The sequence below is a fragment of the Xenopus tropicalis genome, chromosome 7 (genome assembly GCF_000004195.4).
Source record: "Xenopus tropicalis strain Nigerian chromosome 7, UCB_Xtro_10.0, whole genome shotgun sequence".
Taxonomy (NCBI): Eukaryota; Metazoa; Chordata; class Amphibia; order Anura; family Pipidae; genus Xenopus; species Xenopus tropicalis.
In genome coordinates, this window is record NC_030683.2 from 126,351,915 (window position 1) to 126,423,632 (window position 71,718).

At 44.0% G+C, this 71,718-nt stretch overlaps 4 protein-coding genes across 4 annotated transcripts; 1 reads left to right on the forward strand and 3 right to left on the reverse strand.

The window, feature by feature from the left end:
• Nucleotides 1-15,189: 15,189 nt before the first annotated feature.
• On the reverse strand, nt 15,190-27,220 carry LOC116412221 (phospholipase A2 inhibitor subunit gamma B-like). Its single transcript, XM_031905958.1, has 5 exons — nt 27,083-27,220; nt 24,509-24,622; nt 23,033-23,173; nt 17,053-17,193; nt 15,190-15,579 (listed from the first exon to the last, which is right to left on the reverse strand). Exons 1-5 carry the CDS (start codon nt 27,159-27,161, stop codon nt 15,419-15,421), a joined length of 636 nt encoding a protein of 211 aa, XP_031761818.1. The 5' UTR covers nt 27,162-27,220; the 3' UTR covers nt 15,190-15,418.
• Nucleotides 27,221-32,759: 5,539 nt separating this feature from the next.
• On the reverse strand, nt 32,760-37,774 carry LOC101732745 (phospholipase A2 inhibitor subunit gamma B-like). Its single transcript, XM_004919996.3, has 5 exons — nt 37,656-37,774; nt 37,098-37,211; nt 34,445-34,585; nt 33,606-33,746; nt 32,760-33,063 (listed from the first exon to the last, which is right to left on the reverse strand). The coding sequence occupies exons 1-5, from the start codon at nt 37,732-37,734 to the stop codon at nt 32,765-32,767; spliced, it is 774 nt and encodes a 257-aa protein (XP_004920053.3). The 5' UTR covers nt 37,735-37,774; the 3' UTR covers nt 32,760-32,764.
• Nucleotides 37,775-45,142: 7,368 nt separating this feature from the next.
• On the reverse strand, nt 45,143-52,098 carry LOC116412290 (phospholipase A2 inhibitor and Ly6/PLAUR domain-containing protein-like). Its single transcript, XM_031906240.1, has 5 exons — nt 51,774-52,098; nt 49,745-49,864; nt 48,421-48,567; nt 45,974-46,111; nt 45,143-45,377 (listed from the first exon to the last, which is right to left on the reverse strand). The coding sequence occupies exons 1-5, from the start codon at nt 51,823-51,825 to the stop codon at nt 45,169-45,171; spliced, it is 666 nt and encodes a 221-aa protein (XP_031762100.1). The 5' UTR covers nt 51,826-52,098; the 3' UTR covers nt 45,143-45,168.
• A 10,491-nt stretch (nt 52,099-62,589) lies between these two features.
• On the forward strand, nt 62,590-66,475 carry LOC116412325 (phospholipase A2 inhibitor subunit gamma B-like). The gene is made up of 4 exons (XM_031906435.1): nt 62,590-62,706; nt 62,828-62,974; nt 65,524-65,667; nt 66,254-66,475. The coding sequence occupies exons 1-4, from the start codon at nt 62,613-62,615 to the stop codon at nt 66,466-66,468; spliced, it is 600 nt and encodes a 199-aa protein (XP_031762295.1). The 5' UTR covers nt 62,590-62,612; the 3' UTR covers nt 66,469-66,475.
• Nucleotides 66,476-71,718: the final 5,243 nt, after the last annotated feature.

A 71,718-nucleotide genomic window follows, 5' to 3' on the forward strand; every position in this document is an offset into this window, starting at 1 on the left:
CAGGAAAACACCATTTATTGCTTTTAATTATAGGAACTATGGGGGTAATGTAATAAAAGGCACTGAGTTTGCCCAGGTGCAGTAACCTATAGCAACCAATCAGCAGGTAGCATTTTAGAAGCAAACGTCTTATTGGTTGCTATGGGGGTTACTGGACCTGGGCAAATTAGTGCCTTTTATAACATATGGGGGAAGCATAACAGCTGTGATTCTCATTGGAGGATTCTTCTGCATTTTAATGAGTTTTAAATACAACCACAATGTTGCTGGACTAGAACACCCTGCACTGGGTTGGACTGGGCTACCGGGACCCAATCCCCGCAGGTTGCTCCCCCGAGACATCCGTCTCCCTCCCTCAGGTACTCTGAATGTATACTTAAATATACTGGACAAAACCAAAGTTTTTGTTTTTTTAACTAATTCATTAAATCAAATACTAACTAACCTTCATTTTGTTTATCTTGTCTTGTTTTGATTTCTCTTATGGCAAGTATTGTCAGTCTTGTTAGTCCTTTATTATACACTTGTGAGCGGAGATAAAATGCAGAAACAAGGGCGACACCTACTGGCCAGAACTGATTATAGCATGGAAATCGGGGGAAGAAAAATGATATATTTTTCATTATTTTTTCTCAGTAAGAACATTTAGTACATTCAATATACTTTGTATATAAAGGTATGGGATCCACTATCCAGAAACTCATTATCTGTAAGGTTCAAAATTACGGAAAGGCCATCTCCCATTAACTCCATAATAAGCAAATAATTCTAATTTTTGAAAATGATTCCCTTTTCTCTGTAATAATAAAACAGTACCTGTACTTGATCCCAACTAAGATATAATTACCCCTTATTGGGGCAGAACAGCCCTATTGGGTTTATTTCATGGTTAAATGATTCCCTTTTCTCTGTAATAATAAAACAGTACCTGTACTTGATCCCAACTAAGATATAATTACCCCTTATTGGGGCAGAACAGCCCTATTGGGTTTATTTCATGGTTAAATGATTCCCTTTTCTCTGTAATAATAAAACAGTACCTGTACTTGATCCCAACTAAGATATAATTACCCCTTATTGGGGCAGAACAGCCCTATTGGGTTTATTTCATGGTTAAATGATTCCCTTTTCTCTGTAATAATAAAACAGTACCAGTACTTGATCCCAACTAAGATATAATTACCCCTTATTGGGGCAGAACAGCCCTATTGGGTTTATTTAATGGTTAAATGATTCCCTTTTCTCTGTAATAATAAAACAGTACCTGTACTTGATCCCAACTAAGATATAATTACCCCTTATTGGGGCAGAACAGCCCTATTGGGTTTATTTCATGGTTAAATGATTCCCTTTTCTCTGTAATAATAAAACAGTACCTGTACTTGATCCCAACTAAGATATAATTGCCCCTTATTGGGGGCAGAACAGTCCTATTGGGTTTATTTAATGGTTAAATGATTCCCTTTTCTCTGTAATAATAAAACAGTACCTGTACTTGATCCCAACTAAGATATAATTACCCCTTATTGGGGCAGAACAGCCCTACTGGGTTTATTTAATGGTTAAATGATTCCCTTTTCTCTGTAATAATAAAACAGTACCTGTACTTGATCCCGACTAAGATATAATTACCCCTTATTGGGGCAGAACAGCCCTATTGGGTTTATTTCATGGTTAAATGATTCCCTTTTCTCTGTAATAATAAAACAGTACCTGTACTTGATCCCAACTAAGATATAATTACCCCTTATTGGGGCAGAACAGCCCTATTGGGTTTATTTAATGTTAAAGTGATTTTTTAGTAGAGTGTAGTAACAACGGAATGGTTTAAATACATATCCTATTAACTAGCAAAATGGATTATGTGGCAGTTAGGATTATGTATACACATGCTTTAGCCCTTGATAATGGGTTGTATGTAAGTATGGCGGCATTTGTAGTCATGTGACAGTAAAGTGTGGTTGAGCCGCGCAGTGCAGTCTTTAGATGGTTAATAAATATATATATAAATATACACATATCCATACAAAAATACTTTAGAAATGTTTTTATTTCCAGAATGAATGAGTTTGCAATAAAACACAAGAGAAAAGGACTCCCATCTAAATTGCTGGTTAACTGTATATAACTGTATATATATATATAGGAGGCTAAAGAGTAAGTATCTTGGATACTGTTAATCTAATTCTAAAGAGATTAAACAAATATTGATTATACAGGAATTCAGAAATTAAATTCTACAGGTATAAACCCAACCATAACGCTGCCCCACTGCGCCCCCTAGTGTTGCTATAGTCGTAATTATAGATGCAAGGAAATTCCCCAATGAGAATTCTACTGAGCAACAATGTGACTGTAAGTGCAAGAGAAGTGACCAATGAGAATGCTGATTCCCAGCACTGTGTCAGGCCCCTTGCTGGTACCTTACATATAGAGATAATGATGGCATTTTTCCCCTCATTATATGGCACAGGAATCAGACATGGGGATAAAGGGACAGACTTGTTCAGTGCTGGGAAACTGTGCTTATTGCTCCCAACTCCAATTGCAGGAACAGAGAACAGGGAGCCGGATTTACTCACATCAGCTGGGATTCTCATTGGGGGATTTCTTGCATTTTAATGCAGTTTTATTGGGCAATATTGCTTTAAGAATACAACCCTGATGTTGCTGGACTACAGCTCCCAGCATGCCTCACCCTTCATTATATGTTACATTATTCTGGGATTTGTAGTCCGGCAACAGCTGAGTAATGTTTGGTTGAGCCGCGCTGTGCAGCAGGGTTTAGTTTAGCAACCCCATGAGATCCATGAGATCGGGTCCCATCTATATTTGTAAATATAAGTATGCAAAGAAGAAATATAAGCTGTGCCCTTACCTAAATAAAGTTAAAAGCAGGTAATACATAAAAATGGGAATATTATCCATTTAAGCTCAGAGGTTTGTCAGCATAAAAATAACTGCCCCCAATAACATTACAAATTGGAGACCAGAGCCTTCACTCCGGGTTCCAGTGTTCCCAACGGTAGTTCCAGCATCTGGAAAGCCTACTCTATAGATGAATTTAGAGTTGATTATCGAGGCTCTGGTAGTCAGACTGGTGGTTCTAGAGCTTCTGCCATTCCCAGGTCCTGCACTGGGAGTTCCAGCATTGCGTCCAACATCTTGGTATTTTACTCCATTTTTGACATTTGGGGCTCTGGTAGTCAGACTGGTGGTTCTAGAGCTACTGCCTTTCCCAGATCCTACACTGGGAGTTCCAGCATTACGTTTTTCTACTCCATTTCTGACTGTAGTGTTGACAGTTGGGGCTCTGGTAGTTGCACTTGTGGTTCTAGAATTACCGACTGTCCCCTTGGTGCAGCTGATTGCACTGTTTATTTTCCAACCCGAGTTCACAGAGAGATTTCCAACTTGGCAGAGACTTTCAGAGGCACAACCTTGCATTGCCATTGCATATGAAGTGCGTCCTGTAGGGAACAAACCAAATTAACTTCATCTCCAAACACTTATTAGTATTTTTAGAATTCAAAAGTTTTATTTATGAAGTTATGTACCATTTTAACCCAACACTGGGCATCCTGCTGCCAGAGGGCTGATGGAAATCCCAAATCCCACTCAGATCAGAACTCTATGTGCCCACATTGAGCCATAACCCTACCCAATATTGAGGGATGTAACATGGCTGCCCCACCCATAGGTATAAATTCAAACATACAAGTCAATACAAATAACTTTTTACCTGATATGGCGGCAGTGGACTGTGAGAAACAGAAGTTTTCATTGCCGGTGCATTGCAGTTGTTTGGAAGAGGAGCACTTTTCCGAGTCCTTGGATACACAGGTTGGGCAGACAAATCCATTGACTGTCTTGTTATCTGGTGGCAAATTTGTTGGGGTGGAGAAGAACATACAGTTCACATTTTGTTTGCTTCTTCCCATAACAGCATTATAAAAATAATGTCTATTTTAAAAATGTACACAGGTTGGACACTACTTATTACTCCCCGTGATCGATCCCCAAGTAGGTTATTAGCTCTCCAACCACTACCTGGAGCTTCAAGGGGCAATATGACTCAGCTGTCCCATTGGCTATCCAGTTGGCTACAAGGTAGGTGGCTAAAAGAGGGATACAGGTATGGGACCCGTTATCCAGAATGCTCGGGACGTGGGTTTTTCTTAGTTGGGATCAAGTACAGGTACTGTTTTATTATTACAGAGAAAAGGGAATCATTTAACCATTAAATAAACCCAATAGGGCTGTTCTGCCCCCAATAAGGGGTAATTATATCTTAGTTGGGATCAAGTACAGGTACTGTTTTATTATTACAGAGAAAAGGGAATCATTTAACCATGAAATAAACCCAATAGGACTGTTCTGCCCCAATAAGGGGTAATTATATCTTAGTTGGGATCAAGTACAGGTACTGTTTTATTATTACAGAGAAAAGGGAATCATTTAACCATGAAATAAACCCAATAGGGCTGTTCTGCCCCCAATAAGGGGTAATTATATCTTAGTTGGGATCAAGTACAGGTACTGTTTTATTATTACAGAGAAAAGGGAATCATTTAACCATTAAATAAACCCAATAGGGCTGTTCTGCCCCCAATAAGGGGTAATTATATCTTAGTTGGGATCAAGTACAGGTACTGTTTTATTATTAGAGAGAAAAGGGAATCATTTAACCATGAAATAAACCCAATAGGGCTGTTCTGCCCCCAATAAGGGGTAATTATATCTTAGTTGGGATCAAGTACAGGTACTGTTTTATTATTACAGAGAAAAGGGAATCATTTAACCATGAAATAAACCCAATAGGGCTGTTCTGCCCCAATAAGGGGTAATTATATCTTAGTTGGGATCAAGTACAGGTACTGTTTTATTATTACAGAGAAAAGGGAATCATTTAACCATTAAATAAACCCAATAGGGCTGTTCTGCCCCAATAAGGGGTAATTATATCTTAGTTGGGATCAAGTACAAGTACTGTTTTATTATTACAGAGAAAAGGGAATCATTTAACCATGAAATAAACCCAATAGGGCTGTTCTGCCCCCAATAAGGGGTAATTATATCTTAGTTGGGTATGTTGAGCTAACTACATACCTTCGTACGCTTTACTTATTGAACTGTATCTCACTGAATAAACACTGCATATGATATTTCCCTATGGGGGCCATAATCACACTGTGGTCCTCAGATTGACTAACATAGCAAGAATATGGTAAAACCATCATGTATCTTTATATATAATTCACATATGTAATAAAATGCACTAAGTTTGCCCATGGCAACCATCAACTTGTTTGCTTTGAAACAGGTCGCCAGGAAATGCTTTATGCTGATTGGCTGCTATAGTTGACTGCACCTGGGCAAACATTATGTCTTCTGTTACATAGTCCCATGAATATTTCTTTACTAGTATCTAGTAGAATTAAGTCTAAAATAACTGGATTTTTCCGCGTTTTTCTTGAAGTGTGAACTGTTGTGAAACCGCCGGGGTAAGGATGTTAAAGCGGCATTGTATGTTCATGACAAGCGGTGTCGCAGGCCCCCTCCTCTGTTCAGGGATGGTTTTTCCATCCCTAAGGGGAATTCCCTACCAGTCATTTGAACTGAAGAATGAGTGGTGAAACTCAGAAAAGTCCAGTTTTAGACTTAATTCTACTAGATACTGTATATCATGGCCTGGACGAGTGAGAATCTACATAGACATTTCTTTAGTAGCCTTAAGGTAGGGTGCTCTAGATAACAGAAAACCCCCAGGTCCCAAACAATCCAGATAACAGATCCCCATCTAGTTCATGTTGATTCAGATGACCTTTCATGCAGGTAAGATCCCAAAGTCATTTATCAACATGGAGGAACAACATGCACAATTTATTCCCAGCTGCAGGTTGCCATTGGTTACTGCACAAGGGCAGACAGTGTTAGTAATAGAGCCCCGAAGTGAGCAATAGGGTAGCACTTACATGTGGGTATGGGTGGAGTACAATTGTCGGTGGAACAGCAGGAGATGATCTGCGAGGCTTTCACTCCATCAGCTGTAAGTGTCGCTTGTTTGTCGCAGTCACTTTTTGGGAAACAGGATTTTATAATCCCAATGGGCAATGAACCTGCAAGAGACAAACAGGAAGGAGAGGCACCTTTATAATTACAAAAAAAAAGGTTATACTTTCTGTGTCTTGGGGTTCTTTAGCAATAATCCACTCTAGAACCCTAGAAGCTGAGACACGCTTGGTTTTGGAACTTCATACACATACTCTTGTTGCACCGAGTGTTTAGAACAGATTGAGTGTCCCTATACTTAAGGGCTTATTTATCAATTTCCAAATTTGTGAATTCGAGTTTGATTTTCCAAATCGGAAAAACTCACATATCGAATGGCCACTTATTTATTAATAGGGAAAAATTGTTTGAATGAAAAAACTCGAATATCTCAAATTTTTCAAGTTTAAACCCGAGTTTGAGAATACGGCTTGACTTTCCCTAGGGCAACTCCCACTGACTTCTATAGAAACTCCCAAGTTTTTACATGACCAATTCAAGTTTTCAAGGTTTTTTGCACTTAATAAGTAGAAAGTAGAAAATTTGAGTTTTTGAACCATAGCTCCAATTTGAGTTTTTCAAACGCAAAAAAACTTGAATCTAGAAAAATAAATCAAACTGGACCCTTGATAAATCACCCTTCATCATTTAAAAAAGGGACTCTTTTGTCTTGAAGCACCAATGAGGTATACCCAAAACTATTCCTGCTCCAGTGTAGTCCAGTCTGAAGCCATATGGACCAACCTTTGGTCCACAATAAAAATGAGCAAAGCACATTTAAGAATGATCTTCAGAAGTGTTGTACTGGGCCCCACAAAAACTTCTTGAAGGTTCTCTTCCCTCTATCCATTAAGATCCCTACTTCAGGCAGAGTCTTCTGTGATTGTAAAGCCTGAGGCTAAACAGCTTTTTGGGGTTCCATTAGCCTGTGCTGCCTATAGCATACAGCTCTCATTGGGGGCTGGGCGTTGTACTTGAAGAACAGCTGAAGGGCCACAACTTGGGTGATTGTTACTGGTACCATCTTGCACTTCTGTTGCCATTTTGCCATAATATCACCTCCTTGCTCTTCTGTAATCATCTCATCCCACTGTCCCTATTTCCCCCAACCCCATTTTCTCCTATATCTCCTACTTTTGCCAATTTCTCCTACTTTTACCCTGTTATTACCATCTTGCCCTATTGTCCACTTCTTGCCCTTCTCTTGCAGTCTTGATCTTCTTTTCATATAGTCACATTTTACCTAGAAATGTTACTGTGTTGCATATCAACGTACCGTTGGACGTCAGGAATGAAGACCCGCAGATCTTTCCTTCAGGACACTGCATAGTTGGTCCTTTGCAATCATTGTAATTTGTACCAACACAAATTACACAGGAAATAGAATAGGCTGTAAAATAAAAGGCAGGACTATGTTACTGGCAGGAAATTTAGGTCAACAACCAAAACAGACAAGAAGGACTATGCCTGAAGCCAATGGGAAGCTTGCACCTTAATAAATGTTAATTGACTGGGGAGTATCTACAACCTGAGCACATCTCAGCTAGGACTCCCTTGTATGTATGGTTCCATGGTTTACTGTGTGGACTAGTCCCTGTGTAAATGAAGCAGCATAGATCTGGCAATCCCTAATTAATACCCCAAAGAAGACCATGGAATATGAACTCAGCAAGTTCTTCTTCCTATAACAGCCACCTTTGACTTTTCAACTAGTCCTGCCAATATAGGGGTCTGCTAGGGTTTATTGCTTGAAATTCCCAACACTCCCAATAGGGTAAGTGGGGTTGTCAGATGCATAAAGACGGAAGGTAGAGGAGAAACATGGTGAGGCAGTTGTAGCAACAGATAAGAAAGCAAAATCAATGACCAAATTAGACTGAGAGATACACCTACATACTCTAGCGAGAGAGACCACACTGATAGGAACAAAGCACAAAACAGCCACAAGGGCCAAGACTTGATGACCTTATACGTAGTCCCACCAAGAGCTAGAGACCTGCAGCAAGTCTCTGTAGAGTTAATGAAAGGAATAAAGCCTTTACCCAGCATGGCCCAGGCTTAGATCCCACCACAAACATGCTAGTATCACCCATGTGATTGACGCCAAACATCTTCTTATCCCATGGCTGGATCTATACTGCCCTAAATATCTAATATCTATTAGCAGCTTTGTGTTCTTACCTGTTGGTACAAGAGCTGAGAGCACACACAGGAATCCCACAAAGGATGTCATTATGAACCAGTCCACAAAATACACCTATGGAGAGTGAGATGATTCCAGCTCAGGGACTCCCTTTTAAATTAAACATGGCTTGTGGGAGGGGACTATAGGTGTCTGAGTCAGAGCAAGTCATAACAATATTTTCCTGGAAATGTATCTTTCAATGGAACCACCAATAACAACATTCAAGAACCCTAAAAGGATCTCAAGAAGAAGGATCTCAAGACAAGAAAATAAAATGAAGTGTAGTTTGATGTATGATAAGTGTAACAGTCCATGAAGAACAGTCAAAAATGTTTGCGTGCAACATACAGGTCTCTCTAAAGGGTAAATACAATTTTTCTACTTAGGAATGTTCTTTCCTATATGACCTCTGAAGTCTCTGAAATATGGGATCAAGGAGTTGCACAATCAAGAAAACCCTGTCTGGTCATGAGAAACCTGAGTACAGTCAGGAGTTCTCTGAGGGGCACGTTTATGAGAACCCGGAATTGTGTGCTCATCAATACAGTGATGTGGAGGGTAATAAGAATTTACTATAGCCATACATATTTGTGAACAAGTTTTGTGGTGGTTCCCATCGACTATTAAAATCAAATTGAAGGTTCAGTACTGCAAAGCATTTTGAGGCCCAAGGTGTGAGCAGTCAGAAATGTTCTTGATGTTCATTAAGACCCTGAATTGATGCTCATGATATTTCTGGGGTCTGGTTAGGAGTTCTCAAAAGTGTGTTCATAGCACCCTGACTGTTTATGAGAAGGAATGGGTGGAAGGACAGAAAGACCCTGAATGTATGTTCTTGAGGTACAGTATGTATGGTATGGTTAGGAGTTCTCTGATGTATGGTTCTTAGAAACCTGATTGAATTAGGACCCAAGGTGTGTGTGGTGAGAAATGTTCTTGATGCTCATTAAGACCCTGAATTTATGCTCTTGATATTTCTGGGGTCTGGTTAGGAGTTCTCCAAAGTGTGTTCATAGAACTCTGAGGTGACTGTTTATGAGAAACCTAGGGTGTGGATGGACAGAAAGACCCTGAATGTATGTTCTTGAGGTACTGGATGTATGGTATGGTTAGGAGTTCTTTGATGTATGGTTCGTAGAACCCTGAGATGATAGTTTATGAGAAACCTGAGTGAATTAGGACCCAAGGTGTGTGCAGTCTGGGGTCTGGCTAGGAGTTCTCCGAAGTGTGTTCATAGAGGTACAGTATGTATGGTATGGTTAGGAGTTCTCTAAAGTATGGTTTGTAGAACCCTGAGGTGACTGTTTATGAGAAATCTAAGGTGTGGATGGACAGAAAGACCCTGAATGTATGTTCTTGAGGTACAGTATGTATGGTATGGTTAGAAGTTCTTCAATGTATGGTTTGTAGAACCCTGAGGTGACTGTTAATGAGAAACCTGAGTGAATTAGGACCCTGAGGTGCATAGTCATGAGATATCTGAAGTTTATGTGAGGTGTGTGTCCATAAGAACCCTGAAGAATGTGGTTATGAGAAGGCAGTGGGCTACACCACATATCGATTGGTGAAGAAACCACCAATACTTTGCTGAACCACTCAATATCTGTAAATGTGACACAGACCAAAGGTCTACAGTCATTAATTTTATGAGATGTGTTTATAAGGAATTCGAAGTATCCAGAATCTTGGAAGGTAATATGTTCAAGGGAACCCTAATGTACATGTGTATGAACACCCCGAATTGTGTCGTTAGGAGGTCCGTTTTCAGGAGAAACCTGAGGTGATTATTCATCAGAACTATGACGTGTGTGGTCACCACTTCCTTGAGGTGTCTGTTCAGGAGAACATGTGAATCATGGGGTTTGTGGGCAGATGTTCCATGAAGTTGGTATTAACGAGAAGCCTGAGGTCCCTGCTAATAACGTAGGTACCTATAATATTTGTGTTACCTTCAGCTGATAAACACGGGCCTGTTCCACCTTTGGGTGATACAATTCTATTTGCTGCTTTGTTCTTTTACATATTTTTTTGTAATCTATCACTGGACCCCAGATTTTTGTCAATGGGATTTTTTTTCCCATTGACTTCTATATTACATTTGACTTTTTCATGTTTTTTCACTTGATAAATATTGAAAATTCAAGTTTTTTTTAAACCATAATTTGAATTCATGATTTTCAACACAAAAACACTCAAAATGTGGCAAAAAAATACCAATGTAGATAATCTCATAAATGCACCTAGTGGTCTGTTCCTCAATGTCCTTCTAACCTCGGGGGGGTTTCAAATACACCAGACTTGAACATAAACAACCCCTAGTTAATAGTGATGGGTGAAATAATGCTCCAGGCGTGGATTCACGGTGAATTTCCACGTTTTGCCACGGTGAATTGTTTTGTGAAAGTTTAGCGAAACCGTGGAAAAATTTGTTGCATGTCAAAAAAATTAGCAGTTGTGTCAAAATAGGCGCGGTCATGTCAAATTGGGCACGGACGCTTAATTGGCGACAAAACAGGAATCGGGCTTCAAAAAAAAAGACGTGCGTCAAACGTGTTGTGTGGATTTTATGCCATTTTGTGAATTTTACTGTCATTTCTAGTGATGAGCAAATCTGTCCCGTTTTGTTTCGCCATAAAATTCTCAAAACGGCAAGAAAATTCGCAAACCGCATTTGTTGAGCAATTTTTTTGTCGCCCGTGTCTATTTTTCTGTCTCCGCGGCAATTTTTTTGTCACCTGCGCTTTTTTTTGATGCGAACGTGTCCTTTTTTACGCGACCGTGCCCTCTTTTACGCGACCGTGCCCTCTTTTACGCGACCGTGCCCAATTTTGACGCGTCTGTGCCCAATTTTTATGCGACCGTGCCCTCTTTTACGCGGCCGTGCCCAATTTTGACGTGACTGTGCCCAATTTTGACGTGACTGTGCCCAATTTTGACGCGACCGTGCCCTCTTTTACGCGACTGTGCCCAATTTTTATGCGACCGTGCCCTCTTTTGACGCGACCGTGCCCAATTTTGATGCGACCGTGCCCTCTTTTACATGACCGTGCCCAATTTTGATGCGACCGTGCCCTCTTTTACATGACCGTGCCCAATTTTTATGCGACCGTGCCCTCTTTTATGCAACTGTGCCCAATTTTGACGCGACCGTGCCCAATTTTGATGCGACCGTGCCCTCTTTTACGCGACTGTACCCAATTTTGATGCGACTGTGCCCTCTTTTACATGACCGTGCCCAATTTTTATGCGACCGTGCCCTCTTTTACGCAACCGTGCCTAATTTTGACGCGACCGTGCCCAATTTTGATGCGACCGTGCCCTCTTTTACATGACCGTGCCCAATTTTGATGCGACCGTGCCCTCTTTTACATGACCGTGCCCAATTTTTATGTGACCGTGCCCTCTTTTATGCAACCGTGCCCAATTTTGACATGACCGTGCCCAATTTTGACGCGACCGTTCCCTCTTTTACGTGACTGTACCCAATTTTGATGCGACTGTGCCCTAATTTACGCAACCATGCCCAATGTTGATGAGACTGTGCCCTTTTTTACGCGACCGTGCCGAATTTTGACGCGACCGTGCCCTCTATTACGCATCCGTGCCTAATTTTGACGCGACCGTGCCCAATTTTGATGCGACCGTGCCCTCTTTTACATGACCGTGCCCAATTTTTATGTGACCGTGCCCTCTTTTATGCAACCGTGCCCAATTTTGACATGACCGTGCCCAATTTTGACGCGACCGTTCCCTCTTTTACGTGACTGTACCCAATTTTGATGCGACTGTGCCCTAATTTACGCAACCATGCCCAATGTTGATGCGACTGTGCCCTTTTTTACGCGACCGTGCCGAATTTTGACGCGACGTGCCCTCTTTTATGAGACTGTGCCCAATTTTGATGCGACTGTGCCCTAATTTACGCAATCATGCCCAATGCTGATGCGACCGTGCCCTTTTTTACGCGAAGGCGCCCAATTTTGACGCGACCGTGCACTCTTTTACGTGACTGTGCCCAATTTTGACACGACCGTGCCCAATTTTTATGCGGCCGTGCCCTCTTTTATGCAACCGTGCTCAATTTTGATGCAACAGCGCCTTTTTTTACGCGACCGTGCCCAAATTGATGTGCGACAGAAACATTCTGCGCAACTAATTTTTCACGGAAGTTTCGCAAAACAATTCACCAATGGCGAAATGCGGAAATTCGCTACGAATCAATGCCTGGCGAAAAAATTCACTCATCACTAGCCATTTCGTGAATTTTTCTGCAAAGCGAAATGGGACAGATTGGCTCATCACTAATGGTGCGGGCTATAATACCCCAACAAATGAAAAGCTTATCCAGACAAGGTGATAATAATGTTACTAATGACAATGTGAATTAAATCTGCCCCCGTGTTGCATTGCCCAATTATAATGCTCATTTTTTAAAAAAATCCGTTATTAATTATTTTATTTTTTTTTATTTGTTTCTTGAATTTTCTTCCATTTATAAACAACTGGAAATCTATTGTTGCACATTGCAAGGCTCCCCTATATTTTCATGGTAAAGCACCGAAGCCTTTGGCCGAATACAGAACAGAATCTGAACCCTAATTTGCATATGCAAATTTGCATAGATCCCTAATTTGCATAGGCAAATTAGGTTGTGGAAGGGTTAAACACTGAACATTTTTCAACTTCCATGTTTACAAAAAGTAATGTGATTTTAAAAAAACCCAAAAACTGGAGAAACCGTGAAAAAAATAGCTAATTATCAAGGGCTATATAATATAATAAATTGGCCCTTGCAATATGGTTACCGGGTAAATTGTAAAATCAACGACACCTATAATAAACGCAGGTTGCAGGGCTGCAATTGAATGAAATTGCCATCTGTGGAATTTTCTAGACCCCTCTGGTTGCCTAACAAAGGTATCATTTGGGGAATACACAGAAAATAGAACTTGTAGAGGAACGCGGAACAACAATCGCCTTCCCGTAAAACTGGCGCCAAACCGCTGTATCATAATAAGTAGAGCGAGTAACCTCAGCGGATCGTATTTAACCTCAGCCAGTATTTATATACAGTGAATGGACAAACATATTGTGTAATTACATAAACAAGTATATTATGAAATTCATAACCCACAACAAACACATCTCTTCCCTGAGAGTATATTGCACAATTCATAACTCGGGTCAGCAGTTCAACAAACAAATATATTGCATAATATTGTGTAGGGACGCATAGGGTACCATTTCCTACTTTGCTGTTACTATGCGGAATCATATGTTACCAATTCTCCTATTTGCATCTGTGCACTTATTGGCCCTTAGATAGGATGACCACTTCCTGCTCACTGTAATATAGTGTCAGGCAGGGGGTGGGCACTTCCTTTTTGGCCTTCCTCCCACCAGCAGAAGGTTGTGTTCCAGGGAGCCTGGACCAACTAGGCCCAGAAGCATCGAGCCCTAGAGGAAGCCATATCTCTAGAGGTATAAGTTGGGGAACAGGGACCCCGTGAATGAGGTCGGTGTGCAGGTTATACATCTGTAACAGCACGGTCTAGGAGCGTTAGTTAGTTCAGGGTTATTTAGACCAGGTATGGCTCCAACAAAGGAGAAATTAGTGGTACTAGTATCAAAGGAAAGGCTTGGTGTAAACTCCCTGGTTCAAGTCGGCTGTAGGGATCATGGCCAGTTAACATGGACACCCTAGGGACTTTAGTCTACTTTTCCACATCAGTCTCCATAGTGGTGCTACAACTCTCTGCCTTTATACCGACTGCACCTGATATTCTGCTCATTGCTGTGGGTATTCAAACTCCCCCTCCCTACAAATTTGGAGTTGAGTAGGAGGCCTTCTTGACCTTCCTGGCAGTAGATGCTCTAACCCAGTGATCCCCAACCAGTGACTTGTGAGCAACATGTTGGTCCCCAACCCCTTGGGTGTTGCTCCAGTGCCCCCAAACCAGGGAGTTATTTTTGAATTCCTGACTTGGGGGCAAGTTTTGGTTGAATAAAAACAAGATTTCCTACCAAATAAAGCCCCCTGTAAGCTGATAGGGTGCATAGAGGCCCCTAATAGCCAATCACAGCCCTTATTTGGCTCCTCCATGAACTTTTATGGTGCTTGTGTTAAGTCTTTTTACATTTAACTGTGGCTCGCGAGTAAGAAAGATTGGGGACCCCTGGTCTAACCCTTCTAATACCCCCACTTGTTTATATTCAGCCTGTCTGCTAGAAGATCCAGAACCTGAATATTGAAATATCCAATGTTTCTTTCAGAATCAGGAGTCTTTTTTAAACTCATTTTTGGCTTTGTGGACCCTGTAGACCTGTGTTACTCAAATGGCGAGACCCCAATCACTTGCACATCTGGGGTTGAGTAGGAGGCCTTCTTCACCTTCATGGTAGTAGATGCTCTAACCCTTCTCCCCCACTTGTTTATATTCAGCCTGTCTGCTAGAAGATCCAGAACCAGAATATTGAAATACTCAATGCTTCTTCAGAATCAGGAGTCTTTTTGGTACTAATTTTTGGCTTTGTGGACCCTGTAGACCTGTGTTTCTCAAATGGTGAGACCGCAATCACTTGCACATCTTGGGGTTGAGTAGGAGGCCTTCTTGACCTTCATGGTAGTAGATGCTCTAACCCTTCTAATACCCCCACTTGGTTATATTCAGCCTGTCTGCTAGAAGATCCAGAACTAGAAGATCCAGAACCTGAATATTGAAATACCCAATGTTTCTTTCAGAATCAGGAGTCTTTTTTGTACTCATGTTTGGCTTTGTGGACCCTGTAGACCTGTGTTTCTCAAATGGCAAGACCCCAATCATCTGGGGTTGAGTAGGAGGCCTTCTTGACCTTCATGGCAGTAGATGCTCTACTTCTTCATACAGCCCTACTGTATGACCCACACCCAGTGAGCTACAGATACTCATATCTAAATAACAGATATAACCGTATGTTTTATGATTAGAGGTTTATTGATGATAATGAAAGGAAAATAGCTGCTAGACAACAGAACGGAGACTGGAGGAGAATGGAAACTGGTGGTGGCACTTGATGTACCGCTATTCCCAGCATTGCTTCCGCTTTTAATTGTAGCCACGACGGCGACTGCTGTGGCAGCCAGCTCTGTGGTTTTGGTGGCAGCCATATTTGCCGTGGTGCCAGGCACTGCACTATTTGTTGTCAGATCCGAGGTTGCTGTGTGGTTCTGGTGTCGCCCCCTACTGCCTTGGTGCAGCGAATTATACTGTTTGTTTTTGAATCCAAGTTCACAGAGTGATTGCCCATTTGGCAGAGGTTTTCTGTGGCACAGCCACGTAATGTAACTGAGTATGACTCCTGCCCTGAATAGAACAAAGCACAATGTTATTTAACAAGAAAGTATTCATAAATTAATTGACTGACTGTTTATAAAAATACAAATATACAGAGAAGGAATGTTCTGGGCACACAATAAGCTGTACCCCCATACTGTACTGTCTAAGGGAAACACTATGGCACCCCCTACCCATATGTATAAATACAAATATACAGAGAAGAAATGTTCTGGGCACACAATAAGCTGTACCCCCATACTGTACTGTCTAAGGGAAACACTATGGCACCTCCTACCCATATGCACACAATAAGCTGTACCCCCATACTGTACTGTCTAAGGGAAACACTATGGCACCTCCTACCCATATGTATAAATACAAATATACAGAGAAGGAATGTTCTGGGCACACAATAAGCTGTACCCCCATACTGTACTGTCTAAGGGAAACACTATGGCACCCCCTACCCAAATGTATAAATACAAATATACAGAGAAGGAATGTTCTGGGCACGCAATAAGCTGTACCCCCATACTGTACTGTCTAAGGGAAACACTATGGCACCTCCTACCCATATGTATAAATACAAATATACAGAGAAGGAATGTTCTGGGCACACAATAAGCTGTACCCCCATACTGTACTGTCTAAGGGAAACACTATGGCACCCCCTACCCATATGTATAAATACAAATATACAGAGAAGGAATGTTCTGGGCACACAATAAGCTATACCCCCATACTGTACTGTCTAAGGGAAACACTATGGCACCCCCTACCCAAATGTATAAATACAAATATACAGAGAAGGAATGTTCTGGGCACGCAATAAGCTGTACCCCCATACTGTACTGTCTAAAGGAAACACTATGGCACCTCCTACCCATATGTATAAATACAAATATACAGAGAAGGAATGTTCTGGGCACACAATAAGCTGTACCCCCATACTGTACTGTCTAAGGGAAACACTATGGCACCCCCTACCCATATGTATAAATACAAATATACAGAGAAGGAATGTTCTGGGCACACAATAAGCTGTACCCCCATACTGTACTGTCTAAGGGAAACACTATGGCACCCCCTACCCAAATGTATAAATACAAATATACAGAGAAGGAATGTTCTGGGCACGCAATAAGCTGTACCCCCATACTGTACTGTCTAAGGGAAACACTATGGCACCCCCTACCCATATGTATAAATACAAATATACAGAGAAGGAATGTTCTGGGCACGCAATAAGCTGTACCCCCATACTGTACTGTCTAAGGGAAACACTATGGCACCTCCTACCCATATGTATAAATACAAATATACAGAGAAGGAATGTTCTGGGCACACAATAAGCTGTACCCCCATACTGTACTGTCTAAGGGAAACACTATGGCACCCCCTACCCATATGTATAAATACAAATATACAGAGAAGGAATGTTCTGGGCACACAATAAGCTGTACCCCCATACTGTACTGTCTAAGGGAAACACTATGGTACCTGAGGTTTGAAGGGACTGAGAAAAACAATAATTATCATCATCGGAACACGACACCTGAACTGTATCGGAACAGTCATCAGAGAAGGAATAACAGCTTGGGCACGTCAAGCCATTTGGCCGGGTATTTGTGGACTCACTCCCTGGGGAGGTAAAACAATAAAGAAATTAAAGTCAGTGGCTTACTTACCCTTTAGTGTAAAAACTTTATATTACTAGTGGGGGCAGCATAGTAATCAGTAATTAGATTATAGTCATCTCGTGATCAGTAGGTACCCCCAGAATGAATCCGTAACCAACAGACAGTTTATATTATATTAAGTGGCCTATTAAAGAATCTCCCCAAACTGGAATATATATATCAGTAAATATTGCCCTTTTACATCCTTTCCCTTGAGCCGCCATTTTGTGATGGGCTGTGTGCTCCCTCAGAGATCAGCTGACAGGAAGTGATTGTCAGGAATCGGCGACGCTCCCTACCTGGCGTGCGGCGGCGTCCTTCCTCCCGGCGCGGCGAATCCAAGATGGCGGCGCCCAGGGCTCCACGTGGGCGCAAGGACGCCGGCGCGATGACGTCACGCGCTATGGCGCCAAATTCAAACTTAAAAGAACGCCAGAGACCCAGGTTCAATGCCCGAGTATAGCTCAATTTACCTATTGTGTTCCTGGGCTTCTAATATTCCTATCTGCTTTACTGTTGCTGTCTATTTGCCTGTTCCTGACCTTGAACCTTGCTGCCTGCCTTAAGTGACCTTTGCCTGAACCGGACCTCACTATTGGGTTATCCTGCATCTGTACTTCGCTCGGACTCGCTGGAAGCGGCCTTCCTCCTTGATCCTGACTTCTCCCCTCCCGTGGGTGCCGGAGGCCCCCGCTGACATTATACTCGGGCCATGGATCCCGAGGAAGCGGTACCGGACGTCGGAAGAGCCCTTCGCGGGCTGGCGTCCCGTATGGAGGCGTATGAATCCCAGCAAGTCAGAATTGGGCAAGTACTTGATTCCATTTTGTCCCGTTTGCCCGTTACTCCCGCTGTCGCGGAAATTCCTCCTGCTGTGGTGGTTCCTCTGCCAGCGATGCCGCCAGCTCGTGAGCCACGAATACCTCCTCCTCCGCGCTACAGTGGCAATCCGCAGGCCTGCAGGGGATTCGTGACTCAATGCCAGATTCAGTTTGAGTTCCAACCTTCCCAATTCTCCTGTGAGCGAGCGAAGGTGGGCTACGTTATGTCTCGTCTGGAGGGCAAACCACTGGAATGGGCAACTTCTCTCTGGGAGAGTCAGTCACCCCTGACATTTGATGTGAAGGAATTTCTACAGATGTTCAGAACCATCTTTGATGCCCCTGGTCGGGTCGCTACTGCCTCTTCACGCCTGCTGCAAATCCGCCAGGGCAGTCTCGGTGCCAGTGAGTATGCCATAGACTTTAGAACCCTCATGGCGGAAACTTCCTGGAATGAGGAGGCTTATAAGGCAGTCTTCTATCAAGGCCTATCGTCCCGTCTGAAGGATGACCTGGTATCCAGAGATCTACCTGACTCCCTTGAAGATTTGATTGCTCTCGCTATTAAGGTAGACACTCGCCTTAAAGAACATCAGGCTGATAAAGAGCGGAATAAAAAGTCTCATCCAGTCCTGGCTCCGCGCTTCCAGAACCCTATGATGCCACCGTCTTCCCCGCAGTTTACCTCTTCCCCTTCGGAGGAACCCATGCAACTTGGGAAGGCTCGACTATCTGCACAAGAGAAGCTTCGGAGACGCCTTTCCGGCCTATGTCTATACTGCGGCGGACAATCCCACTTAGCGGTTTCCTGCCCTGTCAAGCTGGGGAATACTCCTGCTTCAAGTAAGACTATTGTTTCTTTTGCTGGTAGTATTGTTCCTAAGTCAGCGGAACAATCTCACCAATTTCATGTTCCTGTGCAGATCCGGTTGCCCTCCCAGGCAATTCCAGTCTCAGCTTTCCTTGATTCCGGAGCTGCAGGAAACTTTATGGACTTGGCATTCGCGAAAAAGGTTGGCATTTCCCTCTTTCCAGTGACTCCTCCTATTCGGGTCCTCGCCATCGATGACAGACCTCTCTCCACGGACACCATTACTTTAACCACCGGTGAACTATCTGTCCAGATTGGAGCACTACATCTGGAAAAGATGTCATTCCTGATCATTCCATGTCCTTCGTCTCCTGTTGTGCTGGGGTTGCCATGGCTACGACTCCATAACCCCTCCATTGACTGGTCATCGGGTCAAATCTCCCGTTGGAGTCAGTATTGCCAAAGACATTGTTTAATTCTTCGGCCACTCCAGCGGGTTACAGTCTCCTCTACGAGTCTTTCAGCTCTGCCCTCCGTCTACAGGGACTTCTCTGATGTCTTTTGTAAAAAATCAGCAGAGTTTCTTCCCCCGCATCGGCGGTATGACTGCCCTATTGATCTCCTTCCTGGAATCATGCCACCCCGTGGGCGGACCTATCCCTTATCCCCTGCAGAGACGGCTGCCATGAAGGAGTATATCTCTGAGAATCTCCAGCGTGGATTTATCCGTCCTTCTACTTCTCCAGCAGGAGCTGGCTTCTTTTTTGTCGAAAAGAAGGACGGTGGACTCCGCCCCTGTATTGACTACCGGGGTCTCAATAAAATAACTGTTAAGAACAGATACCCTTTACCCCTTATTTCAGAACTTTTTGACCAACTAAAAGGGGCCAAGATTTTCTCTAAGTTGGATCTCCGTGGGGCCTATAATCTCATCAGGATCCGAGAGGGCGATGAGTGGAAGACGGCTTTCAATACCCGTGATGGGCATTACGAGTACCTCGTGATGCCCTTCGGCCTCTGCAACGCTCCAGCCGTCTTCCAAGAGTTCGTAAACGATATTTTTCGGGACCTCCTGGGGAAGTCTGTTGTCGTGTACCTGGATGACATCCTTATCTTCTCTCAGGATTTGGAGACCCATCGCTCCCAAGTCAAAGAAGCCCTTTCTCGCCTTAGAGAAAATTCTCTTTTCGCCAAGTTGGATAAATGCACTTTTGAAGTACCAAAGATCTCCTTCCTGGGCTACATTATCTCGTCTAGGGGCTTCGAAATGGATCCTGCCAAGGTATCTGCTATCCAGAAGTGGCCACTCCCCCAGAGTACTAAAGCAATCCAGAGGTTTATAGGATTTGCGAACTATTACCGCCAGTTCATTAAAGGCTTTTCTTCACGCATTGCTCCTATCCTTTCCCTCATCCGCAAAGGAGGGAGACCCAATTGTTGGCCTCCTGTGGCCCTTGAAGCCTTTCAGTCCCTGAAGGATGCCTTCATTTCGGCCTCTGTTCTTCGACACCCAGAGCCTCATCTACCCTTCTTTATTGAAGTCGACGCCTCTGATGTAGGAGCAGGTGCTATTCTTTCCCAGAGACATTCTGCAGATGGTAAGCTCCATCCATGTGCATACTTCTCCAAGAAGTTTTCCTCCGCCGAGCAGAATTACGACATTGGGAATCGTGAACTCCTGGCTGTCAAACTCGCCCTCGAGGAATGGCGACACCTCTTAGAGGGAGCATCTCATCCGGTCACGATCTATACCGATCATAAGAACCTAGAATTTCTACAGTCTCTAAAGAGACAGAATCCCCGTCAGGCGAGGTGGTCGCTTTTCTTCTCCCGTTTCCATTTTGTCCTGACATATCGTCCTGGGACCAAGAATCGGAAGGCAGACGCCCTGTCCCGAAGTTTCTCCCCAGAGGATCGTCTACCTATAGAGCGAGAGCCTATCATTCCTCCATCCAGGATCATTGCCTCTGTATTGCCCCAATTCGCTGAACAAATATTGCTAAGCCAGTCTGCCGCTCCTCCAGATACTCCCATAGGGATGGCATTTGTACCTCCTGAGTTACGCCTTCCCATTCTCCAGCAGACTCATAGCTCCAAACAAGCTGGCCACCCTGGTTCTGAAAAAACTCTTGAACTTCTTCAACGCCTAGTTTGGTGGCCGACCATCCGTAAGGATGTCCGAGACTTTGTCGCAGCTTGTACTGTATGTGCCACCACTAAAGCCAGCCACTCCCGACCCTGCGGTCTTCTGCATCCATTGCCAGTACCCTCTCGCCCATGGACGCATTTGGGTATGGACTTTATTGTGGAGTTGCCGCCCTCCTGTGGTAACACTGTCATTTGGGTAGTGATAGACCGCTTCAGCAAGATGGCACACTTCGTACCCCTGAGGAAACTCCCCTCGGCTGTAGAACTGGCTCAACTCTTCATACAGCATATCTTTCGTTTGCATGGTTTCCCTGTGGAAATTGTCTCCGATAGGGGGTCTCAGTTTGTGTCCAGATTTTGGCGCTCCTTGTGCAAGTCTCTGGGAGTGTCTCTTCAGTTCTCCTCAGCCTATCACCCTCAGACCAATGGGGCAGCAGAGCGTGTAAACCAAGCTCTTGAACAATTTCTGCGAAACCATGTTTCCCTTTGCCAAGACGACTGGTCAGATTTACTCCCGTGGGCAGAATTCGCTCACAACAATGCCAGTCATTCCTCCACTGGAAGATCTCCTTTTTTGTCAGTGTATGGTCAACATCCTTTGGCCTTCCCTCAAGATTTTCTCCTCTCCAAAGTTCCCGCTGCAGATGACTTGGCGGCTCACATGTCTGTTATCTGGGCTGCCACCAAGTCTAATTTGGAGAAAAGTTCCCTGATACACAAAACCTTCGCTGATCGTCGGAGGAAGCCTTCCCCTCCATACAAGGTTGGTGAAAAAGTCTGGCTTTCTTCCAAGAACATCCGCTTGAAGGTACCTTCTCCGAAACTGGGTCCCAAGTTCCTGGGTCCCTTCTCCATCTCTGAGGTGATCAATCCCGTGGCAGTCCGGCTACAACTTCCCCCAGAGATGCGGATTCCTAACGTGTTCCACGTCTCCTTGTTGAAACCAGTGGTGCTCAATCACTTCTCTTCTGCTCAGTCCCCTCCTTCTGCCGTCCTCGTGGATGGTCAGCAAGAGTACGAAGTTGAAAAGATTCTGGATTCTAGGCTCTCCAGGGGATCACTTCAATACCTCGTCCAATGGAAGGGATTCGGCCCTGAGGAATGCTCCTGGGAGAAAGACTCTGATGTACATGCTTCTCGTCTTGTGAAGGCATTCCATGGTCAATTTCCTCAGAAGCCTTGGCCTAGTGGTCCAGTGGCCCCCCGTGGGGGGGGGGTACTGTCAGGAATCGGCGACGCTCCCTACCTGGCGTGCGGCGGCGTCCTTCCTCCCGGCGCGGCGAATCCAAGATGGCGGCGCCCAGGGCTCCACGTGGGCGCAAGGACGCCGGCGCGATGACGTCACGCGCTATGGCGCCAAATTCAAACTTAAAAGAACGCCAGAGACCCAGGTTCAATGCCCGAGTATAGCTCAATTTACCTATTGTGTTCCTGGGCTTCTAATATTCCTATCTGCTTTACTGTTGCTGTCTATTTGCCTGTTCCTGACCTTGAACCTTGCTGCCTGCCTTAAGTGACCTTTGCCTGAACCGGACCTCACTATTGGGTTATCCTGCATCTGTACTTCGCTCGGACTCGCTGGAAGCGGCCTTCCTCCTTGATCCTGACTTCTCCCCTCCCGTGGGTGCCGGAGGCCCCCGCTGACAGTGATGCAGCTCTAACTGTAACAGGAAGTAGTGTGGGAGCAAAAGGCAGAACTCTGCCCATTCATTGGCTGATGGGGCCTAGCATGTATGTGTGCCTTGGCTTGTTTGTGTGCACTGTGACTCCTATGATCCCAGGGGGCGGCCCTTAGTACATAAAATGGCAGTTTCCTATTTAGGATTACCCAATGGCACATACTGCTAAATAAGTATATTTATATGAAAATGGTTTATTTAGATGAAGCAGGGTTTTACATATGAGCTGTTTATAGAGACCTATATTGTTTGGGGGTATAGTTTCCCTTTAAAATGAAATCTAAATGAGAGATGTTGGTTGGGGATTTGCTGAGCATTCTGGGAGCAGGACAGGAGACTTACACGTGGGTTTAGCCGGGGTGCAGTTGTCGGTGGTGCAGCAGGACAACACTTGCTTTCCTTTATATTCCATCACAGTAAACGTCCCGGGTTTGTTGCAGTGACTTTCTTGGACACAGGATCTAACGACGCCGCGTAGTGCAGCTACAAACACATGGACGGGGCAGTCTCATTAGCCGGCACATTCACAGCATAGAGAACAGCTTTAACCAACTATATCCCATGGTGGAGGGATACCGTGGGGAGTTATTTTATTTTATATTTAGTTTAACCTTGGTAATTGCCTAATTACAACATTAGGAGTTGGATAGAGAAGGTGTTACTGGCTCAGCTCATTAAAAGGGTGTGGCATATGAGGCAACTAAGATATAATTACCCCTTATTGGGGCAGAACAGCCCTATTGGGTTTATTTCATGGTTAAATGATTCCCTTTTCTCTGTAATAATAAAACAGTACCTGTACTTGATCCCAACTAAGATATAATTACCCCTTATTGGGGGCAGAACAGCCCTATTGGGTTTATTTAATGGTTAAATGATTCCCTTTTCTCTGTAATAATAAAACAGTACCTGTACTTGATCCCAACTAAGATATAATTACCCCTTATTGGGGGCAGAACAGCCCTATTGGGTTTATTTAATGGTTAAATGATTCCCTTTTCTCTGTAATAATAAAACAGTACCTGTACTTGATCCCAACTAAGATATAATTACCCCTTATTGGGGCAGAACAGCCCTATTGGGTTTATTTCATGGTTAAATGATTCCCTTTTCTCTGTAATAATAAAACAGTACCTGTACTTGATCCCAACTAAGATATAATTACCCCTTATTGGGGCAGAACAGCCCTATTGGGGTTATTTAATGGTTAAATGATTCCCTTTTCTCTGTAATAATAAAACAGTACCTGTACTTGATCCCAACTAAGATATAATTACCCCTTATTGGGGCAGAACAGCCCTATTGGGGTTATTTAATGGTTAAATGATTCCCTTTTCTCTGTAATAATAAAACAGTACCTGTACTTGATCCCAACTAAGATATAATTACCCCTTATTGGGGCAGAACAGTCCTATTGGGGTTATTTAATGGTTAAATGATTCCCTTTTCTCTGTAATAATAAAACAGTACCTGTACTTGATCCCAACTAAGATATAATTACCCCTTATTGGGGCAGAACAGCCCTATTGGGTTTATTTAATGGTTAAATGATTCCCTTTTCTCTGTAATAATAAAACAGTACCTGTACTTGATCCCAACTAAGATATAATTACCCCTTATTGGGGCAGAACAGCCCTATTGGGTTTATTTCATGGTTAAATGATTCCCTTTTCTCTGTAATAATAAAAAAAAGCTTTGAGCCAAGGGAAAAGTAGGACTGAGCCCCCCACACAGCTCACTAATACTGAAAAAGAATAACTAAAATGGTAGAACCGTAACACCCCTCAGCACACACTCCTGTTAGTATGGCCCATGTACCTGAGACTCTTATGAAGAGAGAACCACAGACAGTTCCCGGGGGACACGCCGTACTCTTCCCTCTGCAGGACGTGGAACCCAACTCAATACAAGCTTTACATGAAAGGCAATAACCTGCAAAATAAATACATCGGTTATTAATAACGTCTGAAAAATGGAGCTGTAGCATCATGGTAAATACTATTCTTAATGGAAAAATATCTGCATATTTGTATTTATACAGGAAAGGATGAGCGGCCATATTTTTAAAGGGAAACTACACCCCCAGAATGAATACGTAACCAACAGACAGTTTATATTATGTTAAGTGGCCTATTAAAGAATCTCCCCAAACTGGAATATATATATCAGTAAATATTGCCCTTTTACACCCTTTCCCTTGAGCCGCCATTTAGTGATGAGCTGTGTGCCCCCTCAGAGATCAGCTGACAGGAAGTGATGCAGCTCTGACTGTAACAGGAAGTAGTGTGGGAGTAACAGGCAGAACTCTGCCCATTCATTGGCTGATGGGGCCTAGCATGTATGTGTGCCTTGGCTTGTTTGTGTGCACTGTGACTCCTATGATCCCAGGGGGCGGCCCTTAGTACTTAAAATGGCAGTTTCCTATTTAGCGGGGGGGGGGGGGGGGTTGACAGCTCTGCCTGTACACTCCCCCCTTCCTTTTTGTAACAGGAAAGTCAAAATCACCACCTCCTTCTAGTTGCAAAGCTGCTTCCCGTTCACTATTAACCCTTTGTATATCGTAAGCCCAGTCCAAAACTGGGGAAGCACTGGCCTACCGGGCTGTGACTTGAAGGCCCCCCCTCCCAACATACACCCCAAATAAATTGTATAGCAGTATTAGGACTTCTTACTGTCAGAAAATCAACTGATAGATCCATCCATTTTTTTCTCCAGGACAACATGATCATCCCCACTTGTTCAATGAATCCCCCTGAGCTACTGCCCACGACACTGCTCAATAAAACATTAATTAGACCCAATAGGGCTGTTCTGCCCCAATAAGGGGTAATTATATCTTAGTTGGGATCAAGTACAGGTACTGTTTTATTATTACAGAGAAAAGGGAATCATTTAACCATGAAATAAACCCAATAGGGCTGTTCTGCCCCAATAAGGGGTAATTATATCTTAGTTGGGATCAAGTACAGGTACTGTTTATTATTACAGAGAAAAGGGAATCATTTAACCATTAAATAAACCCAATAGGGCTGTTCTGCCCCCAATAAGGGGTAATTATATCTTAGTTGGGATCAAGTACAGGTACTGTTTTATTATTACAGAGAAAAGGGAATCATTTAACCATTAAATAAACCCAATAGGGCTGTTCTGCCCCAATAAGGGGTAATTATATCTTAGTTGGGATCAAGTACAGGTACTGTTTATTATTACAGAGAAAAGGGAATCATTTAACCATTAAATAAACCCAATAGGGCTGTTCTGCCCCCAATAAGGGGTAATTATATCTTAGTTGGGATCAAGTACAGGTACTGTTTTATTATTACAGAGAAAAGGGAATCATTTAACCATTAAATAAACCCAATAAGGCTGTTCTGCCCCAATAAGGGGTAATTATATCTTAGTTGGGATCAAGTACAGGTACTGTTTTATTATTACAGAGAAAAGGGAATCATTTAACCATGAAATAAACCCAATAGGGCTGTTCTGCCCCAATAAGGGGTAATTATATCTTAGTTGGGATCAAGTACAGGTACTGTTTTATTATTACAGAGAAAAGGGAATCATTTAACCATTAAATAAACCCAATAAGGCTGTTCTGCCCCAATAAGGGGTAATTATATCTTAGTTGGGATCAAGTACAGGTACTGTTTTATTATTACAGAGAAAAGGGAATCATTTAACCATGAAATAAACCCAATAGGGCTGTTCTGCCCCAATAAGGGGTAATTATATCTTAGTTGGGATCAAGTACAGGTACTGTTTTATTATTACAGAGAAAAGGGAATCATTTAACCATTAAATAAACCCAATAGGGCTGTTCTGCCCCCAATAAGGGGTAATTATATCTTAGTTGGGATCAAGTACAGATACAGTTTTATTATTACAGAGAAAAGGGAATCATTTAACCATGAAATAAACCCAATAGGGCTGTTCTGCCCCCAATAAGGGGTAATTATATCTTAGTTGGGATCAAGTACAGGTACTGTTTTATTATTACAGAGAAAAGGGAATCATTTAACCATTAAATAAACCCAATAGGGCTGTTCTGCCCCCAATAAGGGGTAATTATATCTTAGTTGGGATCAAGTACAGGTACTGTTTTATTATTACAGAGAAAAGGGAATCATTTTTACAAATCTGAATTATTTGATTAAAATGGAGTCTATGGGAGACAGGCTTTCCATAATTCGGAACTTTCTGGATATCGGGTTTCCAGATAACGGATCCCATACCTGTTCAAATATCCCTCATTTCCTGGGGTACATGCAACCAGCAGTGCTCCATCTATTGTACAGTGTCCAATCCCCCCCTATAGCCCTACTCTTCATATCTCCATGGAACAGGTATCCAGAATCCCAGCAGTGCCGTTACAGAAGAGCTGGGCCCCCTTACCTGTCGGCAGAAGAGCTGACAGAACACACAGGAGCCCCACAGCCGATCTCATGGTGAGCAGGTTCCCCAGGATCCACATACAGAGAGATAATGGCAGCTCCAATAACTGGAAGTTTGGGAGGGGCGGGAGGTGCCTGACTCACAGGAGGAAACTCTAAATTGCTTTGCATTTAATTTATACCTGGGTTGAACCAACTTTTGCATGTGTAACCTAACTACACACGTACTACTAATTACATTTTATATATATATATATATATATATATATATATATATATATATATATATATATATATATATATATATATATATATATATATATATATATATATATATATATATATATATATATATATATATATATATATATATATATATAAAATAATCGTCCTTAGCCGGCACACCCTTCAATACTTTTACATATTGTTTTTAAAAAAACGACGTTTCGGTCCTTATTAGGACCTTTCTCAAGGATAAAAAACAATGGTGTACCACATCACATCTAAATACCATTCCAATCAAACAAGTGGAAATCAGTGCCCAATCCCCATTCTCTAACCATAATGCAATTAGCCAATGCCGTTATATGTGTACAAATTTAAACGGACCAAAACTTGGCCCTTAGCTGTGCATATCAATATAAAGTGCATATCCATTCAAAAAAAATGATTATCATATCATGACATAAGTGATTATATCCTAAAAATCGCCATACTATAAAATCTTAAACATAGTACAATCATCGCATGACGGAAATAATTAAAGTGCAATATCATAAAACACAATTATAAGGTGCAATGTACATTCTCACCACACGGTGTCACTAGTGCATCAGTGAGCTCACATAGGGGCACATTTACTAACCCACGAACGGGCCGAATGCGTCCGATTGCTTTTTTTTCGTAATGATCGGTAATTTTGTGATTTTTTCGGCGTCTTTACGATTTTTGCGTAAAAACGCGAGTTTTTCGGCGTCTTTACGATTTTTGCGTAAAAATGCAAGTTTTTCGGTGTCTTTACGAAAGTTGCGCAAAGCCGCGTTTTTTTCGTAGCGTTAAAACTTGCGTGAAACGTCGCGCCTTTTAAGTTTTAACGCTACGAAAAAGGCGCGACTTTTTCGCGCAAGTGTTAACGCTACGAAAAAATCGCGACTTTGCGCAACTTTCGTAATGGCTACGAAAAACTTGCGTTTTTACGCAAAAATCGTAAATACGCCGAAAAACTCGCGTTTTTACGCAAAAATCGTAAAGACGCCGAAAAAAACGCAAAAAATACGAAAAAGTCGCAAAATGTTCGTTTCCAATCGGAATTTTTCCAATTCGGATTCGAAATCGTGTCTTAGTAAATCAGCCCCAAAGTGTCCATGTTAAAAAGTTCATTCACAAGGTATCCTGTGAAAAAAATATATCATTTTTGTAATTCTATCTCGAAAATATATATTAAAAGAATTTTGTTAAAACCATATATAACACCTAACGGAAATACTACAAAGTTATATACAAAACATATCCCCGATCAATATTTTGGAGCTTATTTATCTATGTCAAAAAACAACTCAAATTCAAGCTTCCATTTAAACCATGAGGATGCACACAATTTAATTCACTAATCCAAAAGGCCTCCCTCTTAAGAAGACAATTATTTTTTGTATACTCATATTTTGGCTGTGCACCCCGTGGAGCATTGAGCCTTGGAGTGCTGACACTATCTGGATTCGCAGCGAATTTCCACGTTAAGGCATTGGCGGATTGTTTCGTGAAATGGATGAAAAAAATTGCTGCGGAAAAATTTGCCGCACGACCAAAAATTGTCACCGGCGTCAAAAAAGAATAGTTGCGCGTCAAAAGAATAGTCGCGGGCGACAAAATAATAGCCGGGTGACAAAGTAATAGCCGCGGGTGACAAAATAATAGCCGGGTGACATAGTAATAGCCGCGGGTGACAAAATAATAGCCGGGTGACAAAGTAATAGCCGCGGGCGACAAAAGAATAGCTGCGGGCGACAAAAGAATAGCCACACAACAAAATAATAGCCGGGTGACAAAGTAATAGCCGCGGGTGACAAAATAATAGCCGGGTGACAAAGTAATAGCCGCGGGTGACAAAATAATAGCCGGGTGACATAGTAATAGCCGCGGGTGACAAAATAATAGCCGGGTGACATAGTAATAGCCGCGGGTGACAAAATAATAGCCGGGTGACAAAGTAATAGCCGCGGGCGACAAAAGAATAGCTGCGGGCGACAAAAGAATAGCCACACATCAAAATAATAGCCGGGTGACAAAGTAATAGCCGCGGGTGACAAAATAATAGCCGGGTGACATAGTAATAGCCGCGGGTGACAAAATAATAGCCGGGTGACAAAGTAATAGCCGCGGGCGACAAAAGAATAGCTGCGGGCGACAAAAGAATAGCCACACAACAAAATAATAGCCGGGTGACAAAGTAATAGACGTGGGTGACAAAATAATAGCCGGGTGACAAAGTAATAGCCGCGGGCGACAAAAGAATTGCTGCGGGCAACAAAAGAATAGCCGCGCAACAAAATAATAGCCAGGTGACAAAGTAATAGACGTGGGCGACAAAAGAATAGTCACGGGCATCTATTCTTTTGCCGCACAACATTTTCGCCGTTTCGCGGATCTTTTGAAAGATTCGCAAATTTTTCGGCGAAGCGAAACGGAACAGATAAACTCATCACTAATAGTTACATAGTTACATAGGGTTGAAAAAAGACCAGAGTCCATCAAGTTCAACCCTTCCAAGTAAACCCAGCACCCACAACCTATACTGACCAATATTCAAGTAAATATATTTGTGTTACTAAATAAACATAAATAAAAGTATATAATGCAACACATCTATCAAACGATACAAGCAAAAACATCAAACAATTATTATCTAGAATGTGATTCCCGTACCTGCATATGGATATCTCTTTCTCTGGGAAATGCAGAATAGTAAATTACAGTATTTTGTGTTGTTCTATAAAAATTAGCCATTTGTCTCTAGGTAGTTGGAACTTTTGGTAAATGTAATAAAAGGGTTGCTACCCGACCGGCCTGCCCAGTAAATCGCCAGCTGGGGTCGGCACCAGTATTACAGATTTACAAGCAATGTACTTGCCAATAAATTTGTAATGGCCTATAAATCCCCCCCTTTCCTGACCCTCTCCCCTGCTGGTTACCCTTAACTACAGGGTCGGACTGGGCCACTGGGAAAAATCCCGGTTGGCCCCCGGCTCTAGTGGGCCCCCAGACCCAACCCTTGCCGGCGTCCCCCTCCCGACCGTTCCTCCCCTGAGCATCAAATTTACGCGCTCGGGGGAGGACGTCATGTGGGGGGCCCTGTTAGGGGGGTTAGGGGGGCCCCTGCGGGGGTGGGGTTAGCGGACGCGCCCGCCTGGGGGCACCTGCAGGGCCCCTGAGACAGGAACCCCGGTGGGCCCTTCACCTTCCAGTCCGACCCTGCTTAACTATGGGTCCCCATCCATTTACCAGCCCCACCCACCTTTCCCCCAACCCACCCATTTACCCACCCCTTACATCATATCCCCACCCCCAAATGACATCACAGCCCGCCCCCAACCCGAAGGCTGGTATTTGCCACAGAAAAAGGTGGCAACCCTATTAATTAAATCCAGTTTCAAGGGTCTTTCAGTTAAAATTTAGATTAGCCAAATTGAAAAAGAAAAAAAATATCTCTGTGTATGGCGTAAACTGGTCCTGTAGGTGTTTTATTTGTGTATTTTTAATTATGTCAATGCAGCTACGTGACCTGTGTAGGGAGAGATACAGTAATTACCCAGTCAGGGTGTTTGGGAGGGGCAAATAAAGCTGAATGAGAGTTTCCCTAGGGCAGGTCGGGTAGGGAATAAGGAGGGACAGACGTAGCTATCAATAGCCCTACACTGAAAAGTGACCCCCCCATTTCCACTGCTGTACCCCCACCCTATACCTGTAGCCCCTATTATCCTACAGTCTGTGCCCAATGTGTGCTGAAGTGCTCAGTAGTAATATTGTAACAAAGTGGGTGCCAATGGTTCGTAAAGGATAAGTAAACCTTAAAAATCTGAATGTGAAATTGCTCAGATTACTTTTCTAAGCACTTTTGCCATTTAAATTCATTATTTGTTTCCCAGTTTCAGAGCTGTTTAAAGCAACAGTAACACCAAAAAATTATATTGTATTAAAGTAATGAAACTGGAATGTACTGTTGCCCTTCAATGGCCTACTATAGTTTATGCAAACAAAGCTGCTGTGTAGCCCCGGGGGCAGCCATTTAATCTGGAAGAAAGGAGAAAAGGCACAGGTTACATAGCGGATAACAGATAAGCTCGGTAGAACATAATGGGGGTTTATCTCTTATCTGCTAACAGGTAGTGATGAGCGAATGTGTCCTGTTTCGATTCGCTGAAAAATTCGCGAATCTTTCAAAAGTTTCGTAAAACGGCGGAAAAAATGTGCGAAACGGTGAAAATAGTGTGCGTCAAAAAAAAATGTCGCCCGCGGCTATTCTTTTGTTGCACAGCTATTCTTTCGTCACGCGGCTATTCTTTTGTCGCCCACGGCTATTCTTTTGTTGCACAGCTATTTCTTTCGACGTGCGGCTATTCTTTTGTCGCCCGCGGCTATTCTTTTGTTGCACAGCTATTCTTTCGTCACGCGGCTATTCTTTTGTCGCCCGCGGCTATTCTTTTGTTGCACAGCTATTCTTTCGTCACGCGGCTATTCTTTTGTCGCCCGCGGCTATTCTTTTGTTGCACAGCTATTCTTTCGTCACGCGGCTATTCTTTTGTCGCCCACGGCTATTCTTTTGTTGCACAGCTATTCTTTCGACGTGCGGCTATTCTTTTGTCGCCCGCGGCTATTCTTTTGTTGCACAGCTATTCTTTCGACGTGCGGCTATTCTTTTGTCGCCCGCGGCTATTCTTTTGTTGCGCAGCTATTCTTTCGACGTGCGGCTATTCTTTTGTTGCACAGCTATTTCTTTCGACGTGCGGCTATTCTTTTGTCGCCCGCAGCTATTCTTTTGTTGCACAGCTATTCTTTCGACGTGCGGCTATTCTTTTGTCGCCCGCGGCTATTCTTTTGTTGCGCAGCTATTCTTTTGTCGCCCGCGGCTATTCTTTTGTCGCGCGGCTATTCTTTCGACATGCGGCTATTCTTTTGTCACCCGCGGCTATTCTTTTGTCGCGCGGCTATTCTTTAGTCACATGGCTATTCTTTCGTCGCATGGCTATTCTTTCGTCGCCCGCGGCTATTTTTTTGTGGCAAATTTTTTCATTCGTTTCACAAAACAATCCGCCAATGGCGAAACGCGGAAATTCGCAGCGAATCCATGCCTAGCAAAACATTTCGCCCATCACTACTAACAGGGTTGGACTATGGGGTGCAGAGCCCACCGAGGCTGCTGCCCCAGAAGCCCCGTGCCCCCCCCAAGTGACCCCTGCCAGGGCCCCCATCTGGAGTTGAGTAGGAGACCTTGGCCTTCTTGCTCTACATCTTCTTACAGCTCTATTGTATGTGAGGCTGCCACTTTTCAGGCTTCTTCTTACTGGTCAGGGCAGGGGGCGGATCAGCGGGGGTGGGTCCTTGATATCAGGGGCAGGGAAATGATGTTAATGGGGTGGGGCATGAAGTCAGGGGGCGGGTTAGAAAGGGACAGACACGCCCTATCAGTTTACGATAGGAGGTTTATTGCTGACAGTAAAACAGCCGCTAGACATACAAACAAACAACGGAGACTGGAGGTGCCTGAGTGTCCGGCGTTGCTTCCGTTATTCCCGCTGCTCATTGTAGCCGTGGCGACGGCAGTGGCGGTAGTGAGCCCTGGGGTCGTGGCGTCCCCCCCATTTGCCTTGGCGCACTGCACTGTACTGTGTATTTTCACATCCGAGTTCAGAGAGTTATTGCCAACTTGGCAGAGGTTTTCCGTGGCACAGCCGTACAGTGTGAAGGAGCTAAATCCTGGGCCACGTCCTGTATAGAACAAAACAGTGTTATCTTATTATATATTATTTAAAGGACAAGCAAGGGTTAATTTACGGGAGGTGCCAAATGGTTACGTATCCCAGGGTGAATGAAATAACTACATTTTTTAGCTTTTTTTCCCTGGGCTGGTGATCTATTTTGGAACAAAATGCAATGGGCTGGGAATCTCTCTGTGCCGCCATCTTGTTTTTAATTCCCAGGGATTGAGTATGCACAGTGTACAATAGTCCAAAAAAAATTACACATCTGCCACTAGAGGGTGTAGTAGCTTGTGGGATCCATTAGACATGCAGGAAGTGCATGGGCATGGCAGGAAGTGACATCATATGCATGTGCATTATGTCACTTCCTACCATGCCCACACAAAATGGCCCTCCAGGTACATCCCGCTACCCATTTTCTACCACTGGCTTTAGTAGGAAAGTATCTGGAGGAGTGGAGTGGCCTCCCCCCCTCTTCAAACTGCCACCCTAGGCACAGGGCCCGGAGTGCCTTTATGGTAAATACTTATCTTGTAGACTTTATTGTACCTGACAATTGAATGGACTGAGACAAACAATAGTTCTCATTGCCGGAACAGGACACCTGATCTGGATCAGAACAGCCATCGGAGAAGGAATAACAGCTTGGGCAATTCAACCCATTGGGCCGGGTATCTCTGGTATCGCTCCCTGGGGAGGGCAAACAGGTGGGATTTAGTTGCTAAGATTGTGATAGTGCTATACAGTGGGAGGGGCAGAGTGTCTGTATTGCAAGCAGTGGGTGGGACTAGAACACTGTGATAGCGCTATACAGGGGGAGGGGCAGAGTGTCTGTATTGCAAGCAGTGGGTGGGACTAGAACACTGTATAACCCTATACAGTGGGAGGGGCAGAGTGTCTGTATTGCAAGCAGTGGGTGGGACTAGAACACTGTGATAGCGCTATACAGTGGGAGGGGCAGAGTGTATGTATTTCAAGCAGTGGGTGGGACTAGAACACTGTGATAGCGCTATACAGTGGGAGGGGCAGAGTGTCTGTATTTTAAGCAGTGGGTGGGACTAGAACTCTGTGATAGCGCTATACATGGGAGGGGCAGAGTGTCTGTATTTCAAGCAGTGGGTGGGACTAGAACACTGTGATAGCGCTATACATGGGAGGGGCAGAGTATCTGTAACCCAGGCAGTGGGTGGGACTAGAACACTGTGAAAACATACAGTGGGAGGGGCAGGGTGTATGTAACCAAAGCAGTGGGTGGGACTAGAACACTGTGACAGCATACAGTGGGAGGGGCAGGGTGTATGTTACCCAGGCAGTGGGTGGGACTAGAACACTGTGACAGCATACAGTGGGAGGGGCTTGGTTGGCGAGGGTGGGAGAGGAACACTTACACATGGGTGCAGGGGGGGTGCAGTTGTCGGTGTCGCAGCAAGTAACTGTCTCTTTTCCTTTACTTTCTTCAACAGAAAACGTCCCACTTTTGTCGCAGTAACTTTCCTGAGCGCAGGATCGCAGGACGCCCATTTGTTCCGCTACAAACAACATAGGGCGGAGCTATTAACTGGCATATCAGCAGCACAGAGGGCACCAACCTGGGCTTTGTCTCCCCATCTGTTGGTTTCCTCCAACCCCCCGAAAACATACAGGTGGGTTAATTGGCTTCTGATACAACTGACCCTACTGTGTGTGAATAACATAGGGGCCTTGGTTATTATCCTCTGGTCCCAGTGGAGCTTACAGTCTGTATACTGAGGCTCAGAAGTTGGTCACAATTCCCTGTACTAAGCACAATTCAGCAGGAACAGCCCCCTAAGTTTGCTCATAGCCTGTACAGAGAGATACCATAAAACTATGGCACATAGGGATTCCCCTGTACTAAGCACAATTCAGCAGGAACAGCCCCCTAAGTTTGCTCATAGCCTGTACAGAGAGATACCATAAAACTATGGCACATAGGGATTCCCCTGTACTAAGCACAATTCAGCAGGAACAGCCCCCTAAGTTTGCCCATAGCCTGTACAGAGAGATACCATAAAAATATGGCACATAGGTATTCCTCTGTACTAAGCACAATTCAGCAGGAACAGTCCCCTAAGTTTGCTCATAGCCTGTACAGAGAGATACCATAAAACTATGGCACATAGGGATTCCCCTGTACTAAGCACAATTCAGCAGGAACAGCCCCCTAAGTTTGCCCATAGCCTGTACAGAGAGATACCATAAAACTATGGCACATAGGGATTCCCCTGTACTAAGCACAATTCAGCAGGAACAGCCCCCTATGTTTGCCCATAGCCTGTACAGAGAGATACCATAAAACAATGGCACATAGGGATTCCCCTGTACTAAGCACAATTCAGCAGGAACAGCCCCCTAAGTTTGCTCATAGCCTGTACAGAGAGATACCATAAAACTATGGCACATAGGGATTCCCCTGTACTAAGCACAATTCAGCAGGAACAGCCCCCTAAGTTTGCTCATAGCCTGTACAGAGAGACAATTCAGCAGGAACAGCCCCCTAAGTTTGCTCATAGCCTGTACAGAAAGATACCATAAAACTATGGCACATAGGGATTCCCTTGTACTAAGCACAATTCAGCAGGAACAGTCCCCTAAGTTTGCTCATAGCCTGTACAGAGAGATACCATAAAACTATGGCACATAGGGATTCCCCTGTACTAAGCACAATTCAGCAGGAACAGCCCCCTAAGTTTGCTCATAGCCTGTACAGAGAGACAATTCAGCAGGAACAGCCCCCTAAGTTTGCTCATAGCCTGTACAGAGAGATACCATAAAACTATGGCACATAGGGATTCCTCTGTACTAAGCACAATTCAGCAGGAACAGTCCCCTAAGTTTGCTCATAGCCTGTACAGAGAGACAATTCAGCAGGAACAGCCCCCTAAGTTTGCTCATAGCCTGTACAGAGAGATACCATAAAACTATGGCACATAGGGATTCCCCTGTACTAAGCACAATTCAGCAGGAACAGCCCCCTAAGTTTGCCCATAGCCTGTACAGAGAGATACCATAAAACTATGGCACATAGGGATTCCCCTGTACTAAGCACAATTCAGCAGGAACAGCCCCCTATGTTTGCCCATAGCCTGTACAGAGAGATACCATAAAACTATGGCACATAGGGATTCCCCTGTACTAAGCACAATTCAGCAGGAACAGCCCCCTAAGTTTGCTCATATCCTGTACAGAGAGATACCATAAAACTATGGCAGCATAGGGATTCCCCTGTACTAAGCACAATTCAGCAAGAACAGCCCCCTAAGTTTGCCCATAGCCTGTACAGAGAGATACCATAAAACTATGGCACATAGGGATTCCCCTGTACTAAGCACAATTCAGCAGGAACAGCCCCCTAAGTTTGCTCATAGCCTGTACAGAGAGATACCATAAAACTATGGCACATAGGGATTCCCCTGTACTAAGCACAATTCAGCAGGAACAGCCCCCTAAGTTTGCCCATAGCCTGTACAGAGTGATACCATAAAACTATGGCACATAGGGATTCCCCTGTACTAAGCACAATTCAGCAGGAACAGCCCCCAAGTTTGCCCATAGCCTGTACAGAGAGATACCATAAAACTATGGCAGCATAGGGATTCCCCTGTACTAAGCACAATTCAGCAGGAACAGCCCCCTAAGTTTGCCCATAGCCTGTACAGAGAGATACCATAAAACTATGGCAGCATAGGGATTCCCCTGTACTAAGCACAATTCAGCAGGAACAGCCCCCTATGTTTGCCCATAGCCTGTACAGAGAGATACCATAAAACTATGGCAGCATAGGGATTCCCCTGTACTAAGCACAATTCAGCAGGAACAGCCCCCTATGTTTGCTCATAGCCTGTAGAGAGAGATACCATTACTGTTGGTATTTTGGGTATAATAAACCTTTAAGCCAAGATAAATAGAGGACTGAGTCCCTGCCCAAACAGCAGTAATACTGAAACAGGACACAGAATAAAATAGCTGTATCTTACCCCCCCCCCCCCCCCCAACACACTCCTGTTAGTATGGCCCATGTACCTGTGAGCCTTATGAATAAAGAACCACAAACTTTTCCCGGGGGGCACTCCGTACTGTTCCCTCTGCAGGACATTGAACCAAACGCAGCACAAGATACACATGTGAGAGAGTGACCTGCAACATAAATACATCTGTCATTAGTAAAATTAGTGAATATGGGGCAGAAGTATCATTATCGATTGAACAGTCTGTTTTGTTTTTATTTATTTCTACTGAAAAAGACAGTAGGGTACCGCTTATTGTGTGCCCAGAACTTCTTTATATGTTTGTGTACACTTGCTGCAAATGTGCTGATGATTTCCCACGCCCCCTAAGCTAAGCTTCCTAACAGCAGCCCACTGAGCATGTGCAGTGCCACTGACACACATAAGATGCCTAACAGGCCTGGATCAATACTGTTATAAGACTGCTGTACCTCTGGGCGGGTCCAGTGTTTTTTGTATGGAATTTCAGCAGCTATCTGGTTGCTATGGTTTAGTTTAACTATAACTTTTAGTTGAACTTGCCCTTTAAAATAGGCATCCCATACCCCATTACAGAAAAGCTGGGCCCCCTTACCTGTTGGCAGAAGAGCTGACAGAACACACAGGAGCCCCACAGCCGATCTCATGGTGAGCAGGTTCCCCGGGATCCACATACAGAGAGATAATGGCAGCTCCAATAATAAATGGAAGGTTGGAGTGGGAGGGGCGGGAGGTGCCTGACTCACAGAAGGAAACTCGAAATCCAAATTCTATTTGGGTTGAATCATTATTTGGCTAAGGAAACCTGCACTCTGACCACAAACTAAATCCCAATGTTACTGAGCAATAACAAATAATCATTTGGGGATTTTTATGTTTGGCCCTTGACAGTTTATTTGGGTTATTTGGCCTTTAAATGATCTTTTAGTATGACATCAACATTGATATTCCGAGTCCATTTGCACTTGGTTTTTGTTGTTTTATTTTTGCGGTTTTTTAGGTACTTAAGTTTTTTTTAGCAGCTTTCCAGTTTGGAATTTCGTCAGATATCTGGTTGCTAGGTTCTTGTTTACCTTAGCAACCAGGCAGATGCAGGCAAAAACAAACAGGAGAGGAACTGAATATAATAATACGGAATCAAAAGCAACAATAATAGTTAAAATGAAGCTCACAGGGCAATCGTTTTGTGGCTGCCGGGGCATTTGAAAGCCATAGAGATGCACAAGGAGAAGTCAAATAATACAGTTGTAGAAAATAAATAAAGAAGACCAACTGCAAAGTTACCAGGAATAGGGAATTCTATAACGTTAACTTCAAGGTGAACGACCCCTTTCTATGACTTTCTGTTTTATGACATTTGTATTAAATTATCAGTTTTGAAGCCACAAATAAAAATGGTTGCTGTTTCTCAATAATGGATGGCCCCTATGCTTCTCATCAGCAGCCAGAGCCCACTGAGCATGTGCAGTGCCACTGACTCACTCTTATATATATATCAGCCCTATAACAGTAATGATCCAGGTTTTCATAGTTGCTCCCAGCAGCTTCCCATCTTGAATCTCGTTATGTGTGTCAGTGGCACTGCACGTGCTCAGTAGGCTCTGGGCTGCTGCTGGAAAGCTTAGGGGTGTCCTTAATTAACAAACAGCAGTTACTTCTGTCAGGGAACCCGAAACTACAGGGCTGATTATTAAAGGGGAGCTCCTACTGATCTGGCTGAGTACTTTGAACTCAAATAAAAAGTAACAGTTTTAGTCCCTCCTCCCCTGCCAGCATTTCAAATGGTGCAAAAAGAGGATAACTGTTTTGCAGCTGGATTTCAGCATATACAAATGTTATTTATTCATATGTTTTGAATATATATACATGTAGAGCTGTGGGCACATTGCACCGGTACGGAGCCCAAAATATAATGTGTAGCTTCTATAGGCTAATTCTTTATTTAGCTTCAGACTGCCCCTATAGGTATAAAAAGGTAAGGGCTTTATAACTATAAATTGGCACAGGCAGTTGTATAGTTGCATCTCTCTGCCCATCATTATTCCTGGCACCGACTTCCTTCTCTAGGGAAATTTTATTTGCCTCTCCCAAATACTGGGGCCCGTGCCAGGGAATAACCTCACTTGTACCCACAGTGCTGCCCGAATGAGATAGCACAAACACTAGGGTTGAGGGGACTGCCTCATACATGTGCAAATAGACAAAGGGAATTCTGGGAACTAATCCCAAAGAGCTCCAAGAAAATCTCATTGACATGGGTTTATCCTATAGGCTAAAGCTTGGAGTGCCTGTAGATAATAAACTTGGCTGTAGCAAGCAATGCCAGGCAGCAGCTGCAAGGGCAAACAAGGTTCTGAGCTGTATTAAATGGGGTATAGATTCACGGGAGGAGGGGGTTATTCTTCCCCTTTACAGAGCACTGGTAAGGCCCCATCTAGAATATGCTGTTCAGTTTTGGTCTTCAGTGCTCAAACGGGACATTATTGAGTTAGAGAGGGTCCAGAGAAGGGCAACTAAGCTGGTAAAGGGTATGGGAAGTCTCAGTTATGGGGAAAGACTGGCCCAGTTGGGTTTGTTTATACTGGGGAAGGGGCGCTTAAGAGGGGATATGATAACTATGTATAAATATATAAGGGGATCATATAATAACCTCTCTAATCTCATCTAATGAGACAATGATGGCATTAACTTCCCCTTGAAAATGTGCCAAGGACAGGCTGTCACTGACTATTCTATTCCTCTACTATTCTAAGGGGCTGATTTACTAAGACACGATTTCGAATCCGAATTGGAAAAATTCCGATTGGAAACGAACATTTTGCGACTTTTTTCGTATTTTTTGCGATTTTTTCGGCGTCTTTAAGATTTTTGCGGAAAAACGCGAGTTTTTCGGCGTCTTTACGTTTTTTGCGTAAAAACGCGAGTTTTTCGGCGTCTTTACGATTTTTGCGTAAAAACACGAGTTTTTCGGCGTCTTTACGAAAGTTGCGCAAAGTCGCGATTTTTTCGTAGCGTTAACACTTGCGCACAAAGTCGCGCCTTTTTCGTAGCGTTAAAACTTAAAAGGCGCGACGTTTCGCGCAAGTTTTAACGCTACGAAAAAATCGCGACTTTGCGCAACTGTCGTAATGACGCCGAAAAACTCGCGTTTTTACGCAAAAATCGTAAAGACGCCGAAAAAAACGCATTTTTACGTAAAAATCGTAAAGACGCCGAAAAAAATCGCAAAATTACCGATCATTACAAAAAAAACGCAATCGGACGCATTCGGCCCGTTCGTGGGTTAGTAAATGTGCCCCTAAGTCTCAATTCTAGGACTTAATGGTTCTCGGCAGTTTAACCCCCGGCGCGCTTTTTGTCAGTCTAAAAAAGTCACATAAAGTTTATAGATCTCGAATGTTTGTGGTTTCTAAATAAATCTTAAATTTTCCAAGAAAATACTCGAAAAATCAGACTTTTTCTCCCCGTAAATCCTATTGCCATCAGCCAAACGGGGCGTCAAAATTTGCCACAGAAAAATTCACTGCTCCTCAAAAAATTGTTGCCCACGTCAATAAAAATTTTTGTCTGTGTCAAAAAATGACGAGCTTCAAAAAAAAGTCACGTGTGACATTTTTGCCGTTTTTCGGCAGAACGGGACAGATTCGCTCATCACTACTGTTAACGTTTTATTTACACACTTGTGTTTTCAGTGACTGTTTGATGTGGGACAGCGGGGAGCCAATGGAAATGGATATATATTAGAACGTAATGGAACCCTTAAAGGTACAGTGCATGCAGTAATCTCAGTAATCTCAGAGATTAGTCTGGAATAATTTACTCTCCCAATACCTAACATTGGCCTTCACAGATGTCGGGGGGGATCCTACGGAAACACATGTGGGTCATTTTCACACCATTTGTACCTGGTGTTTCAGTATAAGAGGGGGGGCAATAGGCAGAGCAGGAGGAGACTGAGATTATCTGGGGCATTTTGGCACAAATATCACAGGGGTAACTGCCCTTTCTTGTGTCAGGGTATCGCTACCCAACCAATAAGCAGCCAGACTGGTTTCTGCAGGTATTTTTTAACCTGATATAATGTTTTATATTGGCAGTTCCTTAGTTTTCTTATCTATAGTTTAGTAAGATCAGGGATCCCCAATGTTTTATACTCATGAGCCGCACTCGGATGTACAAAGTGTTGGGGAGCCACGTAAGCATGAAAGAAGTTCTTTGGGTGCCAAATAAGGGCAGTGATTGGCTGTTGGGTAGCCCCATGTGACTGCTGGCCTGCAGGAGGTTCTGCTTTGAAACTTCCAAAACTTGTCTCCAAACCAGAGATTTAAAATGCCACCTACTTTGTGGCCACTGGGAGCAACATCAGAGGGGGTTGGTGAGCGACTTGTTACCCCCGAGCCACTGGCTGGCAGTTCTTTAGTTTTTCTATCAATAGTTTAGCTAGACCAGGGGCCCTCAAACTTCTTAAGCAAGGGGTCATATCAGACTGTCGGGGGGCCGGACCGCCATCACTACCACCCCCCCGTCGTCAAACTGTGGCCCACTCCTGCATTCTTTTCCAGCCTCCCCCACCAGCACTCTGTCCTTCCATCTCCCCTCCCGACCTCTTCCAGTTCCCCCCGGGCTGCCGTCCGTCTCCCTTACTTTCTCTATGCACCGTCCGTCCTCCATCTCACTTCCCCCATCCCGCTCCCCGCCGAGTCCTCTCTCTCTCTCCACTGCCAGGGGTGAGGACGCAGCGGGGGGCCAGATCCGGCCCACGGGCCGTAGTTTGGGGACCGCTGAGCTAGACCATAAACTGTATCTATACGGCCTATTCATGTGGCCAATCGCCCTATCACATTATTAATATCAGGAAGCACTAAATACATATTTGGGCGAGACATATTTGATTTAGTCTTTATTAAGAAAGAGAGGTACAGAGCCCCCTGCTGGGGACTGAGGGAGATTTCCACCACATAAAGGACAGAAACATAGATGGGGAGAAGGGCCTCTTTCCTTCCACGGACTTGTCTCCTTCTGACGCTGCCATACTGACATACAAACATAGGGCTCTCTTGGAACCATGGCTGCTTGTAAGGTGCTTCTTCATGAATCTTCACTGATCAACCTTCTCATTTTAGTGGTTTGAAACCACATATAAACACATATTCACTAAAATTTATTAAAACAACCATTTTCAGTGTCAGACTAGGTGGTGCAGAGCCCACTAGGGCTACCGTCCCTGGGGCCCCACAGCCAACCCCCCCCCCAAGCGCACATTATTTAAACATGTTGGGGGAAAGAGATGAGTAGCCCTGGGGAGCTCCGTCGGGGATCAGGTCTAGGCTGGCCCAGTCCGACCCTGACCATTTTTTAAACACATGAAAGAAAAAACCCAACGAAAAGGAACCACAAATTGCACAACAAATTGTTTTTTTTATAAGAATTTTTGTGCTCTTACAAACGAACCAAGAAAGAACCAAAAGAACCATGAAAACTGCTCAAATCAACTCCCCGAAATTCCGAAGAGGCGCCAAATTTCCCCCTACAGGCAACCTTGTGCAACTTCGGAAAACCAAAGCGCTGTGTAGGCCTTCCCACTGAAGTAGCAGAGATCTAGGGTTGGACTTGGCCACCGGGAAAAAACCCAGTGGGCCCCGGCGGCCCAGACCCAATCCGATCCCTTTTGCCGCTTCCCCTGGCTGCCGATGTGTTTCCCTGACGCGTTTCACTTACACATGCTCAGGGGAGGACGTCGGGCGGGGGCCCCTGCAGGGGGTTTAGGGGGGGTGCGGGTGATGTGGCCGGGGGGGGCACCTTGGGGGGGTGTGGGGCCTCTGGGGCAGCAGCCTCGGTGGGCCTTTCACCCCCCCAGTCCGACCCTGACTGGGGTCCCCTTTGTCTTGTCTAAATATGAATATGGAAGTGACAGTATAAAATATTATACCCACTTTGAGAAGACGAAGAAGGATGCAATTTATATAATTGTTTTGGGTTTTTTTTATCTGTTTTTATGTCACATTTTTAAGGTTTACAACAAAATTCTAAATTTGAAAGTCATAAGAGGTAGGTACCATATATGAAAACAATCTACTGTGTTATCTGCCCCCATCAATCTTGTTCAGTTGTTGTAAGGGATTCAGAAAATGAATGATGTAGAGAGTAATAGTCTGAGACAATTTGCAATTGGTCTTCAGTTTTTATTATTTGTGGTTTTTATGTTATTTAATTTTTCATTCAGGAGCTCTCCAGTTTGGCATTTCAGCAGCTATTTGGTTGCTAGGGTCTAAGTTACCTTAGCAACAAGGAAGTGGTTTGGATGAGGGGTTGGTATATGAATAGGAGAGGGACTGAATAGAAAAGAAAGTAACAATAACAATAAAACTGGAGCCTCACAGAGCAATAGGTTTTTGGCTGCCGGGGTCAGTGACCCCCATTTGCAGAAACTGCAAAGATTCAGAAGAAGAAGGCAAATAATTAAAAAAGAATAACAAATAAATAATGAAGACCAATTGAAAAGTTGTTTAGTATTGGCCATTGTATAACATACAAAAGTTTAGCTTAAGGGTGACCTTGATTTGTTTTTATTTTTTATGTTTTTATCTAACAGAAATATTAGGGGAAAAACAGAATTGTCAGATAAATGAAATTCTCCACTGACAGGAATACAATAAACCTGTTTTAATATTGGTATTTCCCAGTATTGAGCCCAACAGGTGAAAACATCACAGGGGTCATTTATGAACGAGCGCATCAAAATGGGCGGGGTTGTGTCAAAAGGGGTGCGGTCACGGCAAAAAAAGTTGCGCGCAACAAAAAGTCATGTGACATCTGCATTTGGCCATTTTGAGAATTTTTGTGTAGTTTCGTTAATTTTTTCGGTGAAGCAAAACACTGAAAATTCACTTATCACTAATCTATAGTGAACTGGATACAGTAGGGGTGATTTATAAAGACTGGGCAAATTTGCCCCTGGGCAGTAGAGATGTAGCGAACTGTTCGCCGGCGAACTAATTCGCGCGAACATCGGGTGTTCGCAAGTCCGCAAATTCGCGAACTTTTCGTGATGTTCGCAATTTGGGTTCGCCGGCACCGAAAAAATCGCAAAACTTACGATAACGGTACGAATTCTCCGAAAAAAATCGCAAAACTTACAATAACGGTACGAAAAAGTCGCAAAACTTACGTTAACGTTACGAATGATCCAAAAAAGTCGCAAAACTTACGATAACGTTACGAATGCTCCGAAAAAGTCGCAAAACTTACGATAACGTTACGACTGCTCCGAAAAAGTCGCAAAACTTACGATAACGTTACGAATGCTCCGAAAAAGTCGCAAAACTTACGATAACTTTACGACTGCTCCGAAAAAGTCGCAAAACTTACGATAACGTTACGAATGCTCCGAAAAAGTCGCAAAACTTACGATAACGTTACGAATGCTCCGAAAAAGTCGCAAAACTTACGATAACTTTACGAAAGCGCCGGAAATTACGAAAAAGCCGCAAAATTACCGATCATTTCGAAAAACGGCGTGTGTCAATTTTTCAGAGGTTTTTGCCCTTGATCCCCCTCCTGCATGTCACTGCCCAGGTCGTGGCACCCTTTAAACAACTTTAAAATCAGTTTTCTGGGCAGAAATGGGTTTTCTAGGTTTTAAAGTTCGCCTTCTCATTGAAGTCTATGGGGTTCGCAAAGTTCGCGAATATTCGCAATTTTCGGCGGAAGTTCGCGAACAGGTTCGCGAACTTTTTTTTTGAGGTTCGCTCTACTGGGCAGTAACACATAGCAACCAACCTGTGATTAGTCCTTAATCCAGCTGCAGGTTGAGCAGTGAAAACAAATACCTGATTGGCTGCCATGGGTTACTGCCCAGGTGCAACTTTGCCCAGTCTTTATAAATGACCCCCGCTATATCCTATTCACTATTTATTAGTTATGAGCGAATCTGTCCCATTTTGCTTTGCCGAAAAATTTGCCAAACTGCTGAAAAATTCAAGAAAAAAGGTGACTTTTTTGATGCGACCGTGTAATTTTTTTGACTAAATTCCTTCACGATGGTGAAATGTGGAGTTTTGCAGCAAATCCTGAGCGTAGAAAGTCTGCATATAACTGCTATTTTTTATTTACTTGTATCCTAAATATATGTTTATTAGCACAAGGCAATGACCTATGAGAAGAAAAGACATGCTGTGGGCACCGTTGCTGTTAGGAATGGTGCAGGTAATGGCACTATCTATACGGAAGCCCTGACGGCTCATACTCCAGTTGCCAAACTTGCAGTGAGATTCAGTGCCGCAGCCACGGAACGTCTGGATTGTGCTTTCCCAGAGTCCTGTGGGGGGAAAATATTGTGAATGTAAGTAAAGGGGATATAAACCCAACCATAACGCTGTCCCACTGCGCCCCCTAGTTTTGCTATAGAAGTTGTCGAAAAATGTAATTATAGATGCAAGGAAATTCCCCAATGAGAATTCTACTGAGCAAACATCTCATTATAAGTGCAAGAGAAGTGACCAATGAGAATGCTGATTCCCAGCACTGTGTCAGGCCCCTTGCTGGTACCTTACATATAGAGATAATGATGGCATTTTCCCCGTCATTATATGGCACAGGAATCAGACATGGGGATAAAGGGACAGACTTGTTCAGTGCTGGGAAACTGTGCTTATTGCTCCCAACTCCAATTGCAGGAACAGAGAACAGGGAGCCGGATTTACTCACATCAGCTGGGATTCTCATTGGGGGATTTCTTGCATTTGGCCATTGGCGAATTGTTTCACTAAACCTTTGCCAAAAAAAAGGCACATTCGAACACTACAAACACAAAAATGTCTAAATTCCATCCTGGGCAAGATGCAAAGGCTAAAAACAGTGAAAGAAATGAGATATTAGGGCTTTAAAATACAGTACAACTGAAATAAGTTTTACCTTGATGATTATGAGTTTGTGTAAAACATTTGTCCTCCTTCCCAACGCATTCGATGTTGCTCTTAGCGCGGCAATGATAGCCGGAGTAGGCGCAGGTTGGGCAGCTCAGCCCATTGGGCTCCCTGTTATCCTTTGGCCCTTGGTAAGGAGAAAATCACAATAATACAGAATATACAGCACTCTGGGGGTGTTCTGGGGGTAATTGGGGGCACTGTGTATGGGGACAATTGGGGGAACTGTGTATTGGGGTAATTGGGGGCACTGTGTATGGGGACAATTGGGGGAACTGTGTATTGGGGAAATTGGGGGCACTGTGTATGGGGACAATTGGGGGAACTGTGTATTGGGGAAATTGGGGGCACTGTCCTTGGGGGCTATTGGGGGCACTGTGTATGGGGACAATTGGGGGCACTATGTATTGGGGAAATTGGGGGCACTGTGTATTGGGGACAATTGGGGGAACTGTGTATTGGGGTAATTGGGGGCACTGTGTATGGGGACAATTGGGGGAACTGTGTATTGGGGAAATTGGGGGCACTGTCCTTGGGGGCTATTGGGGCACTGTGTATGGGGACAATTGGGGGCACTATGTATTGGGGAAATTGGGGGCACTGTGTATTGGGGACAATTGGGGGAACTGTGTATTGGGGAAATTGGGGCACTGTGTATGGGGCATTTGGGGGCACTGTGTATTGGGGACAATTGAGGGAACTGTGTATTGGGGCAATTGGGGGCACTGTGTATGGGGCAATTGGGGGCACTGTGTATGGGGGAAATTGGGGACACTGTCCTTGGGGGCAATTGGGGGCACTGTGTATTGGGGAAATTGGGGCACTGTGTATGGGGGAAATTGGGGGCACTGTGTATTGGGGACAATTGAGGGAACTGTGTATTGGGGCAATTGGGGGCACTGTGTATGGGGCAATTGGGGGCACTGTGTATGGGGGCAATTGGGGGCACTGTCCTTGGGGGCAATTGGGGGCACTGTGTATAAGGAGCAATTGGGGCACTGTGTATGGGAGCAATTGGGGGCACTGTGTATGAGGACAATTGGGGGCACTGTGTATGGGAGCAATTGGGGGCACTGTGTATGGGAGCAATTGGGGGCACTGTGTATGGGGACAATTGGGGGCACTGTGTATGGGGACAATTGGGGGAACTGTGTATTGGGGAAATTGGGGGCACTGTGTATGGGGACAATCGGGGGAACTGTGTATTGGGGAAATTGGGGCACTGTGTATGGGGACAATCGGGGGAACTGTGTATTGGGGAAATTGGGGCACTGTGCATGGGGGAAATTGGGGGCACTGTGTATTGGGGACAATTGAGGGAACTGTGTATTGGGGCAATTGGGGGCACTGTGTATGGGGAAATTGGGGGCACTGTGTATGGGGGCAATTGGGGGCACTGTCCTTGGGGGCAATTGGGGGCACTGTGTATAAGGAGCAATTGGGACACTGTGTATGGGAGCAATTGGGGGCACTGTGTATGGGGACAATTGGGGGCACTGTGTATGGGAGCAATTGGGGGCACTGTGTATGGGAGCAATTGGGGGCACTGTGTATGGGGACAATTGGGGGCACTGTGTATGGGGACAATTGGGGGAACTGTGTATTGGGGAAATTGGGGGCACTGTGTATGGGGCAATTGGGGGCACTGTGTATGGGGGCACTGTGTATGGGGGAAATTGGGGGCACTGTCCTTGGGGGCACTGTCCTTGGGGGAAATTGGGGCACTGTGTATGGGGGCAATTGGGTACACTGTCCTTGGGGGCAATTCAGGGCACTATCCTTGGGGGCAATTGGGGGAACTGTCCTTGGGGCAATTGGGGGCACTGTGTATGGGGGCAGTTGGGGGCACTGTCCTTGGGGGAAATTGGGGGCACTGTCCTTGGGGGAAATTGGGGGCACTGTGTATGGGGGCAATTGGGTACACTGTCCTTGGGGGCAATTCAGGGCACTATCCTTGGGGGCAATTGGGGGAACTGTACTTGGGGCAATTGGGGCACTGTGTATTGGGGCAATTGGGTACTCTGTCCTTGGGGGCAATTCAGGGCACTATCCTTGGGGGCAATTGGGGGAACTGTCCTTGGGGCAATTGGGGGCACTGTGTATGGGGGCAGTTGGGGGCACTGTCCTTGTGGGAAATTGGGGGCACTGTCCTTGGGGGAAATTGGGGGCGCTGTGTATGGGGGCAGTTGGGGGCACTGTCCTTGGGGGAAATTGGGGGCACTGTCCTTGGGGCAATTGGGGGCACTGTCCTTGGGGCAATTGGGGGCACTGTCCTTGGGGCAATTGGGGGCACTGTGTATGGGGGCAGTTGGGGGCACTGTCCTTGGGGGAAATTGGGGGCACTGTGTATGGGGGCACTGTCTTCGGGGGAAATAACCTGCTCTGTTAGGTGCTACAGTATATATAAATACAATAAATGCTGCTAATAATACTTACATGCCACATCAGGCGCGGTGCAGTTTTCTGTGTTACAACAGGTTATCACCTCCAAGCTCTTGTAGTTTGTGTAGCTAAAGTGCGCGGTACTGTCACATCTGCCGGCATCCCCACAGTACTTTCTAATATTGTATGTTGTCAGGCCATCTAAGCAAAACGCATTTGAGCAACACTTTTATTATACATATTAACAGGCCTGTAAAAAATGATGAAATCAAATGCACGTATGGGATCTGTTATGCGGAAACTCGTTATCCAGAAAGTTCCAAATTACAGGAAGGCTATTTCCCATAGACTATAAAAATAATTAAAATTTTTAAATAGTATTCCCTTTTCTCTGTAATAATTTCTTGGATTTCTTACTATTGAGTGCTATTCTGATACCTACTGGGAGCTGCTATCTTGCTCCCTTCCCATTGTTCTGCTGATCGGCTGCTGGGGGTGAGGGGGATATCACTCCAACTTGCAGCGCAGCAGTAAAGTGTGCCTGAGTCTGAGCTGTCAGAAGGAGCCAGCGCTACACATTAGAACTGCTTTCAGCTAACCTATTGTTTCTCCTACTCCCATGTAACTGGAGGAGTCCCAAGCCGGACTTGGATTTCTTACTATTGAGTGCTATTCTGATACCTACTGGGAGCTGCTATCTTGCTCCCTTCCCATTGTTCTGCTGATCGGCTGCTGGGGGTGAGGGGGATATCACTCCAACTTGCAGCGCAGCAGTAAAGTGTGCCTGAGTCTGAGCTGTCAGAAGGAGCCAGCGCTACACATTAGAACTGCTTTCAGCTAACCTATTGTTTCTCCTACTCCCATGTAACTGGAGGAGTCCCAAGCCGGACTTGGATTTCTTACTATTGAGTGCTATTCTGATACCTACTGGGAGCTGCTATCTTGCTCCCTTCCCATTGTTCTGCTGATCGGCTGCTGGGGGGGAGGGGGGGGATATCACTCCAACTTGCAGCGCTGCAGTAAAGTGTGAGTGAAGTTTATCAGAGCACAGGTCACATGGCTGTGGCACCCTGGGAAATGAAGAATATGGCTAGCCCCATGGGAAAAACAGATTACAATGCAGGATTCTGCTGGAGAAGCTCTATTAACTGATGGGTTTTGAAAAAACATGTTTTCCCATGACGGTTTTGCTTTAAATACATTTATAACAGGTATGAATGATTGAATTAAACATTTTAAATTAAATACAGCTTTTTATGTGTGGGTGAAAGGTTCTCTTTAAGGTATGGAGATCCAAATTACAGAAAAACCCCTTATCTGGAAAGCCCCAGGTCCCGAGCATTCTGGATAACAGGCGCCATACCTGTACAGCACTTACCCGAAGATGTGACTTCTGTGGCGGATGTGCTACAGATTAGTCCTTGGGGACACTCAACAGTTTCGCCATCACAATTGATGGAACCTTCTATCATGCAGAGTGTGCAGGAAAGAGAATACGCTGCAAAACAAACCACATGGAATATCACATGGATGGAATACAGCAGGGGTCCCCAACCTTTCCTACTCGTGAGCCACAGTCAATTGTAAAAAGACTTGGGGAGCAACACAAGCACCATAAAAGTTCATGGAGGAGCCAAATAAGGGCTGTGATTGGCTATTAGGGGCCTCTATGCACCCTATCAGCTTACAGGGGGCTTTATTTGGTAGGAAATCTTGTTTTTATTCAACCAAATCTTACCCCCAAGTCAGGAATTCAAAAATTACTCCCTGGTTTGGGGGCACTGAGATCAACATCCAAGGGATTGGGGAGCAACATGTTACCCCCGAGCCACTGGTTGGGGATCACTGGGATACAGAATGGTGGGATATGTCTCAACACACCCAGGAACAGGGTGAAGGTCCTCTGTGTACTATATCTATATCATATTTTATCTATCTATCTATCTATCTTCTATTTATTTGTCTATCTGTCTATCTATCCTTCTCTCTCTCTCTCTCTCTCTCTATATATATATATATATATACCCTGGAACAGGGTGAAGGTACTCTGTATACTATATCGATATAATATTGTATCTATCTATCTATCTATCTATCTATCATCTATCTATCTTTATATATATATATATATATATAGAGAGAGAGAGAGAGAGAGAGAGAGAGAGATCTATCATCTATCTATCTATCTATCTATCTATATGCACCCTAGAACAGGGTGAAGGTACTCTGTATACTATATCTATACAATATTTTATCTATCTATCCTTATGTATATATATATATCTATAGAGAGAGTGACCATCTATCTATCTATCTATCTATATATACCCTGGAACAGGGTGAAGGTGCTCTATGTACTATATCTATATAATATTTTATCTATCTATCATCTATCTATCCTTTTATATATATATATATATATATATATATATATATATATATATACACACAGTATATATATATAGAAAGAGAAAGAGAGAGAGATACCATCTATTTATCTATACATATATACACCCTGGAACAGGGTAAAGGTGCTCTATGTACTATATCTATATAATATTATATATAATAGAAAGAGTGCCGCACTCACAGGGACTTGATACAAAGGAAAAAGTGTTTTTATTGAAAAAATTCCAACGTTTCGAGCACAACCAGTGCTCTTCCTCAGGGACAAACCAATATTATATATTGATATTACATATAAAATACTTGTACAATATCTTTATCCTAAGGGAGTAAACAGAGTTATTATAGATTGTAAGCTCTTTTGGGCAGGGCTCCCTTCCCCTCTTGTATCGGTTACTGATTGCTTTATATGTTACTCCTTGTAGAGTGTAAGCTCTTTTGGGCAGGGCTCCCTTCCCCTCCTGTATCGGTTACTGATTGCTTTATATGTTACTCCTTGTAGAGTGTAAGCTCTTTTGGGCAGGGCTCCCTTCCCCTCCTGTATCGGTTATTGGTTGCTTTATATGTTACTCTGTATGCCCAATGTATGTAACCCACTTATTGTACAGCGCTGCGGGGTATGTTGGCGCTTTATAAATAAATGTTAATAATAATAATGTAGAGTGTAAGCTCTTTTGGGCAGGGCTCCCTTCCCCTCCTGTATCGGTTACTGATTGCTTTATATGTTACTCTGTATGTCCAATGTATGGAACCCACTTATTGTACAGCGCTGCGGGATATGTTAGCGCTTTATAAATAAATGTTAATAATAATAATAATGTAGAGTGTAAGCTCTTTTGGGCAGGGCTCCCTTCCCCTCCTGTATCGGTTACTGATTGCTTTATATGTTACTCTGTATGCCCAATGTATGGAACCCACTTATTGTACAGCGCTGCGGGATATGTTGGCGCTTTATAAATAAATGTTAATAATAATATACATATACAGGTATATGTACTTACCATTAGATACAAGAGCTGCGAGGGCACACAGGAGTCCTACATCAGATCTCATTGTGAGTAGTTATTCCCAGTCGGTACAGTTTGCAAGTGATATAAATGAGGCAGAGACATTCAGACTATGTTTATATCATACACTTATTTACTAAAGGTGGAGCTGAAACAAATGGAGGGGGTTTGATTCAGGGTGGGGCATTCCCAGGCCAATTTCCATAGTGGCAATTATAGGTATTGGCACCTAAGTCTATGGGGCATTACCCAGAGGGTGTGTGTAGTTTAGGTTGAAAGTATTGTTAAACGGACGTTCCTTTCCATAAATACTCTTTATTTTTCCCAAACAGGAAGTGCTCCAGCGGCCATTTTAGGAGCATTCTTGGAAACCAATAATGTGCTTAAGTTTACTCAGGTGACAACCCAATAGTAACAGCTTCAGCTTTGCTTAGTAGTGAATTACATTGAATGCAGTAACTTTCACTTATACCTCAAGGAAATCATCTTGCATAATTTATCATTAAATCCTATAATTATCCTTGTGTGGAGCGAGGAATCTACATAGAAAACAAATCCAGCCCTGAGCAGCACATCTACAGTATTTACATATTTCACAGGCGCACCCAAAATATTCCCTAAATAATCTGCCTGAAACAACTGAACATTATCTATAACTTCCTTATTGTTATTCTGTAAATAGCACCGAGGCATTGCACTGGGATTATGGATCTCCTATAGATTCCATTCTAATCAAATAATTTATATTTTAAAGAATGATTCCCTTTACCTGTAATTATAAAACAGTACCTGTACTTGATCCCAACTAAGATATAATTACCCCTTATTGGGGCAGAACAGCCCTATTGGGTTTATTTAATGGTTAAATGATTCCCTTTTCTCTGTAATAATAAAACAGTACCTGTACTTGATCCCAACTAAGGTATAATTACCCCTTATTGGGGCAGAACAGCCCTATTGGGTTTATTTCATGGTTAAATGATTCCCTTTTCTCTGTAATAATAAAACAGTACCTGCACTTGATCCCAACTAAGATATAATTACCCCTTATTGGGGCAGAACAGCCCTATTGGGTTTATTTCATGGTTAAATGATTCCCTTTTCTCTGTAATAATAAAACAGTACCTGCACTTGATCCCAACTAAGATATAATTACCCCTTATTGGGGCAGAACAGCCCTATTGGGTTTATTTCATGGTTAAATGATTCCCTTTTCTCTGTAATAATAAAACAGTACCTGCACTTGATCCCAACTAAGATATAATTACCCCTTATTGGGGCAGAACAGCCCTATTGGGTTTATTTCATGGTTAAATGATTCCCTTTTCTCTGTAATAATAAAACAGTACCTGTACTTGATCCCAACTAAGATATAATTACCCCTTATTGGGGCAGAACAGCCCTATTGGGTTTATTTAATGGTTAAATGATTCCCTTTTCTCTGTAATAATAATACAGTACCTGTACTTGATCCCAACTAAGATATAATTACCCCTTATTGGGGCAGAACAGCCCTATTGGGTTTATTTAATGGTTAAATGATTCCCTTTTGTCTGTAATAATAAAACAGTACCTGTACTTGATCCCAACTAAGATATAATTACCCCTTATTGGGGCAGAACAGCCCTATTGGGTTTATTTAATGGTTAAATGATTCCCTTTTGTCTGTAATAATAAAACAGTACCTGTACTTGATCCCAACTAAGATATAATTACCCCTTATTGGGGGCAGAACAGCCCTATTGGGTTTATTTCATGGTTAAATGATTCCCTTTTCTCTGTAATAATAAAACAGTACCTGTACTTGATCCCAACTAAGATATAATTACCCCTTATTGGGGGCAGAACAGCCCTATTGGGTTTATTTAATGGTTAAATGATTCCCTTTTCTCTGTAATAATAAAACAGTACCTGTACTTGATCCCAACTAAGATATAATTACCCCTTATTGGGGCAGAACAGTCCTATTGGGTTTATTTCATGGTTAGATTAATTTTTAGTAGACTTAAGGTAAGAAGACCCAAATTGCAGAAAGATCCCTTATCGGAAAACTCCTGGTCCAGAGCATTCTGGCTAACAGGCCCTATACCTGCAAATAATACTTTATGACAATGACAGAGGGTAATTTGAGCAGCTATTTTTCTAAAAGAAATGTTACGTTGCCCCCAGAATGGTTTTGTTGGCAGCATAACATGTGAATATGAGTGCAGCATTCCCTTTACATATGGGCAAGGTTTAATGCTTTTCTAGGCAGAAAAGGTAAACAACATGGCCTGATGGAAAAACCCAGTCAATTTCTGCCACAGGTATTTTTGACTATGGTACATTTTTTTTGCTAAGAACTGGGCATTTAATGTGAATGTTGTCAGTATAAGGTAAATTGGTTGCAAAGCTTTATCCGGGTTTGTCATCTTGCTTCAAATACATCTCTATTTAAGAAACAGATAAATACTCCGAAGTATCTTGAATTTTTTGAGAAAACAACAAAACAATCATATAATACCAAAAAACACATTAGTAACGATAACACCATTGATACTTGCTATAATGCCAGGCAAATTTAGGTGTCAACATCTATAATTATCTTTATGCAAAACTCAGGAACATCTATAATAGTCTTCATGCCAAACCCAGGAACAAACCGAAAGTTAAAAACAAAATCTCTTAAAGTGCCTGTTTGGTTGGTATTTCTGCTCCACCCTGAGCACCTAATAATATGATATAAATACAGGAGTCTCAGCAGCCGCTATAAATATTACTCTTACCTACTCACCATGAGATGTACTGTTGGGCTCCTGTGTGCACTCACAGCTCTTGTACCAACAGGTAAGGATCCACTTCTACTCCCCAACCTCATGTTTCTCTCAGGTATGGGATCCATTATCCATGAAAACCCATTTTCCAGAAATCCAAATCACAGGAGGGTCCAAAGACTCCATTATGAACAAATAATTCTAATTTTTTAAAACGATTCCCATTTTCTCTGTAATAAAACAGTACCAGTACTTGATCCCAACTAAGATATAATTACCCCTTATTGGGGCAGAACAGCCCTATTGGGTTTATTTAATGGTTAAATGATTCCCTTTTCTCTGTAATAATAAAACAGTACCTGTACTTGATCCCAACTAAGATATAATTACCCCTTATTGGAGCAGAACAGCCCTATTGGGTTTATTTAATGGTTAAATGATTCCCTTTTCTCTGTAATAATAAAACAGTACCTGTACTTGATCCCAACTAAGATATTATTACCCCTTATTGGGGCAGAACAGCCCTATTGGGTTTATTTCATGGTTAAATGATTCCCTTTTCTCTGTAATAATAAAACAGTACCTGTACTTGATCCCAACTAAGATATAATTACCCCTTATTGGGGGCAGAACAGCCCTATTGGGTTTATTTAAAGAATGGCCTGAATCCCGGGCGCAGCGTAGGAGGAGGGCCCACATGACGGGGCTGACAATGGGAGCACCGATTGGTCGGCCCGGGCACGGGGTAGCAAGGGTTAAAAGGGTGCAGAAGGAGGCGCCAAACAGTTGCGCGCGAAGACAGCTTGAGATAGGGCAGCAGCGGCGCAAATCCACTCACCATGTCCACGCTGGAATACCTACTGAGCAGGCTGAGGGAAGAGGCGACGCAGAAAGGAGAAGCCTGGCTGCGGCAGATGCTGCAGCAACCGGGACCCGAGGCGTCTACGGAGCGGAACCTGCGGCCTTGCCGCGCCAGGCCCCCCGACCGGCTCAGTCCCTCACCAGCACCAGCGGCGGGAGGCCGCAGGCGCAGCAGCAGCCCGCGCCCTTCACATTCGACGGCCGGATGCGCCGCAGCCACTGGCAGGCAACCAGGTAGCGGGCCCCCCGAACCCCAAATAGTTACACCGGAGGAGGGGGGCGGGAGCGACGGGGCCAGGCAGGAAGAGGCGGGCCACTTCCGGGCCAGCAGAGGGGACCACAGCCGGTGGGAGACAGCGGGCAATGAGGGGAGCAGCACCACGGGTGGAAGGCACGCCACAGAGGGGTCCAGCCAGTAGATGCAGGAGGGCATCCAGGCGAGCACCCCCAAGCCAGCTCCCCCAAGAAGGGGATGTGTGGGGACAGGCACCTGCAGCGCTGGGCACCCAGCAGGAGAGGCAGCGTGGGCGGGCTAGGGGGGATACCTCCCCTGCCCAGGTAGCCAACACGGGGCATAGCCGATCCTCTAGGAGCAGGCGCCCATCACCCATTCCTTTGCGCTCTGCGGAATGCCCCTCAGATGGCAGCAGCAGCCCCTCAGGGGGGGATGAGGCAGAGGAGGGAACGAGCACGCCTCTGAGGGTAGGAGGGAGCCGCGCGCGGCATAGGCCAACAATGCAGCACTCAGCGGCGCCAGGCCACGTAGGCAGCGCCAGGAGCACACCCCTCAGGCAGCCGGCATCTCAGGCACAGCGAGAGCCAGGCGAGGAGGGCAGACAACGCGGGAGCTCCGAGACAGACGGCACAGGCAACACCCAGGCATCGGGTCTTCAGGTATACTCTTTCCTTTTGACCTCAGCCAGTCTCCTATTGTACCACTCACACAGACAAATTCCACACAGCAGGCGGGCACAGAAGGTATGTTGGGGCAGTTTTTGTCGGGGCTAACACAACTAATGTCGCACTATAGTCAAAGGCAACCACTAGAACAGTCACAAGGGGGGGGTGCGAGGACACAGGGGTCACAAAGTGGGGAGCCTTCCTCAGGGGCATCCCAGGTCCAAACGCAACCCATAATCGACTCCATAGCCCAGCCCAGCCAGCCGGAAGGGGCGGGGGGGGGGGGGGCTACAGCACCCGGGGATGCAACAACAAAAAAAGGGGATAAACCGGCCCCAATGTCAGATGCTGCAAAAGGGCATGCCTACATCTGCTTTGAGGGCCCTCTGGGGGCCCACCTGAAGCCCGAGGTGAGGGAAAAAATTTGGAAGAGGGAATACCTAGATATTTTTACCCTGCTCCCCCTGGAGCGGTTCAGTATTGAAAGATGGGAAAAAGGCAAGGAACATAGAAAGGAGGAGGATGAGGATAGGCGACGCTTCTGTCTTATCCCCAGAACATTCGGCAATTGGCTGCAGGCCTTTGCCACACTGGCGAGTGTGATAGGTGAGAAGCAGCCAGAGTGCTGCTTAGCACTCTTCTGCTATCTGGACTCTATTTGGGAGGCCCATAAAGTTTATGGGGGCATGGCTTGGCTCAGATATGATGGGCAATTCAGACAACGCATGGCAATAAGACCAGAGATAAGGTGGGACCATTGGGACATAGGTCTATGGATGAGACTCATGAACGGCAAGGGTTACCAAGGGTACTCAAGCTTAAGTCAGGGACAGCCCTTTCAAGCGGGCTCCGGTGGGCAGGCAAACAAAAGAAGGGCGTGTGCTGGCTATATAATGACAGCCAGTGCAGATGGGGCAACTCGTGCCGTTACCGGCACGAATGCTCCTTATGCGCAGGAACCCACCCCTATGCTAGGTTAAGCGACCCAAGGAAGGGACAGGAAAACCAGGAGACAACAATAGAAAAAGGGGAGACACCAGTGAAGCTCACGGCGATGCGGCCCTGGCTAGATAAGTACCCCAACCAAGAAAAAGCCGAGCTACTGAGAGCTGGTTTCCAATACGGGTTCAGAATTCCAGGGGAGGTCACCCCAGGGTGTCCAACCGTAAATAACCTGAAGTCCATGAAAGGAAACCCATCCTTAGTACTCGAAAAACTTACAAAAGAGATCAGTTTGGGCAGGATGGCTGGCCCGTTTGGCACACCCCCATTTAAAAACACGCGTATATCCCCACTGGGCTTGGTGCCTAAAAAAGAACCGGGCAAATATCGGCTTATCCATCATTTGTCATACCCCGCAGGGTCATCGGTGAACGACGGAATAGACAAAGATTTAATTAAAGTATCCTACACATCATTTGACGAGGCGATCCGCCTAGCGGTAGCAGCGGGCCCAGGGGCACTAATGGCCAAAACAGATATAGAAGCTGCATTTCGGCTCCTGGCGGTGCACCCCGATTCCCTACACTTACTGGGTTGTCAATTTGGGGGGTCCTTTTACGTGGACAGGAGCCTCCCTATGGGGTGCTCCATTTCCTGTTCCTACTTCGAAACATTTAGCACCTTCCTGGAGTGGGTAATCAGGCAGCAGTCGGGTATGATTTCCATCATCCATTACCTGGACGACTTCCTATGCATTGGCCCCGCCAATTCCCCCGCATGCGCCATACTGCTTCAAACGGTCCAAAGGGTAACATCGGAATTCGGGGTCCCCCTAGCACCCGAAAAAACAGAGGGCCCATCCACCTACATGAAATTTCTCGGGATCGAGATAGACACAGTGAGACAGGAGTGCAGGTTGCCGATCGATAAGGTCAGTGCCCTGAAGGAAAACATCCAACGGGCTATTAGCTCAAAGAAGTTAACATTAAAACAACTCCAATCACTGCTTGGCAAACTAACTTTTGCCTGCAGAATCATTACAATGGGGCGAGTATTTTCTCGGAGGTTGGCAATGGCAACCTCCGGCCTAAAAAAGCCACACCACTTTGTCAGGCTGGGGGCCGAGCTAAAGAAGGATCTAGGGATTTGGGCTAGGTTCCTCCAAACATACAATGGCAGGTCTTACTGGCATTGTATGGACAACAGACACCAACAAGGACCTGCAGCTATTCACGGATGCAGCAGGATCTTGTGGTTTTGGGGCATACTTCAGCGGCAGTTGGTGTGCCGAAAAATGGCCCGAGAGTTGGGTAGCGGGGGGGTTAACACGCAACTTAACCCTCCTGGAATTATTTCCAATCCTGGTGGCCATAGAGCTATGGGGACACTTATTTTCTAATAGAAACGTGACTTTCAACACCGACAATATGTCGGTAGTTTTGGCCATTAATAACCAGACATCATCATCGGGCCCAGTGCTAGCAATGCTGCGTCATCTAGTGTTAAGGTGTTTACAGTCTAACATATGTTTTCGAGCACAGCATCTGCCGGGTGTAGTCAATGACATTGCTGACTCTTTATCCCGATTCCAGTGGGACAGATTCCGGGGCCTGGTGCCGGGAGCGAAACCTCAGGGAGAACCCTGCCCGGAATCCCTCTGGCAGATCATATGAGAGGTATGATGGCATGGGTACAGAGGTCAGTCGCGGCATCCACGTGGTTGGGTTATAGGAGAGTCTGGTCGGACTGGACGCAATTAATGCATTGGAGTGGGGCAGGGGAGAGTGATCGTGACAGACTTGATCTTTTGCTCTGGCAATTGGGTATCTATTTTGAGAATTCCATATCCCCAAGTTCACTGAGCGCAAAACTGGCAGCATTGGCTTTTCTTTTCAAATTAATGGGATGGAGGGACTATACAAAAGAATTCTTAGTCAAACAGGCGGTAAAGGGCTTCAAAAGAGGGAAAAAATTAGAGGACAGGCGCAGGCCCGTGACATTACCAATATTACAAGGTCTTTTCGACAAGCTGGAAGTAATTGCATGCAGCTCATACGAAGGGACACTATTCAAACTAGCATTCTCATGGGCGTTTTTTGGGGCCTTTTGAATTTCCGAACTAGTGAGTAACAATAGACATACCCCAGGAGGAGTCATCTGGGAGGACATACAACTGACCGACGGGCTACTCAATATAAAAATAAGGGATTCGAAAACGGACAAGATGGGCAAGGATTTTATAGTCACATTAGCCGGGGTGGAAGGGTGTGTCACATGCCCAGTGCAGTGCTTCCTGGCCTATCAGAGAATCAGACCACACATAACCGGCCCTTGTCTAGTTCATGCGGATGGGTCCCTCCTGTCCAGGTTCCAATTTGTGGCAGTTTTCAAAAAAGCCCTTCAAGACATGGGGATGTCATACAAGGACTACGGTAGCCACTCCTTTCGTATAGGGGCGGCCACAGAGGCGGCACGATGGGGCATGGACGCCGTGGCTATAAAACGCATAGGGCGATGGGAATCACAACGATTCCAATCATACATCAGGCCACACAGGGTGGAATAAAAAAAAAATGGGGGGGGGGAGGTTGCCGGTTAACACTCACATGTTTTCTGTTTACCAGGTCAAGCCACGTGCTCGGTCTGGGTGGTCGGACATTCATACATCCATTGGGCAGAGAAAAGAGCGAGGGTTCGCAAGAACGGCTCCCAGCTTGGCTTTGTAAAACAAGAGGTATCCATCTCCTGGATGGGGTATAGTGGTTTGTTATGGGATGAAGTAGTCCCTATCATTATACAACAGGCAAAAAAGGTAGGACCACCACAGGTTATCCTGGTGCACGCAGGAGGCAACGATTTGGGAAAATGCCCCATGAAGCAGCTCATTAAGAGCATGCGTAGGGACTTCATAAGGTTGTGGTCGCTTTTCCCCTGGGTAATTTTGATTTGGTCCGACATGGTGCGAAGGACGGCCTGGCTAGGGGCCAGGTCACCTGCTGCCATTGACAAAGCCAGAATTAAGGTAAATAAAGCAGTGGCAAAATTCGTAAAAAGCCGTGGGGGCATGGTAGTGGAACACACGTTATTAAAGCCAGCAGAGCAGTTCTTGCGGCCAGACGGGGTACATTTGAACGAGGTGGGCTTGGACATATTCAATACAGCCTTGCAGGATACAATTGAAATGGCAAGTAGAGTGTGGAGGCGTATGTGAGCTTGAAGGTGTCCAAGCACACATAGCTTGGCGGGTCCCTTGCCAGTCTGCCGGGCATGATGGTGTGTTTGTTTGGACAATACTGGACCATTGGGGCAACCCCTAAGGTGGGTACCCACGGTGGGGTTGAATATGTACAGTTAATTCCCCCAGGGCTTGGTCCCTTGCGGGTTGTTTCGGTTTAACAGCTATGGTGTGGATATTACAACGCTAGGCAATCTCATTGAGCTAGGGGCAAGCGGCTAGTGAGCATTGCTGGCATTTGGAAGGGCAGACTGGCAGAGGGCTTTACCAAGTGATTGTTACCAATAGTTACCAATTGCTGTCAATTACTATTATTACAAATTGTTACAAGTTTTGTACCATGTTGTTAATGACGTTTTTTGGCTATGTAAACAATAAAAGTATTGCTAAATGACTGTGTACAAATAAAAGCTGTGGCCATATCATCCAACACAAGGTAATGTCACGCGTGTTTTGTTTAGAACGGTTGGAGGGAGGAGTGAACAATGGGTCATGCCCCTAGTCATGGTTAAATGATTCCCTTTTCTCTGTAATAATAAAACAGTACCTGTACTTGATCCCAACTAAGATATAATTACCCCTTATTGGGGCAGAACAGCCCTATTGGGTTTATTTAATGGTTAAATGATTCCCTTTTCTCTGTAATAATAAAACAGTACCTGTACTTGATCCCAACTAAGATATAATTACCCCTTATTGGGGGCAGAACAGCCCTATTGGGTTTATTTAATGGTTAAATGATTCCCTTTTCTCTGTAATAATAAAACAGTACCTGTACTTGATCCCAACTAAGATATAATTACCCCTTATTGGGGGCAGAACAGCCCTATTGGGTTTATTTAATGGTTAAATGATTCCCTTTTCTCTGTAATAATAAAACAGTACCTGTACTTGATCCCAACTAAGATATAATTACCCCTTATTGGGGCAGAACAGCCCTATTGGGTTTATTTCATGGTTAAATGATTCCCTTTTCTCTGTAATAATAAAACAGTACCTGTACTTGATCCCAACTAAGATATAATTACCCCTTATTGGGGGCAGAACAGCCCTATTGGGTTTATTTCATGGTTAAATGATTCCCTTTTCTCTGTAATAATAAAACAGTACCTGTACTTGATCCCAACTAAGATATAATTACCCCTTATTGGGGGCAGAACAGCCCTATTGGGTTTATTTAATGGTTAAATGATTCCCTTTTCTCTGTAATAATAAAACAGTACCTGTACTTGATCCCAACTAAGATATAATTACCCCTTATTGGGGCAGAACAGCCCTATTGGGTTTATTTCATGGTTAAATGATTCCCTTTTCTCTGTAATAATAAAACAGTACCTGTACTTGATCCCAACTAAGATATAATTACCCCTTATTGGGGGCAGAACAGCCCTATTGGGTTTATTTCATGGTTAAATGATTCCCTTTTCTCTGTAATAATAAAACAGTACCTGTACTTGATCCCAACTAAGATATAATTACCCCTTATTGGGGGCAGAATAGCCCTATTGGGTTTATTTCATGGTTAAATGATTCCCTTTTCTCTGTAATAATAAAACAGTACCTGTACTTGATCCCAACTAAGATATAATTACCCCTTATTGGGGGCAGAACAGCCCTATTGGGTTTATTTCATGGTTAAATGATTCCCTTTTCTCTGTAATAATAAAACAGTACCTGTACTTGATCCCAACTAAGATATAATTACCCCTTATTGGGGCAGAACAGCCCTATTGGGTTTATTTAATGGTTAAATGATTCCCTTTTCTCTGTAATAATAAAACAGTACCTGTACTTGATCCCAACTAAGATATAATTACCCCTTATTGGGGGCAGAACAGCCCTATTGGGTTTATTTAATGGTTAAATGATTCCCTTTTCTCTGTAATAATAAAACAGTACCTGTACTTGATCCCAACTAAGATATAATTACCCCTTATTGGGGCAGAACAGCACTATTGGGTTTATTCAATATTTAAATGATTTTTAAAAGGCTTAAGTTAATTACGGAAAGACCCCTTATCCAAAAAACCCCAGGTCCCAAGCATTCTGGATAACAGGTCCCATACCTGTATAATGAAACTTTTACTAAATATTATTTCATATCTTTATGTTGCAGTTCGCTGCCTTTCCTGCGTTGCCTGCATGGAGTACGGCTCTCAGACGTGCGACGGCGGAAGCATACGGTGTCCCGCTGGAAATTTCTGCGGCACCTCATTAATAGAAGTGACCCGTAAAGGTACGGGGGGGGGGTATTTCATCCATGTGTTTCCTTAGCATGTTACTCTCTGGCCAGTGTAATGGCTACGGATATGGGCCTATAACAGAAATGCAATTTTTTTTATATTCATTTTTTATAGACGGGCTGAGATTTTACAGTGTGAGAAGAAACTGCTGTTATCTAGACAAATGCCAACAATCGTTCCACTATAGCCACACGAATTACAGGAGCCGGCAGCAAATCAACTGTTGTACCACGGATAATTGTACCCCCCCTGAACCCACGTGTACGTATTGTGTTTATTATTACCCCGTGTATACAGAGCCGGGAACCCACGCGTACGTATTGTGTTTATTATTACCCTGTGTATACAGAGCCGGGAACCCACGTGTACGTATTGTGTTTATTATTACCCCGTGTATACAGAGCCGGGAACCCACGCGTACGTATTGTGTTTATTATTACCCTGTGTATACAGAGCCGGGAACCCGCGCGTACGTATTGTGTTTATTATTACCCTGTGTATACAGAGCCGGGAACCCTCGCGTACGTATTGTGTTTATTATTACCCTGTGTATACAGAGCCGGGAACCCACGCGTACGTATTGTGTTTATTATTACCCTGTGTATACAGAGCCGGGAACCCGCGTGTACGTATTGTGTTTATTATTACCCTGTGTATACAGAGCCGGGAACCCTCGCGTACGTATTGTGTTTATTATTACCCTGTGTATACAGAGCCGGGAACCCACACGTACGTATTGTGTTTATTATTACCCTGTGTATACAGAGCCGGGAACCCACATGTACGTATTGTGTTTATTATTACCCTGTGTATACAGAGCCGGGAACCTGCGTGTACGTATTGTGTTTATTATTACCCTGTGTATACAGAGCCGGGAACCCGCGTGTACGTATTGTGTTTATTATTACCCTGTGTATACAGAGCCGGGAACCCACGTGTACGTATTGTGTTTAATATTACCCTGTGTATACAGAGCCGGGAACCTGCGTGTACGTATTGTGTTTATTATTACCCTGTGTATACAGAGCCGGGAACCCACGCGTACGTATTGTGTTTATTATTACCCTGTGTATACAGAGCCGGGAACCCGCGCGTACGTATTGTGTTTATTGTTACCCTGTGTATACAGAACCGGGAACCCACGCGTACGTATTGTGTTTATTATTACCCTGTGTATACAGAGCCGGGAACCCGCGTGTACGTATTGTATTTATTATTACCCTGTGTATACAGAGCCGGGAACCCGCGTGTACGTATTGTGTTTATTATTACCCTGTGTATACAGAGCCGGGAACCCGCGCGTGCGTATTGTGTTTATTATTACCCTGTGTATACAGAGCCGGGAACCCGCGTGTACGTATTGTGTTTATTATTACCCTGTGTATACAGAGCCGGGAACCCGCGCGTGCGTATTGTGTTTATTATTACCCTGTGTATACAGAGCTGGGAACCCACGTGTACGTATTGTGTTTATTATTACCCCGTGTATACAGAGCCGGGAACCCACGTGTACGTATTGTGTTTATTATTACCCTGTGTATACAGAGCCGGGAACCCGCGCATGCGTATTGTGTTTATTATTACCCTGTGTATACAGAGCCGGGAACCCACGTGTACGTATTGTATTTATTATTACCCTGTGTATACAGAGCCGGGAACCCACATGTACGTATTGTATTTATTATTACCCTGTGTATACAGAGCCGGGATCCCGCGCGTGCGTATTGTGTTTATTATTACCCTGTGTATACAGAGCCGGGAACCCGCGCGTACGTATTGTGTTTATTATTACCCTGTGTATACAGAGCCGGGAACCCGCGCGTACGTATTGTGTTTATTATTACCCTGTGTATACAGAGCCGGGAACCCGCGCGTACGTATTGTGTTTATTGTTACCCTGTGTATACAGAGCCGGGAACCCGCGCGTACGTATTGTGTTTATTGTTACCCTGTGTATACAGAGCCGGGAACCCACGCGTACGTATTGTGTTTATTATTACCCTGTGTATACAGAGCCGGGAACCCACGCGTACGTATTGTGTTTATTATTACCCTGTGTATACAGAACCGGGAACCCACGCGTACGTATTGTGTTTATTATTACCCCGTGTATACAGAGCCGGGAACCCACGTGTACGTATTGTGTTTATTATTACCCTGTGTATACAGAGCCGGGAACCCACGCGTACGTATTGTGTTTATTATTACCCCGTGTATACAGAGCCGGGAACCCACGTGTACGTATTGTGTTTATTATTACCCTGTGTATACAGAGCCGGGAACCCACGCGTACGTATTGTGTTTATTATTACCCCGTGTATACAGAGCCGGGAACCCACGCGTACATATTGTGTTTATTATTACCCCGTGTATACAGAGCCGGGAACCCGCGTGTACGTATTGTGTTTATTATTACCCTGTGTATACAGGCTTACACGGGCAGAACTTACTTTGGTAAAAAAGTCCTGCTTGGATTGAGCACTGTAATGGTTAAACTGAGCTCAGGACAGGAGGTTAGGAGAAAAACATGTTTCTCCAGCACAGCATAGTTTGTATGGAAACCAGCAGTGCCATCTTTTCATTGGCTGCTAGACTGGAGGGTGTGTTTTGTCATCTGAGCAAAGAAGAACTGAGCATGCCCAGTAGCCAGCAGCCAAAGTAAATTCCTGAGGGAGGGGGCAGAATGAGGGGGAAAGGAACTGATTAGGGGGATGTTAAAGCCTTACTATTAACATTTTAACAGGAAGGGCAGATTTTTAAAGATTTCAAAAAGGATGTTCACTTATTGAATGTTTGTTTGTCCTTTAAAGGGCTGGGGGTTAAGGACGAGAGTGAAACAAACGGGCTGAGCTGCCCAACCTGTGTGTATCCCAGCTTTGATTGCCTTGCCAAGGGGGACATTGAATGTGTCGGAGAGGAGAACAAATGCTATAATCTAATCCAGACTTATGAAGGTAACTGCATTTCTTATTTTACCCAAAAACCCAAATGCTGAACTTTTTGCATTGCTTTTGCCTCAATACCCTGAATGTGATTTTTGCTCACTCGGTGCTTTTTACTACACAACATGGGTAAATACAGGGGGTTATTTCCCATTTCCCAGGGTGTCACAGCCATGTGACCTGTGCTCTGATAAACTTCAGTCACACTTTACTGCTGCGCTGCAAGTTGGAGTGATAGCCCCCCTCACCCCCAGCAGCCGATCAGCAGAACAATGGGAAGGGAGCAAGATAGCAGCTCCCAGTAGGTATCAGAATAGCACTCAATAGTAAGAAATCCAAGTCCGGCTTGGGACTCCTCCAGTTACATGGGAGTAGGAGAAACAATAGGCTAGCTGAAAGCAGTTCTAATGTGTAGCGCTGGCTCCTTCTGAAAGCTCAGACTCAGGCACACTTTACTGCTGCTACATTGTTTCAAGAGTCAGAACCAGAGAACAAATACTGCCTTCAATAGCAAATATATTTGGACATAACCATTGAATTGTGCAATGAATGTATATTGGGACATATCTTAGAATGATATTTGCTTTCTCCTCAACAGGCATTGGGGTAACTGCAATAAGAACATTCCGGGGCTGCGGCACTGAGTCTCTCTGCAGGTTTGGCGAATGGACCGAGAAGTACGAAGGGATCACGCTAAAGAGTTCTATTAACTGCACTGATGCAAATACCGGAAACGCCAATATGAGCCCCGGCCTCCTAAATGTATTTATTTATGTAGCACTTTATTTTCTTCTACTAATAAACTCATTTTAGCACTTTAGCCTTTCTCTATGGGACCAAACTGTAAATTATATCCTTATTAATGGTGCTTAGTGATGTCATCAGTTATAAACGGTGCTTAGTGATGTCATCAGTTATAATCGGAGCTTTGTGATGTCATTTCTGCCACATGACTCACTGAAACTTGTATATAATAATAAATAAAGTGTAAATTATGAGGATATTAGAAGTCATCTCGGAGTTCCATGTCCTGTATAAAAGCCTTGTACCTTTATGTGGTCATGGAACTCCCCAGTGACTTATTACAGGGGGTACTTTACTCACTATATTATGTAATACGGGCATGTAACCAGCCCTGGAATTGGTGTGGATAAAGTGAAGGGATACTATGGGGCTGATTTACTAATCCACGAATCTGAATCCTGAATGGGAAAAAATCGGATTGGAAACGAACATTTTGCGACTTTTTCATATTTTTAAAGTTTTTTTCGTCGCCGTCGTGACTTTTTCGTGAATTGCCGCGACTTTATCGTAGCTGTTACGACTTTGTCGCGACTTTTTTGTAGCCGTTACGACTTGTGCGAATTGTCGCGACTTTTTCGGATTGAGCGGTAGTAAACCCCAATGGGAAAAAATCGTATTGGAAACTAACATTTTGCGACTTTTTCGTATTTTTAACGTTTTTTCCGTCGCCGTCGTGACTTTTTCTTGAATTGCCGCGACTTTATCATAGCCGTTACGACTTGCGTGAAATGTCGCGACTTTTTCATAGCCGTTACGACTTGTGTGAATTGTCGCGACTTTTTCGGATTGAGCGGTAGTAAACCCCAATGGGAAAAAATCGTATTGGAAACGAACATTTTGCGACTTTTTCATATTTTTAAAGTTTTTTTCGTCGCCGTCGTGACTTTTTCGTGAATTGCCGCGACTTTATCATAGCCGTTACGACTTGCGTGAAATGTTGCGACTTTTTCGTAGCCGTTACGACTTGTGTGAATTGTCGCGACTTTTTCGGATTTAGCGGTAGTAAACCCCAATGGGAAAAAATCGTATTGGAAACGAACATTTTGCGACTTTTTCGTATTTTTAACGTTTTTTTTGTCGCCGTCGTGACTTTTTCTTGAATTGCCGCGACTTTATCGTAGCCGTTACGACTTGCGCGAATTGTTGCGACTTTTTCGCAGCCGTTACGACTTGTGCGAATTGTCGTGACTTTTTCGGATTGAGCGGTAGTAAACGGCAGGCAAACCTTTCCGATTTTTTCGCGACGGCTACAAAAAAGTCGCAACAGTCGTAATGGCTACGAAAAAGTTGAGGTGGCGGCGACGGAAAAATCGCAAAATACCGATCATTACAAAAAAAACACATTCGGACGCTTTCGATCCATTCGTGGTTTAGTAAATCAGCCCCTATGTGTGCCGTGCGTAGTGCGGCAGGCCAAAAAGAAGTAGTGCGTATGAATTTTCTTGACTGGCAATTTAGTTCAGCAACAACCCCTGCCTGCATATTGTGTGTGTAACACAGCTTAAAGGAGAAGGGAAGGCTAATAAAGAGTTAATCTCAAGCTGCAGGCATACATTCAGTTCTCTCAATAGTGCCCTTAAGTCTCCCCATATTTCTCCCATTCAGATGATCAGAAGCCAAACAGGAAGAAAAAACACTGAGCTGTGTAAAGAAAGTTCCCATAATGCCTCGCTCCTGCACAGACAGCGGGACCAAGTGTACATGCTCAGTTAGTAAGGCTATGAGGAAGCTTCCTGCTGATTGGCTCAGATCCACATTCCTAAGGGGGGGGAGTGAGCTCTTAGCATTCTTGAGGGAGGAGGGAGCAGAAGAGAGAAGAGAGCTGCGTCACATGAACCAATTATTATATATATATATATATATAGATACAACTTCTCCCTAGAGAGGAAAGTCAGTATAAGGAATAATGAGGGATGGGCAGATACATTCTCTCAGAGCCCCCACCCACTTCCACTGCCACATCCATTAGAACTAAACTTAAATATTCCCTCTTGGAACCCTTACATAACATCATCATACATATCTATAAACAATCAAATTATTGATCATCCAAATAAAGAATAAAATTAGAGTCAGGGATTCCCCTGTACTAAGCACAATTCAGCAGGAACAGCCCCCTAAGTTTGCTCATTGCTTGTACAGAGAGATACCATAAAACTATGGCACATAGGGATTCCCCTGTACTAAGCACAATTCAGCAGGAACAGCCCCCTAAGTTTGCTCATTGCTTGTACAGAGAGATACCATAAAACTATGGCACATAGGGATTCCCCTGTACTAAGCACAATTCAGCAGGAACAGCCCCCTAAGTTTGCTCATTGCTTGTACAGAGAGATACCATAAAACTATGGCACATAGGGATTCCCCTGTACTAAGCACAATTCAGCAGGAACAGCCCCCTAAGTTTGCTCATAGCCTGTACAGAGAGATACTATAAAACTATGGCACATAGGGATTCCCCGGTACTAAGCACAATTCAGCAGGAACAGCCCCCTAAGTTTGCTCATTGCTTGTACAGAGAGATACCATACAACTATGGCACATAGGGATTCCCCTGTACTAAGCACAATTCAGCAGGAACAGCCCCCCTAAGTTTGCTCATAGCCTGTACAGAGAGATACCATAAAACTATGGCAGCATAGGGATTCCCCTGTACGAAGCACAATTCAGCAGGAACAGCCCCCCTAAGTTTGCTCATAGCCTGTACAGAGAGATACCATAAAACTATGGAGCATAGGGATTCCCCTGTACGAAGCACAATTCAGCAGGAACAGCCCCCTAAGTTTGCCCATAGCCTGTACGGAGTGATACCATAAAACTATGGCACATAGGGATTTCCCTGTACTAAGCACAGTTCAGCAGGAACAGCCCCCTAAGTTTGCTCATAGCCTGTACAGAGAGATACCATAAAACTATGGCAGCATAGGGATTCCCCTGTACTAAGCACAATTCAGCAGGAACAGCCCCCTAAGTTTGCCCATAGCCTGTACAGAGAGATACCATAAAACTATGGAGCATAGGGATTCCCCTGTACTAAGCACAATTCAGCAGGAACAGCCTCCTAAGTTTGCCCATAGCCTGTACAGAGAGATACCATAAAACTATGGCACATAGGGATTCCCCTGTACTGAGCCCAGTATAGAACAAGACACACCTCTCCCCATAATAACAATCTTGGATGGAAACATCTATAATTATATTATCCATTTTAGTGTCTCTGCCCTTCCCTCGGCATATTAGTATCTCCTATGGATGGAACCTGCTCACAATGAGATATCCTGTCGGCCTCCTGTGGGCCCTCGCAGCGCTTCTGCCAGAAGGTAGGGACACAACAATGTGATTTCCACTTATTGTATTGCTTTATAAATACCCGTTAATAATAATTCTATAATCTATCAATGTAATGAAGTGTTCTCCATAATAAATCAGGGCTCAGTTGGATAACACCAGGCTGGGAGGAAATCCCACTGCCCATAGCCTACATTACTACCATATGTAATAAAAGGCACTCAGTTTGCCCAGGAGCAGTAACCCATAGCAACCAATCAACATGTAGCATTCACCTGTTTAAAAACCAACATCTGATTGGTTGCTATGGGTTACTGCTCCTGGGCAAACTGAGTGCCTTTTATTACATATGGGGGATAGCCTATTACTGGCGCCTAGTAGCACAAAATTAATAAGGCTCTGTTTATAAGGATGTAATTTACCGGGTATTTGTGGCTCTTGTACCCCCTGTTGTAAAATATGAGGATATTGGAAGTCACCTTAGAGTTCCATGGCCTGTATAAACGCCTTTGGCTTTGTCCTTTTATATGGTCATGGAACTCCTTGGGGACTTATAATATCCCTATATGTTACAATAGGGGACACTTTATTCACTATATATTATAAGGAACTCCTTGGGGACTTATAATATCCCTATATGTTACAATAGGGGGTACTTTATTCACTATATATTATAAGGAACTCCTCGGGGGCTTATAATATCCCTATATGTTACAATAGGGGGTACTTTATTCACTATATATTATAAGGAACTCCTCGGGGGCTTATAATATCCCTATATGTTACAATAGGGGGCACTTTATTCACTATATATTATAAGGAACTCCTCGGGGGCTTATAATATCCCTATATGTTACAATAGGGGGTACTTTATTCACTATATATTATAAGGAACTCCTCGGGGGCTTATAATATCCCTATATGTTACAATAGGGGGTACTTTATTCACTATATATTATAAGGAACCCCTCGGGGGCTTATAATATCCCTATATGTTACAATAGGGGGTACTTTATTCACTATATATTATAAGGAACTCCTCGGGGCTTATAATATCCCTATATGTTACAATAGGGGGCACTTTATTCACTATATATTATAAGGAACTCCTCGGGGCTTATAATATCCCTATATGTTACAATAGGGGGCACTTTATTCACTATATATTATAAGGAACTCCTCGGGGCTTATAATATCCCTATATGTTACAATAGGGGGCACTTTATTCACTATATATTATAAGGAACTCCTCGGGGCTTATAATATCCCTATATGTTACAATAGGGGGTACTTTATTCAATATATATTATAAAGAACTCCTCGGGGGCTTATAATATCCCTATACTGTATGTTACAATAGGGGGCACTTTATTCACTATATATTATAAGGAACTCCTCGGGGGCTTATAATATCCCTATATGTTACAATAGGGGGTACTTTATTCACTATATATTATAATGAACTCCTCGGGGGCTTATAATATCCCTATATGTTACAATAGGGGGCACTTTATTCACTATATATTATAAGGAACTCCTCGGGGGCTTATAATATCCCTATATGTTACAATAGGGGGCACTTTATTCACTATATATTATAAGGAACTCCTCGGGGGCTTATAATATCCCAATATGTTACAATAGGGGGCACTTTATTCACTATATATTATAAGGAACTCCTCGGGGGCTTATAATATCCCTATATGTTACAATAGGGGGTACTTTATTCACTATATATTATAAGGAACTCCTCGGGGGCTTATAATATCCCTATATGTTACAATAGGGGGCACTTTATTCACTATATATTATAAGGAACTCTTCGGGGGCTTATAATATCCCTATATGTTACAATAGGGGGCACTTTATTCACTATATATTATAAGGAACTCCTCTGGGGCTTATAATATCCCTATATGTTACAATAGGGGGTACTTTATTCACTATATATTATAAGGAACTCCTCGGGGG

Excerpts from the sequence above, each read along its gene's own strand:
- LOC116412325 (XM_031906435.1), top strand. The coding sequence starts at position 62,613 with ATGGAGTACGGCTCTCAGACGTGCGACGGCGGAAGCATACGGTGTCCC. Across the intron at positions 62,707-62,827 it reads AATAGAAGTGACCCGTAAAG|ACGGGCTGAGATTTTACAGT; the intron begins GTACGGGGGGGG and ends CATTTTTTATAG. Across the intron at positions 62,975-65,523 it reads TACCCCCCCTGAACCCACGT|GGCTGGGGGTTAAGGACGAG; the intron begins GTACGTATTGTG and ends TGTCCTTTAAAG.
- LOC116412290 (XM_031906240.1), bottom strand. The coding sequence starts at position 51,825 with ATGAGATCTGATGTAGGACTCCTGTGTGCCCTCGCAGCTCTTGTATCT. Across the intron at positions 46,112-48,420 it reads CACCGCGCCTGATGTGGCAT|GGCCAAAGGATAACAGGGAG; the intron begins GTAAGTATTATT and ends CTCCTTACCAAG. Across the intron at positions 45,378-45,973 it reads ACAAACTCATAATCATCAAG|GACTCTGGGAAAGCACAATC; the intron begins GTAAAACTTATT and ends TTCCCCCCACAG.
- LOC116412221 (XM_031905958.1), bottom strand. The coding sequence starts at position 27,161 with ATGTGGATCCTGGGGAACCTGCTCACCATGAGATCGGCTGTGGGGCTC. Across the intron at positions 24,623-27,082 it reads GTCAGCTCTTCTGCCGACAG|GTTATTGCCTTTCATGTAAA; the intron begins GTAAGGGGGCCC and ends TTTATTTTGCAG. Across the intron at positions 23,174-24,508 it reads TCTCTTCATAAGAGTCTCAG|CTGCACTACGCGGCGTCGTT; the intron begins GTACATGGGCCA and ends ATGTGTTTGTAG.
- LOC101732745 (XM_004919996.3), bottom strand. The coding sequence starts at position 37,734 with ATGTGGATCCCGGGGAACCTGCTCACCATGAGATCGGCTGTGGGGCTC. Across the intron at positions 34,586-37,097 it reads TTTATTCATAAGGCTCACAG|CGGAACAAATGGGCGTCCTG; the intron begins GTACATGGGCCA and ends TGTTGTTTGTAG. Across the intron at positions 33,064-33,605 it reads TCAGTCCATTCAATTGTCAG|GACGTGGCCCAGGATTTAGC; the intron begins GTACAATAAAGT and ends TGTTCTATACAG.